Raw genomic sequence first — 72,089 nt, 5'->3', positions numbered from 1 at the left:
ATAAGATATCCTTGACTCTGTTTAAATTCAGATATGAGTCAAAATTCCCCAGTCATGCAGTATCTGTTCCAATTCGTAGACAGATTCAGGAAGAGTCAGGTGAAAAATATTCCTTTTCAAAAGAACACAAGGGAAACTGAGCCAGGAGGATCCCATCCTAGACGGAGACTAACATTGTCCCCTTGACATTTTCCCAAATGCAAATCTTCATCTGTTAACAGTACGGTATCAAATTTCCTCTGATGAGTTTGTTGCATTTCTCTGATAGTGATTTAGTGCAGACACCTATACTCAAATTCAAACACACACAAAACAAAATTAATTATGGTCCCATGTGCTTTTTACATAAACAGAAAGTTTCCCCAATCACTGTTTAGAGCTAAATACATTTAGTTTTATTCTCATGGACTTGCAATGATCAACAGAGATTTATCAAAATTCCTATACATAAGGGATTCCATTTAACATCTTTCCTTCTCCAATTTAAACTTGCTATGTTGTAAAAAGTCACTTGTTAGAAGTCCATTCTCTCCATTGCACATGTATTTGCAACTTCTGAGCAAGCCAGATTCATTGTTTAGCAACTCCATAACCCAAACAAATTCTTTTCCTGGGGTTGATGACCTTGCCCACCCACATGGTTTTCAAAATAAGAAAAGTCAAAATGCCCCTCAGTGAGGGAATGGTACTGGTGCCCCTGGCTTCTGACCACCATACCTGCAGGAGAACGGTTCTGAATGGATAAAACCAATCTGGATAAGGTTTTCACCCAATACCCCATTTTCCATAAACAGTAATCAATAAACAATTTTGTATTTTAGTATTAAAAGAGTAACCTCAAATAACTTAATAAGCAATTGCACAAATTCTATAAATGACAGCAAAACAATTATAACTGAAAATTCCTATTAAACAGATATAAAACTTGGAAGTTTATGATTTCTTAAATTATAATAGTTGAAAATATTATAATACATGGTCAAGGATGACAGTACACCCCACAGCCCCACTGGAAGCACAGAATTACCTTGACAAGGGGGCAGAGCCAAGATGGCAGAGTAGAAAGATGCATATACCATAGCTCTTCCCCCACATCCCATAAAATACCTGTAAAAAATGACTCTCAACAAATTCCAGAGTAGCAGAAGCAGAAGCCACAGAATGACAGAGTGAAAGATATCTGCAGCCAAAGGTAACCTGGAAGGCCAACAGGAAAGGTCTATCCCATGAGACGCTGAGCAGAGCAGAGCCCAGCCCTGGCCATGCATCACTGGGAGGAACAAGACCAGAACAATCATCCTGGGCAGAATCCACAGCAGGGAGGATCTCAGATCCCTCAAGCCACAAGTGCCAAAGAAAACTTCAAAGGTCAGGGAGAGAGTTTTGCAAGTTGGGCAAGAGGGCAGCAGGGTTCCCCTCCAGCACAGGCCCCAGGCAGTGGTGGCAGGAGAAACAGTGAAGCAGCAGGGCTGCATGGTGCTGCCCAAGTCAGGCAGCAGCCACCATTGTGGGAATGGCTCAGCTTAAAGTCCCTGTGGGAATTCAGCAGCTGATCTGAATCTCAGCCCTGAGTACGGTCCTGGGGTGAGGAAGAGCACTAGGATGTTCCTCTTGACAAAGGATTCAGAAGTCAAGCAATTGGCTGTGAAAATGCCCACAAAAGGGAAAAAATATAAGACCACAGAAGGTTACTTTCTTGGTGAACAAGTATTTCCTTCCATCCTTTCAGATGAGGAAGAACAATGCATACTGTCAGAAGAAGTCAACACATTGATATCCAGTACCTCCAAAATGAATATGCAATAGGCTCAGGTCATGGAAGAGCTTGAAAAGCAAGTCAACAGCTTGTTAAAGGAGACCCAAAAAAATGCTGAAGAAAATAACACCTTTAAAAGTAGGATAACTCAGTTGGAAAAAGATGTCCAGACACCCAATGAGGAGAAGAAGGCTTTAAAAGGCAGAATCAGCCAAATGGAAAAGGAGATTCAAAAGCTCTCTGAAGAAAATAGTCCATTAAAAATGAGAGGAGTGCTGAGGGAAGCTAATGACTATCTCATAAACCAAGAAATTATAGAACAAAACCAAAAAAATGGAAAAATAGAAGACAATGTGAAATATCTCACATTGGAACAACAACTGACCTGGAAAATAGATCCAGGACAGCCAATTTAAAAATTATGGGACTACATAAAAGCCATAATCAAAAAAAGAGCCTAGACATCATCTTTCTTGAGATTATCAAGGAAAACTGTCCTGATATTCTAGAACCAAAAGGCAAAATAAATATTGAAGGAAACCACTAATAACCTCCTGAAAGAGACCTGAAAAGAGAAACTCCTAGGAATATTGTGGCCAAATATCAAGATTCCCAGGTCAAGGAGAAAGTATTGCAAGCAACTACAAAGAAATGATTCGAGTACTGTGGAAATACAATCAGAATAACACAGGGTCTGGGAGCTTCTATACCAAGGGATTGAAGGGCTTAGAATAGGATATTCCAGAAGTCAAAGGAAATGGGACTAATACCAAGAATCACCTAACCAACAAACTGAGTATAATACTTCAAGGGAAAAAATGGTCATTCAGTGATATAGAGGACTTTCAAGTATTCATGATGAAAAGACCAGAGCTGAATAGAAAATCTGACTTTCACACACAAGAATCAAGAGAAGCATGAAAAGGTAAACAAGAAAGGGAAATCACAAGGGACTTAATAAAGTTCAAGTGTTTATTTTCCTACATGGAAAGATAATATTTGTAAATTCTTGAGACTTTTCTCAATATTTAGGTAGTTAGAGGGATTATATACATACAAAGAGAGGGAACAGGGTGAGTTGAATAGGAAGAGATGATATCGAAAAATAAAATAAAATTAAGAGGTGAGAGAAGAATGTATTGGGAGGAGAAAGGGAGAAATGGAATGGGGCAAATTATTTCTCATAAAAGAGGTAAGAAAAAGTTTGTTCAATGAAGGGGAAAAGGGGTAGGTGATAGGGGAAAAATGAAGCTTACTCTCATCATATCTGGCCTAAGGAGAGAATAACATGCACACTCAATTTGGTATGAAAATCTATCTTACACTACAGGAGAGTAGGGGAGACAGGGATAGGTGGGATGTGGTGATGGAAGGAAGGGCAAATGAGAGGAGGGGGTAATTAGAAGTAAACACTTTTGGGGAGATAGTAGGACAAAAGATGGAAAAGAATAAATGGGAGCAGGATAGGATGTAGGGAAATGTAGTTAGTCTTTCACAACATGACTTTTATGGAAGTCTTTTGCATAACTAGACATGTATAACCCATATTGAATTGCTGGCCTTCTCAGTGAAGATGGGTGGGGAGGGAGGAAGGTAGAGAAGTTGGAACTCAAAGTTTTAAAAACGAATATTAAAATAATGTTTACATGCAACTGTGAAATAAGAAATACAGGCAATGGGGTTTAGAAATCTATCTTGCCCTACAAGAAAATAGAGGAGATAGGGGTAAGAGAAGACAGGGGTGTTATGGAGGAGAGGGTAGATTGGGGGAAGAGGTAATCAGAATGCATGGTGTCTTGGGGTGGGAGCAGGGAGGAGATCGGGAGAAAATTTGGGACTCAAAATCTTGTGAAAATGAACGTTGAAAACTGAAAAGAAATAAATTTCTAATACTTTTTTAAAAAGAAAATCATAATCAAAGCTTATGCTTAATCAAATACATTATCAAATATTTATCATTATCAAATATTTATCAGTTGTATATCAGATTCGGGACACATACAGATGCATAAACATGAACAAATGTTGTTTACCAAGTTTAGAGGGACACACATCATTAGAAGTTGAACAAATTTAGGCAATATAAACTTGTTTTTTAGTAGTTGTTTATCAAATATGGGAGATACACACACGCACTTGACAAACTAGTTCACTCAGTGCTTATCCTACTATAGAGAAAGAGTTTACACAATATCTAAGTCACAAAATGAAAGCTTAAAACAAAACAGGATTGCTCGTTGTAAGTTAACAAACTTCTTCTCACTAAAAGCGAGTTTCATATTAAGGAAGATTCAACAAAGGAGAATTAAATGAAATACTTACATAGGTAGGAAGAGAATCAAGGAAGAGAAGAGTCATAACAACACAAAGAGGAGAAAGTAAGGATCTAGGAGACAAAAGCGACCAATAGTCTAATAATAGTAAACACACAAATAAATAATGATAAACAATAAAGTCATCTAATAAATCTCTCTGCCAACTGTGTCCTAGTTTGGCACAAAAAAAAACAAGGCTTAAATATAATCATAAGAAATCTTTTAGAAAGGGCAAGAAATTCTCTCATACTTCAAAGTTTGCATTAAAATTACAAATCAAGGTGGGGTGTCAGATCCAAGATGTCAGAGTGGAAAGATGGACCTGTAGAAGCTCCTACACACACACATAGCCCACGAAATACCTGTAAGAAAGGACTCTAAACAAATCCTAGAGCAGCAGAAGCCACAAAATGACAGAGTGAAAGAGATTTTCAGGCTGAGGTAGTATGGAAGGCTGACAGCCAAGGTCCACCACACCAGTGTGGTGGGCAAGCACAGCCCATGAATCCCAGTCCTGCCTTGGCTTCAAGGTACGGGCAGGGACAGGACAAGAGCAGGCCTCTGGGGCAGAATCTCTGGACAACGGCTACGGTTCCCAGATCCCTCAAACTACAAATGCCAAAGACAGTTTCAAAGGTCAGTGGCAAAGCTCTCCCACCTGGGTAAGAAGGGAATACGGTCTGGCCCTGCTGGCAGCAGCAACTGCTGTGGCAGCATCCATTTGGGGAGCCCTTAGCCTAAAGGCCATTGGGGAACTGAGTGGCTGATCTGTATCTCAGCCCTGAGTGACTGTCCTGGGGTAAGGAAGAGTGCTGGCATGGTGGAGGTACTTGAGGCTCTGGAGAGGGAACTCTACTGGAAGATCCTGGGCAGCACAGAGGGCCTGCAGGTGCTCACAGATAAGAACACAGGCCAGAAGAGGAGTAAACTCCTCTCCCTTCATTGTGCCACCTTGGATGAACTGAGAACTTACAGGTCCCTAGAGTATACCCTCCTCTTCACAAAGGACTCAAAAGTCAAGTAACTGACTGGGAAAAGTCCCAAAAGGGGGTGAAAGTTAGATTGTAGTAAGGTACTTTCTTGGTGAACAGGTATTTTCTTCCATCCCTTCAGATGAGGAAGAAGAATAGGTACCAACAGAGGAAGACATAAAACTCAAGGCTTCTGCACCCAAAAATGCCAAAATAAACATGCAGTGGTCTCAGGCCACAGCAGAGCTCAGATAGGATTTTGAAAACCAAGTAAGAGAGGTGGAGGAAAAATTGGGAAGGGAAATGAGAGTGATGCAAGAAAATCATGAAAAGCAAATCAACAGCTTGCTAAAGGAAAGCCCAGAAATGGTGAAGGAAATAACACCTTAAAAATAGGCTAATTCAATTGGCAAAAGAGGTCCAAAAAGCCAATGAGAAAAACAGTGCTTTTAAAAGCAGAATTACTCAAATGGAAAAGGAGATTCAAAAGCTCATTGAAGAAAATATTTCTTTAAAAACTGGAATGAAGAAGATGGAAGTCAATGACATTATGACAAACCAAGAAATTACAAAATAAAACCAAAAGAATGAAAAAATAGAAAATAATGTGAAATATCTCATTGGAAAAACAACTTACAAGGAAAATAGCTCCAGGAGAGACAATTTAAAAATTATGGGACTACCTGGAAGTCATGATTTAAAAAAATGAGTCTAGACAACATCTTTCACGAAATTATCAAAAAAATCTGCCCTGATATTCTAGAATCAGATGACAAAATAAATATTGAAAGAATCCACAGATCACCTCCTGAAAGAGATCTGAAAAGAGAAATTCCTAAGAATGTTACAATCAAATTCCAGAGTTCCAGGTCAAGGAGAAAATATTGCAAAAAGCCAGAAAGAGAAGATGGCAGAGAAGAAAGACACACATATGCAGCGTCTCCCCAAACAGCCCATAAAATACCTGTAGAGAGGGACTCTCAACAAATTCTGGAGCAGCAGAAGTGAAGAACAACAGAGTGGAAATTTCCAGCCCAGGGTGACCCAAAAGGCCCAAGGAAAATGTCTGTTGCACCAAATGCAGAGAAGAGCCCAGCCCAGCCTTGGCCATGTGGCTGGCGAACAGCCTTCAGGTGAGGAATCTCCAGTTGTGGGATCCCCAGTCCCAGCAGCAGTGATTTCACAGATCCCTAAACCCACAGGTACCAAAGGTCAGTGACAGGGTTTTCTCAGCTGGCCAGGAAGGGAGAAGGGCCTTCCATAGCTTTGGCATTAAGCAGCTTCTACAGAGGCCAACACTAAATGCACTGCAGAGGCCATATCGGTAGGTGCAGCAGCAGCTTCCACTGTTGGAGCATAAAACCCCCTGGGGGCAAGGAGGAGATGAGTCTTGCCTCAGGCCTGACTGGAGGCCCTGGAGGAGGTGGTCTTTGTATCCCACTGAATGGTGGTCCTGCCCCTCCAGCTTATCTGAAAATCAGTCCCCAATGCTGACTTGGTGGAACTGAAGGCCAGGTGGCTGTGGAGAGGTAAATGCTAAGATTCTGGGCACAAAAATCCCTCTATGTGTCCAGAACAGTGCACACTTGATTGTGGCACCTTGGAGGAACTGAGATCTTACAGATTCCCAGAGTATACCCTACTCTTGACAAAGGACACAAAAGTCAAGGAACTGGTTGGAAAAAATGCCCAAAAAAGGGAAAAAAAATAAGATTATAGATGGTTACTTTCTTGGTGAACAGATATCTTCTCCCATCCTTTCAGATGAGGAAGAATAATGCCTACCATCAGAGAAAGACATAAAACTCAAGGCTTCTGTATCCAAAACATCCAAAATAAATATTCAATGGGCTCAGGTCATGGAAGAGCTCAAAAAAGACTTTGAAAATCAGGTAAGAGAGGTGGAGGAAAAATTGGGAAGAGAAATGAGAGAGATGCAAGAAAAGAACGAAAACCAGGTCAACACCTTGCTAAAGAGACCCAAAAAGATGCTGAAGAAAATAACACCTTTAAAAATAGGCTTACTCAATTGAAAAAAGTGGTTCAAAAAGCCAATGAGAAGTAGAATGATTTTAAAAGCAGAATTAGCCAAATGGAAAAGGAGGTTCAAAAGCTCACTGAAGAAAATAGTTGTTTAAAATTTGGAATGGAACAGATGGAGGCTAATGACTTTATGAGAAACCAAGAAATCACAAAACAAAACCAAAAGAATGAAAAAATGGAAGATAATGTGAAATATCTCATTGGAAAAACAACTGACCTGGAAAATAGATCCAGGAGAGACAATTTAAAAATTATGGGACTACCTGAAAGCTGGGATCAAAAAAAGAGCCTAGACATCATCTTTCATGAAATTATCACAGAAAAGTACCCTGATATTCTAGAACCAGAGGGCAAAATCAATATTGAAAGAATACACCAATCATCTCCTGAAAGAGATCCAAAAAGAGAAACTCCTATGAATATTGTGGCCAAATTCCAGAGTTCCCAGGTCAAGAAGAAAATATTTCAAGCAGCTAGAAAGAAATAATTCAAGTATTGTGGAAATACAATCAGGATAACAGAAGATATAGCAGCTTCTATACTACGGGATCGAAGGGTGTGGAATACTATATTCCAGAAGTCAAAGGAACTAGGACTAAAAGCAAGAATCACCTACCCAGCAAAACTGAGTATAATATTTCAGGGGGGAAAAATGAAATTTGAATGAAATAGAGGACTTTCAAGCATTCTTGATGAAAAGACCAGAGCTGAAAAGAAAACATGACTTTCAAACACAAGAATGAAGAGAAGCATGAAAAAGTAAACAGCAAAGCAAAGTCATAAGGACTTACTAAGGTTGAACTATATACATTCCTACAGGGAAAGACAATATTTATAACTCTTGGAACGTTTTTCAAAATCTGGCTGGTTGGTGGGATTACACACCCACACACAAACACACAGAGCAGGGGGTAAATTGAATAGGATGGGATCATATTTTAAAGCAATGAAATTAAGCAGTGAGAGAGAATATATTGGGAGGAGAAAGGGAGAAATGCAATCGGACAAATTATATATCATAAAACAGGCAAGGAAAAGACTTTTCAGTGGAGGGAAAAGGGGGGGGAGGTGAGAGAAAAAAAAGAAGCTTACTCTCATCACATTCGACTGAAGGAAGGAATAAAACACACACTCGTTTTGGTATGAAAACCTACCTATCTTACAATACAGGATAGTAGGGGAGAAGGGGAGAAGCAGGGTGGGGGGATAATGGAAGGGAGGGCAGTGGGAGGAGGGAGCACTCTTGGGGAGGGATAGGATCAAAAGAGAGAATAGAAGAAACAGGGGGCAGGAAAGGAGGGAGGGAAATATAGTTAGTCTTACACAGCACAACTATTATGGAAGTCATTTGCAAAACTACACAGATATGGCCTATATTCAGTTGCTTGCTTTCCCAAAGGGAATGGGTGGGGGAAGAGAAGCTGGAACTCAAAGTCTTAGGAACAACTGTTGAGTATTGTTCTTGCAACTAGGAAATAAGAAATACAGGTAAGGGGGTATAGAAATTTATTTTGCCCTTCAGGACAAAGAGAATATAGGGATAAGGGAAGGGAGAGATGTTAGAAGGGAGGACAGATTGGTGATAGGGGTAGTTAGAATGCTTGGTGGTTTGGGGTGGGGGGGAGGGGAGAAATGGGAAGAAAATTTGGAACCCAAAATTTTATGGAAATGAAAGTTGAAAACTTAAACAAACAAATAAATAAATAAGACTAAAAAAAAAAAGAAACTAGAAAGAAACAATTCAAGTATTGTGGAAATACAATCAGGATAATACACTATTTAGGAGCTTCTACACTAAGGAATCCAAAGGCTTGGAATACAATATTCCAGAAGTCAAAGGAATTAAGATTAAAATCAAAAATCACCTATCCAGCAAACCAAGTATAATACTTCAGGGGAAAAAATGGTCATTCAATGAAATAGAGGACTTTTAAGTATTCTTGATGAAAAGACCAGAGCTGAATTAAAAGTTTGACTTTCACACACTAGAATCAAGAGAAGCATGAAAAGGTAGACAGGAAAGACAAATCATAAGGGACTTACTAAAGTTGCGCTGTTTATATTCCTACATGGAAAGATAATATTTGTAACTCTTGAAACTTTTCTCAGTATTTGGATATTGGAGGGATTACACACACACACACACACACACACACACACACACACGTATATAAATACATACATAGACAGAGAGAATAAGGAGGGTTGAATAGGGAGGGATCTAAAAAAAATAAAATTAAGGGGTGAGAGAGGAATGTACTGGGAGGAGAAAGAGAGAAATGGAATGGAGCAAATTATCTCTCATAAAAGAGGCAAGAAAAAGCTTTTTTCAGTGGGGGGTAATGGGAGAGGTGAGAGGGAAAAAGTGAAACTTACTCTTATCACATTGACTTAAGGAGGGAATAACATGCACACTCAATTTGGTATGAAAATCTATCTTACACTACAGGAAAGTACGGCAGAAGGGAAGAAGTGGGGTGAGGGGATAATAGAAGGGAGGGCAAATGGAAGGAGGGAGTAATTAGAAGTAAACACTTTTGGAGAGGGACAAGATCAAAAGATAGAATAGAATAAACAAGGGGCAGGATAGGATGGAGGGAAACATCGTTAGTCTTACACAACATGACTATTAGGGAAGTCATTTGCAAAATTGAACATATATAGCCTACAATGAATTGCTTTCCTTCTCAGTGGAGATGGGTGGGAAGGAAGGAAGGGAGAGAAGTTGAAACTCAAAGTTTTAGGAGCAAATGTTGAGAATTGTTTTTTATACAACTGGCAAATAAAAAATAGAGGTAATGGGGTATAGAAATTTATCCTCCCCTACAAGACAAGAGAAGATGAGGATAAGAGAAGAAAGGGTTGTGATAGAAGGAGGGCAGGTTGGGGGAAGGAGTAATCAGAATACACAGCATTGTGGGGTGCGTGGAGGAGAGAGATAGGAAGAATATTTGGAACTCAAAATGTTGTGGAAATGAATGCTGAAAACTAAAAATAAAGAAATAAACATGAAAAAAATAAAATTACAAATCAAGAATAGAATATAATGTCAATACAGAGAAAATGAGTCAAAGATACATTTATCATGTTAGAGTATAACAAGTAGTATTTACCGCTCAAGGCCTCCAATATGTAAATAAGTTACTGCAAATCACAATAACGCCCCCCAAAATAAATTATCAGGACAGGTCAATCACATTGACACAATTGTTAGTATCTTCTGATACCCCACAGTGTGTGATAACACATGGGCATTTGTCCCATAGAACCATTTGTCTTGATCAAAACTATGAACTTTTAAAGTCAGAATCTACAAAATGCTGCCAAGCATAAGGTCTTTCTTGATTTTTAAATTTACCTTTATATTTTTGACTTTCACTTCATGTTTCAACAATCCTCTTTCTTCTCTTTAATTAGTACAACAAAGGACATCTCAAACTTCAGACATTTCAGCACATACCTCTTCTTTGTTCTAGATTAAACCCTTTGGCATCCAAATAGAAAAGGAGTCAAGCAACATCATACAAATTACAATTACCGTATAGAGGCAAAGAACCGCAATAGTTAATATAAAAAATTCAGGTTCAATGGTATAATCAAGGAATACAAAAATAAAATCATAACAGGATTTAAAACTCAACTGTCTGTCTTCCTGGGATTTTATCTCCTGCTTTCTAATGTAAACAAATAAATTGTGAATATGCTCAGATGTATCAAGAATGTGAGTATAGCCTATTCTCCTTATTAAGATACATATTCCACCACCTTAGCTAGGATGAAATTCAGAGCCAATCAGTCTTGGAGAGCCGTTGTTCTGACAGCAATCACCATTGCAGGAAATCAACAATATCTTTATTTACTTTCTCTATAAGTCAAGATAAGAAGGTTTCTTATTAATATTTCTAGCAAAGTAGTATGATCATAATATATTTTTAAATTATTCTTGCTTAGAGATTATTCTTAACATCAAATGAAACCTGAAGGAAGTTGTGTGTCATTGTATTTAATGGATTTGGACAATGACAGTCAATAAAATTTCTATTCTTTTCAGAGTAATTTAAATAGGGAGCAATATCTTTTAATCAGTATTAATTTCTCATAGTAATTAAGAGCATGTGAGTGGTCAGAAACAAGAAAATACATCCATTATTTAGGAACATTCAAGACTTTACAAAACCAGAGGGAAACATCCTCATATTCATTTGCAGGATGCAGTGGTCTTCTTGTCCAAAACATCTGACTCATTCTGATACTGTCAAATAAGACAGAGCAGTCTACTGAGGAACTGATAAAAATATTACTAACCATATCTAGTTTTTGAGCTAGGAGCAAGGTAAAGGCCTTCTTCCTTGTCTAGATGTGCAAAATGACCTCCAAGATACCTTCCAGTTCTAAATTTATAATTTTATGATTCGTTCAGATTAGAAAAGAAATTCAATACTAATTATAAATGTATAGAATGTATAAAATATGTTGGAGTCTAGCTATCAAGATATACAAAAATTATATAACTATGGCTATAAAACTTCTTTGCAGAAATATAGACATAAATAAATGAAGAGATAATCTTTGCTCTTCATTAGGTCATGTTAACAGAATAAAAAAGGCAATGCTACCCAAATTAATTTTCTTATTCTGTGCCACATCAATCAAACAACCAAAGGATTACTTTGTGGAGCTTAAAAAATAAAAAAAAAATTCATGAGAAAGAAAAAAACCAAGAATCTGAAAAGAAAATTTGAAAGGAAGTGAGGAGTGGAGTTTACTAGTACTAGACCTCATACTCTCGTACAAAGCAGTAAACATCAAAAACAATTTGATAATGGTTGAAAGAGAAAAGAAAAGTTAATGAGTTGTGTCATCAAGTCAATATTCACAGCACTGGTGGTGACTATGAATATGCCAGCATAGTTTTCAAGTGCAAAGTATAAAAGACTCTCCATATAGAAGGTAGAAAAAAAATATTTACTTAGACACAGCAAGCCAAATTCCAGAACCAGAAAGCTAATTCTGTCATGGTGACAAAGAAGTTAATAAACATGATCACTGCAGCAGGCAAAGCCATTCCCAAGCCTCCTCACCTCTGCCAGGCCGTTCTCACAAGTCAGTACTCATATTCCTGAGCCTTGCCATGCCTGCCTGCCTGGCTGCCTGCATCCTCTCTCCCCTGACCCTCACTTCCTCCCAGTTCTGCCCCACCCTTCCTCTTTCAGCTGTTCAGCCATCTCCTCCCAGCACATATGACTTAGGCTTCCACGTGATTTAAGCAGGTCACATGTGCCTATTAATGAATGAGAAAGATCTTTCCATTTAAATTGCTATTACTTGAACACAACAGATTAGAAACACATTCTAGAGAAGCAAATGAAAATAGTAGCCTAATATTTGATAAAGCCAAAACTACTGAGGCAATAACACTCTTTGGACAAAATCCTCTGGGAAAACTGGCAACTCTGTCACTCTTAAATCCTTGGTCCTCTTGGAAAACAAAGGATGATCAACAGCAACAGAATAGGATCAATTAACTGTTTTTTAAAAAATCTTTTTTTAAACCAATATCTCTAAGAAAGAACTGAAACCTATAATAAATTGGGAATTGATATAAATATGTAAGAAATAAAGCCTCTGTACAATTGAATAATGGTCAGAGGATATGAAAAGGCTTTTCTCTAGGGATGAAATTCAACATACCTTCAGCCCTTAGTACAGTGTCTGGCACATAGTAGACACTTAATAAGTATTTATTGATCTATTGACCTTTTGGGGAATGACTGAACAAGTCATGGCATAGGAATGAAATAGAATATTATTATGAAAGAGACAGCTTCAAAGAAACCTGGGAAGAGATGTATGAACAGATGCACAGTGAATTGAGCAAAACCAGGAGTACTCTTTTTGTCTTAATCACAACATTGTAGAGGATAATAACTTTTGAAACACTTTAGAACTTTAATCAGAATAATGATGTACCTCTTGGCATAGATTCAGAATTAAAACATATACATTTTAGACACAAATTTAATATACTTGAAGGTACTTCTGTTTCAAGAGAGAAGTTTCATTGGAGGGGGTAATTTTTTGAAAAATAGTTTGTAGGAAAGATAGTAACAAAATAGAAAGAAGAAAGAAAAAAGTAACAATGAATCATTTAAAAAAAAAGAGCCAAAAGGCAACATACACAATCGGTTCATCTTACTGCGTCAAATTTAAAATATTTTAAAAGAAAAATTATCTCTAATAGATTCACAGCTTCACGAAAAATTCAGATTTTCTAGCCTTGTCTGGATATGCAAATATTTAGATTTATTAATCATTTTCTAATTCATAAGTTAGATACCTTTTAAAGAAACACGAAATCATCTTAAAGTCTGCAAAGCCATTTGGAAATTGAAATCCAGGTGAATGCGAACAAGTCTTCAAAGACATGGCCAATAGTATCACACATGCAGATGTTGCCGGCCTTTAAAGATCTAAGTAAGCCTTTTGTCCTGCACACAGAGGCTAGCCTGGAAGATTTGAAACTGTCCTACAACCAGAAAATTATGATCAACAGAAACCAATTTAATTTCCCAGCAGAGAAATGATGCACAAATCCATTTTCAAAAGCAACCAAGAGATAGAATTCTAAGAAGAAACTTTGGAGTTTAAGAAACACAAGTTAGCAGAAATATAGCAAATTAACCCTCATATAGTTGTTGAGACATTAGGGAACTTTTCTGTGTACAAAATAGTTCCAGAGGGTACAAAGGACTCAGTTAAGACTATTCATCATAAACACTTATTGTCTATAAAAGTGCTACTTCCACTTTCTAAAAAGCAGATGGAAGAAAAGTAATAGATATTTACCTCAATGAACTCTGCCCAAAAGAGACTGCCCATTGGTTGTACTAAGACTCTCTGAAGCAGATACTGCCTCTGCATATCATGTTTTCAGGACTTCAGAAACCTGACAATCTTGCCTTAAAACCTAAAAGCAATTCTTTTTTGCCTAAAACTTCACCTAGAGGTACAATTAAAACAAGATAACACACAAGTCAAGAATATACTAATACTCAGTCTGGCTCTTCTTGTATGTTCAGGTTTGGGAAAGTAGGCCTATATGGTATGATGAGGATGATCAGCTCAGGTATAAAGGTGAAGAGGGTAGCAGGTGTGTTGGTGATGGATTTTTGCTTATTGTTAATGCAATTTTGCTTCTTAATGGAGGATCTTTCCCATCCATTAACAGCCCCTTGTGATTTGCCCTAGTCACATGGAAGTCTGAGTCACATGGAACTTGTGGTGGGAAGAGCTTGCTGAATAGGTGGAACAGGAAAGTGTGGAGCAGGAAGGGTAGAGCAGGAAGAGGCAGAGCTGGAGCAGGCCTGAGAGGAAGTTGGTCAGGCTAGTCAGAGCTGGGAAGGATTCAGTAAAGCAGACAATTGACTGTGAGTGAGAGAAGGGCATTTTGCTTAGGGGATCCTGTTTGTGAGGAGGCGTGATAATGTATATAGACTTCTTGGTTACTATGAGGGATTTTTTTGTTGCTACAATGGATTTGACTTTCTGGTGTTGGGATTTAGCTTTCTGGTGTCTGAATAAATGTTTTTCTTCTGTCTTTTATATGGAGAATCTGTTATACTTTGTGATTCAAAACTATGCCAACATATTCATTGTCACTGTTGGTCCTGTGAATATTGTTTTGGTTATATAGTGGGTCGTAAAATCAGTGAATTCATTTGACCTGTGATGAAACTATCTTCAGATGTTACAGGTGAACAGGAAGTAGTTACACATATAGATAAACACCAGTACTAGGGTTTGACATAAAATCTCTTACACGTCAATATTTATGTTTATTGATGCACTTCATAATTACTGCATGATTGAGTTATGTTTCTGTTTCATTATTATTATTATGCTTGTTTGTTTTTGTACTTGTGTTACTCTTATAGTATAACATCATCTATCAGGTAGGTATGTGCTGTTCTATTTATTCTTTATTTGCACATAACCTATTGATTACATTTATAATGGTTTTTATGCATCTGGTGATATTGTTGTGGCTTGTTAGGTTTTTTTGGGCTGTTTATGGTAATTTCTTGTATTCAGGGAATGTGCAAGCACCTTCTTCATTTAAACATTTAGGTGCTGAAGCACGTCAAGAGATACTTTGTATTCTGCATGTATTCTTCATGTGGATTTGCATTGAACATTACCAAAGGAAGATTATCTGGGATTCTGGGATAATTAATCTTGTCATATTAAAATATTGATGTTTCTTTCAATGCTATTTGTGTATAATGGAAGATTTCAGCTACGGCCTAGTTGATTTCTATAAGGAGACTGCAAAAGTTTTTGGTCCTGTATAAGCCTCCTGCTGCAGAGAGAAACTCTTCCCTGAATCCCTTGCATTTCCTTCAAGTGGTTGGCAGGAGTGAGAGGAGGAGTAAGGTAAAGAATGGGGTTTGTGTCTAAGGCAGAAGTTCTGGGATCCAGGCCTACTCCTGCTTGCCACCTCATTCTTCTATGTTCCTCAAAGGGAAAAACACTCACATTAAATTATTTATATGCCTTACAGATGGATTTCCTCCCCCTTGAATGTTACATTAACTCCTGTGCTTCCACATATTAGACACTGATCTCCAGTCCTGAAGAATCATGATGACTTTATTCTGGTATTCAGAACTTACCACAATATTCTAGCTGGTGTGTGATCAAGGCATGGTATGCTATGTCACTAAGCTTCTACCAACATAGTTTAATGTCAGTTACCTTTTGTTAGTGTCATTTCATGTCACACAATAATGTGTTGAATATTTACTGCAGCCAATAAACACAAAAGCCAGAGAAGGAGGAGGAAGGGGAAGAGAAGGGAATAAGCATTTATATAGCATCCACCATGTGCCAGGAACTGTACTAAGCACTTTACATGCAAACAGGTGTCCTCATATTTCAATAGAGAAGGGTAAAGTGGAAAACAAAAAGAATATAGAATTGATTAATCTTTGGAGAAATAGGAACACTAAATCACTGATAGAGGAATTGTCAACTGCTCCAAACATTCTGGAGAACAATTTGGATCTATGCCCAAGGGAGATAAAGTAATACTACTTCTAGGTCTGAACCCCAAAGAGATCAAAGAAAAGGGAAAATGATCCATATGTGCAAAACTATTTATAGCAGCTCTTTTTGTGGTAGCAAAAATTGGAAAGTGAGGGGATGCCCATCAACTGGAGAATGGCTGAACACATGTGGTTGTGATGGAATACTATTGTCCTAAGAAATGACAAGTAGGATGGTTTCAGAAAAACCTGAGCAAACTTATGTGAACTGATGTGAAGGGAAATGAGAAGAACCAACAGAATATTGTATTCAGTAGCAGCAATAGTCTAATGATGATCAATAAATTAGTTTCTCCTTTCAATAAAATAACCCAGACATTTCCAAAGCACTTAGGATGAAAAATGCTATCCACATCCAGAGAGAAAACTGATTAAATCTGAGCGCAGAATAAGGCACATTTTTCTCTTTATTTTTTTCCTTTTTTCTTTCTTTTTACAACACATCTAATATGGGAAATATGTTTTACATGATTTCACATGTATCATTGATATCACAATGTTTGAATTCTTAAGGGTTGGGTGAGGTATATGAGAGAGGTAAAAAAACATAAAACCATAAAATTTAAAAATCAATAATATTTTAAAGAAAAGAAGATAAAAACAAAAGCCCTCTACACTGTTGGCTAGTTTGTTTGCATTTTTTTTACCATCAGGAAGTCAGTAGCTAATTTTTTACCACGAGGAAGTGAGACTTAGCTTTGGTTCAAAATCTGAGCCAAAGTTAATTCACATACATTTACTTAGAATTTGTATATTCTTTTAACTTACATACTATTTGCCAAGAAGAGTGATTGCTAAGGCTGGAATCTTGAAATGGAATTGGGTCAACGATATAAAGACTACATTTTTTTAAAATAAGAAATTGTAACCTTCAGTTATATGGGATTGACTTTTTTTTTGCTTTTTTATGAATTTTTTTTCCTTTCTGCATGCAAAAAAAAGAGAGAGAGAGAAAGAAAAGAGAAAGAAAGAGTGGACAGAGAGGGAGAAGAGCTCAGAATAAACCCTTTGGTATAATTTCGCTTAGGGGGAGGAAAGTATATTGTGATTCAGTAAATGGAAAGAAGCATCAGAGAGGTAGAAGAAAAAAACAGGAGGCAGCAGTGCCAGGAAAAACCAAGAATAGGGAATCTAGGAATGAGTGAAGGTAATCAACAATGTCAACTGCTACAGAGAGATCAAGAAGGAAAAGAACGGTGAACAGATTTGGCAATTAAAAGATAACCGATAAACTACACAGATATGACCTATATTGAATTGCATGCCTTTCCAAAGGGAATGAGTGGGGAGGGAGGGATGAACAGAAGCTGGAACTCAAAGTTTTAGGAACAACTATTGAGTATTGTTCTGGCAACTAGGAAATAAGAAATACAGGTAATGGGGTATAGATATTTATCTGGCCTTTTGGACAAAAGAGAAGATGGAGATAAGGGAAGGGAGGGATGTTAGAAGGGAGGACAGACTGGTATAGGGGTAATTAGAATGCTTGGCGTTTTGGGGTGAGGGGAGGAGAGAAATGGGGAGAAAAACTGAAACCCAAAATTTTGTGGAAATGAATGTTGAAAACTTAAATTAAAAAAAAAAAGAGAGAGATAACCAATGACCATAGAGAAAATAGTTTCAGTTCAGTGATGAGGGCAGAGACCAAAGTAAAAGTTTTTAAGAAGTGAGTTAATAATGCATAGGTAAATATGAACATGGATGATGTTGATTTTGTTTTCCCTAAGAATACTCTAATGATGTTCAACTGTAAAAAACTTGATTCCTCTGATCAAGATAATGATCCAGGACAAATCCAAAGGATCCATGATGAAAATGCTATACACCTCCAGAGAAAAAACAGATGAATGCTGTGTGTAGGTTGAAGTGTACTATTTTTTACTTTCTTTATATTTCTCACCAAAGGAAGTCAAAGGAAGAGAGAATATAGAGGAAGAAAATATGGTCAGTGGTAGCAACTGCTACAGCACACAGTAGTGTGCTGCCAGTATGAAGAGGTGGGATGGAACTACAATTATCCCTTCTGCACCTTGCGAGTTAGTGGCATTGGCACCCCCTTGATGTGGATAATCTGTGTAAAAATTTTCAACTCTCAATTTCTAGCAGAGAATTCTGAATTATTATGGTATTAAAATTAAATATATTGATATTATACAATACTATACATATGCTTGAAGCACTACTGAATTTTTCAGTGTCATCTGAAGATTCAAAAAAATTCCCCAAAAATTTCCATTTAATTTCTTATGCCAATCCCAGGTAAATCAAAACTGTGATAGGGCAAGTCATGATGTGGAAGGGATAACTATAGATTATCTCTTACATACCAAGCTAATGAATTAAGTTTATTTGGCAGGCAAAGAAGTCACTGATGGATTTTGAGCATAGCAATTACTTAAATTGATTTGTACCTAAGGCAGATAATTTACATAAAAGTGTAAAGAATGGATTGGAGGGGAACAGAAGGGAAAAAGGAGGTGAGTACAGACTGACACTACATAGCTCCCATACAAAGAGCTTTGTTCCAGCAATTGCATGGTAAACAGACAATACAAGAAAAATAGTGGTGCCTATCTTTAAGAGATCTTAGTGTTCTATTGTATAATCTAGCCGTGTTAACAGATTACACACTCATGAAACAGCTCAAATATATTTGTGAAGCAACAGGTGGGCAGGTGCAGGCGAAGAGAACTCAATACATACTAAATTACAAAAGTTCTGGGAAATCCAGACTGAATGAAAAAGGAAATTATCAAGTGCTCAAATATGCCAAGTCCTATGCTAGAGCTGGTAGAATTACAAATACAAAAGTCAGACAGTTATTTCCTACAAGGAGCTTTCATCATGTTGGTGAAAGGACAATATAAGGGAGTTGTGGCCAGAGAAGGCCAGTTTTGTTTTGAAAGTCACAGAAATGGTGAGTGGATATTGATTCAATCAATTTTTAGTAAACTATCTAGTGTTCTCTAGTGATCCAAAATATCATCTGTAAAAAGTGTACATTCCCTAAGTTTCTTTCGATATTACTGCTGTAGACAGTATTTCTATCACTACCCTGAATAGTAATGGACATCCATGCTTTACCTCCTTGCTTTATGATCTTTCATGGAAAAACCCCATTACAGATAATGTTGGCTCTTGGTTTTATGTAGATATTACTTATCATTTTAAGGAAAGATTCATTTATTACTTTGCTTGCTAGTATTTTTTAACAGAAATGGATGTTGGGACTTATAAAAAGCTTTCTCTACATCTGCTGAAACAATCATATGTTCAATTATGCTTATAGCTTGCCTAATATAACTGTTAAATATCCCACCTGCAAAGTGTAAAATCTTTGAGAAATGTTGCTATAGTCTCCTTGCTAACATTTGTTTTGGGGTTCACCCCCCCATATTGTCTATTCTTGGTTTAAATACTAAGATCATATTTTTCACAGAAGGAATTTGATAGGACCCTTTTTTCCCATTTTTTTCTTGAACAATAATATTGGAATGAATTTATATAATCCCCAAAGCATTCCATAAAATCCTAAGGTTTTTTGGGGGGAGGGAATTCATTTATGGCTTGTTCAATACACATATATAAATATATACACATATATACATATGTGTGTGTATACATAGGATTAGGTTATTTAAGACCTCTATTTCTTGGTCTGTTAATCTAGGTATTTCATATTTTTGTAAATAACTGTATTTCTTTTAGACTATAATTTTAATCCGCATGTAACTCAGCAAAATATTTCTTAACTATTTCTTGATTCATTGTGAAGTCACTTTATCATTTTTGATACAGGTGATCTGATTTTCTTTCTTTTCAAAAATTGAGTTAGTTAAGATTATATTTTATTGGTTTTTGAGGAGGAAAAAAACACAGTTCTTAGGCTTAGATTTATTTTTTACTTTCAGTTTTGTTAGTCTCATCCTTGATTTTCAGGATGTCTATTCTAGGGTCTAATTGGAAATTTTTACCTTATTGGTTTTCCAAAGATTTTTTAAAGTATATGCTCAGTTCATTAATCTACTCTAAAAGTGCTTTGGCTTCATCTCCAATATTTTGGCAGATTGTCTTATTGTAATTATCTTTAATGAAGAGAAGGGAAGGAGAAATAAGCATGCATATAGTATCTCCTACATCCCAGGCACTATGTTTGGTGCTTTACAAATATCTCATTTGATCCTCCAACAATCCATCAGCGTAGGTGCTGTTCTCTCCATTTTATAAATGAAGAAACTAAGGCAAATATAAGTTAAATGACTTACCCAGGATTACACATGTAGTAAGTATCTGAGAGCAGATACTTACTGGTATCAAGTTGCAACTTGAGTCTTTCTGACTCCAGGTTGGTATTATACCCGCTGTGCCACCTTGCTCCCTCAATGAAATTAGCGATTTTTTTTGCATGGTTTGTTCTTTCAGCTGCCCATTCTTTAGACAAGCTATTTAATCCACAATTAAATAATTATTCATTGTCCTTTGTTAAATATTTTTATTACATCAGAGTCCATTAAAAATACATTGGTTTTTCTACATTTATTTGTGAACTTTTGATGCCCAAAGATATGATCAAATTATGAAAGTACTATATGCAAGTGAATTATATCTATACTCCTTTCCATTTTCATTCAGCAATCTCCAGAGGTGCATGATATTCAACTGTTAAAAATTCTATTCAAGTCTTTAACTTCTCATTTGTTTAAGTTTTTGCTTATATTTATCTAGGTCAGAGAGAAATAAACTGAAGTAGTGGACTCAGATGTGTGTTATAAGTGGGGCGTGTTGTAAAATTTCTCAATCTTTAGCATTCAGGCTCTCTTGGGAATGTTTCATCCACTAGACCATCCTTGGACTGGAGGGTAAACTAAATAGAAATGAGATTGGCACAATAATGATAGAATAGTGATAGAATAGAATAATGTTAGAAGTGATAGAAGGGGAAATTGTTATTGCATACTTTGAACTTTGCCCTATGTGGATGAGAGACCAAACCTGTTGCTTAGAGAACAGATTTTGGTTAACTCCGGACTGCAAGTTACACTGACTAGAAATCTTCGAATAGAGGCATATCCATAGATGGGTATAAGGAGTTTTCTGCTTTTCTACATCTTGATAAACCTGTGTGTCTTGTTTGAAAACTGCCTCTGTGCTGACCAATCAACTGTTGTTTTCTTCTTCCTTTTTTGAATCTTATATAATCCTATAATATATTCAAGGATTTGTAGGAGCAGACCACTTTTTTTCACCTCTCCCCCCTACTAGATGACTTCATAAACTTTTTTTTGGTTCTTGGTTTCTACTCTGTCAAAATGTGTGGTGTCACAAATGGGATCTCTCATGTTCAATTTGACAAGCCCAAACAAGGACAGAACTGACCTAGATGGGCTCACTCTGTATGATGAGAATGAGGTGTTTAACCTTAGGGATCCAATGGAATGCAGTATTTGTTCCCTTGCTTGAAATCTATGTAATGTAGGGGGCTGTGTGACACACTGACTCAGAATTTTCTCAGAGTAGGCTTAGAACAAGCCTAGTCACCCTCTTCAGTAAATGAGTAGTCCTCTTAAATTGATTACCTAAGGAGTCTAGAAGCAATGCTGCCATTTGTTAGATTTCAACATTAATACTGTCTCAATCTTTATCGGTTTTCATCCTTTTTTTCCTCTCCCAGTATTTCTCTCAATTTTCCTCCCCCTGTATTTCTCTCAACCCTCCTGCAGTCATTAGAAATACACTAGATACCTGTGTCTAGTGGCAACCACCTTGACATCCAGGTTGAGAATGGCACTGGGATCCAGGACACAAATGCAAAGGCCACCAGTTGAACCATGTGACCTGCCCAGAGGCAATCTTTTATCAGATATTTGTGTTGTGTTTTCCCATGTTCTAATATCCCTTTAGTTGACTGAGTGACATTGATGAACAGTTCACCTAATATCAGTCCTATACCTATTCACTTTGGATAACCCCCAGTTAACGAGGGAAGTTCCAACATGTGTTAGATAAACTATTAACCAGAGCTGGGTGTTTGTGGGCCAAACACCAGCACCCTAACAGTAAGATACACCTTTTTCTCTTACCCTGTGAAGTTCTCAGGAAAATGTGCCATGTCATGGCTGGTGTTATTAGTAGGTTCTGCTACCTTTTAAATTTCTAAGGGGAAAATGCAGTGGAACGATAAAGTCTACTGGACAAAAAATGCAAAAAGGAAGTTTAAAATGGTGGTTGGGGAAGATGAATGAAGATTCATACTTGAAACAGTTCTCCCAGCTTTCCATAATCTGATGCTAAACTCTCCTCAGTAATGACAGATTTACTCTCACTTCAGACTTTTAGCTCAAGGTAAGGTTTTAGGAATTTGAAAAGAAAAAGAAAAACACTTTAAGATACTTTTTCTCTGTCATTTCAATCATCAGATGGGGGTTACAGAGATAAAGCTAGACAAATAAAGAAAGCAGATATTTTGCTAGTGTCTAGAAACCTCTGGTACTATAAACTAATCAGAGAACCAATTTGTAACTGAGATATAATATAATTACTGCAAATTTCCAAATAAGAGTTTAAAGACTTTTGTAAATGCTAAAAAATTTTGAAGAGATGAGAATGTGAAGTATCCACTATAAATTTATGGAATGGAGCTAATTTAAAAGAGTGGCCTCTATAATTTAAGATGTTGGCAACTAATAGTCCTTGGGAAATTGACTTTTGTATGAGATGACTTGCTATTTTTAAATCCAAACTAAATTACTATGTGATCCATTTAAAGGGAGATAATCTTAATATTTGACCCTCTATACATAGATCATGCCTTATTGAAAGAAAAATTTGAAATTTGGCATTATGGTGATATTCTTAAAAAACTACATGAAAGAATTAAAAGAGTAATTATGCTAGACGGCTCTTTGGTATAAAATATCCAATTGATAAGGGATTAATGCTTTTATATGTAACATACACAAATGCATTAGATCAAATTGATGATATTTGACTGGCAATGAGTTAAAAAAATCCATAACACTAGATATGTTATTGTTAGGCTTACAAGTTTATTTTACACACAATACTTTTTGTCTGACAGATTTAAAACAACATATTTTTCATACAATAGAATTTTGGTAGATTATTTGAGCATTGATTATAAACATTAAATTGCACCTAGAGTAATAAGCATTGAAGTTACATCTTCTTTATTGCAGACAGATCACGGATTCAAAGATTTATTTTTGTCTCATGGGTTACCTCAGATATGGATATTTGTCAGCTGCAAGGTTTACATAGGTCAGTGTTCTTCTGGGCTTTGAGTGAACTCTGATATATTCATTGCATGTGTAACCACAGAATGTAATTGTTTTCTTAATTTCTAATGACTAATTTCTGCTCATATATATATATACATATATATGATTGACTTTCTTCTGCACAGCAGAGTTACAGAAATTACTGTATTAGTGCAGGACGTAAAAGTAACTGGGATTAAATCATAGAGAACTGTTGGGGACTGCCATTCCTAAGTGCACAACTATATAGATGGTGAAGTGAAGTCATCCATGATAGAATCTCATTAAGGAACTGGGCACTTAGGATGCTGGAGGGCATATAAATATATATGTTAAAGTACTTAGAATAATTATAAACTGAGAAAAGAGGAAAACTGTGAGCTCGATACCACCTCTGACACATCCTCTTTAAGCAAAGGCTACCTTTCTTGGGAAAAATGGATAATACTTGCATTACTGCATGAAAAGGACCTGGTAAACTTTGAAATGCTACATAAATGTGAACCATTATGTCTGTCTTACTGCAGGCAAGAAAGGCAAAGTTTATAATAGAACAACTGCCTTTAACATATGCCTTGGTGTGGGCTTTGTGATATTGTATGGTTTACCCATAATAATGGATTTAATTTCCATAAAAATCAACAGAATGTAAACTATTTCTTTAAGAGAAACTTCACTGCCTCAGGGACACAAATCTTCTGAGTCAGAACTTCATTAATATTCATCATTATACGGATAGTTGGGAAATTCCTGGAATCTAAAAAGGGACAAACAGACATGTTCAAGTCTTATGCCTTAAAGGAATCTCTGCAACACAACAACTCCAACAACCTACCTCCTCCCACACTCAATCTCCTCAAATACCCAGATAAAAAAATACAGTCTTTGTGGTGGATTGTTTTCATTGACCCAGGCATCTAAATACTGAGTAAAGACTTAGCTCTTGATCCCTCTTGCCTTGGGTTCAAGCAGGCTTTGCTCAGTTTCCTTAAACAAGAAAATATTTCTGAGATACAAGGTAAATAAATGGGTGATATAATGGACCAGGAGAAAAAAATGGCAAAACATTCAAGTATCTTTGCCAAGAAAACCCCAAATGTGGCCACAAAGGGTCAGGTGTGACTGAATCAACTGAACAGTAAACATAATACATCCTGGCTCTGGAAACAGAAAAATTGTAACTTGTGTTCTGACTCTTCAATAGTGGGCAGTATGACTATGGGCAAATTACTATAATGTCTCAGAAGCTCAATTTCTTCATCATTAAAATGGAGAACAACATTTTCTGGTCTTTCTATTTTACAGGGTTATTTCAAGGTTCATCTGAGACTATGGGGTACAAAGGACTTTGCAGCCATAAATCACTATGAAAATGACAATTGTTATCATTAAGAAGGACCCTATAACAAGGGGTATTTGGAAGGGTCTGATTTAGGAAACTGAAGCCAAGAGAGGAGAAGTGAGCTCCTCCTGAGTCAAACTGGCAGAAATTGGCAGAGAAAGCAATCAAAGCTTAAATTTAAGACTTGAAATTCAGTTATTTTCCCATGTTAATCATCACACTGCCTCCCTACACCATGGCATACCTTCATCCACATCAATCAACAATCAATAAAGCTGACTTTGTTCCCATATCATGAAGGGAATTTAGAGGAGGAAAAGCATTGTGGTGGACATTAGCCAGGCTGTACTATGAACCCCATTAAATTATGATTTTTTTTAATAGAACCAGAAAAAAGGAGATATTCCAAGGACAATCAATAGCATAGTAAATATTCCACTATGCAGCAAGTCAGTCAGTCAGTAAGTGTTTTCTATGCCTCCATATGTGAGGCACTGTGCTAATCAATGGGGATACAAAGAAAAGCAAAGTATACTCTGTACCCTTGAAGAGCATCGAATCTAATGGGGGAAGACTACAATTAAACAAATGTGTAAAACAAACTACATGGATGAAACAATCCAAACAGAAAAGGCATTAGAATTAAGAAGGATTGGGAAAGGCTTTCTGGAGAAGGTAGAATTCTAGATGGCACATGAAGAAAGTCATGAATTGAGGAGGTGAGGTGTGCGGGGGAAGATACCTTCTTTGAAAAAAGGCAAGGAGGCCATTGTCACCAGATTGAAGAGTACATGGCAAGGGGTAATGTGGGAAAAGACTGGAAAGGTGGAGGGGGACGTTATGAAGACCTCTAAATGTCAAACAGAGAAATTTATATTTCCTTCTGGAGATGATAGGAAGCCATGAGGATTTGTTAGGTGACCTTTGTTAGGTGGCTTAATGGAGAATGGATGGGAAAGGAGGAGGACTTAAGGCAAATACACTCGTCCAAAACCTATTGCAATGGTTCAGGTATGAGGTGAAGAGGGTCTGCACCACAGAAGTGGCAGTATCAGAGGAGAGAAGACAGAATATTCAAAAGATGTTACAAAGGTGAAATCGACAGGCTTTGACAACATAGTGAATGTGAGAAGGTGTGGGGTGAGAGATAGTGAGGAGTCAAGGATGATACCTAGGGTCTAAGCCTTGGGGTTGGGTGAGAGCTGTGCCCTTGAGAGTAATAGGAGAAGTTTGGATGTGGGCAATATATGGAGGAAAGATAATGAGTTCAGTCTCAGATACAAAAAACAAGGTTTCAAAGTTAAAATAGAGAAAGATATGTACCATGCTTACTTTAATAACTATGTTTACATAATTTCCAAATATCCCTAGGCTAATATGGGACCAGTCACCTAACGAGAATTAAAGCAGTCATGGAAACAGAAGTTGGGCTTCTCTGAACCTCACTTCTTAAGGAATTATAGAGTACAAGAATCCTTAAAGGAAATGAGTTTGGAGGAAGTCACACTAAGTTTTCTTCATCTATTCTTGAATGCCTGTGATTATACACTTTCACAGTTACATTACAGAGTGGTGCTATAGCGCTCCTCTTCACAGAATCTAGGCCCTAGAGTACCCTTCAAGCCTAATTTGGACTCCTCAAAGATTATCTAATCCAAACCCTTCTTTTCCCAGATTTTCTAAGAAACTGAGATTCAGAGACAATAAGGGATTTTTTGTTTTTGCCTCATAGTTAGTAAGCATCAGAGATATAATAAGAACCTAACTTTCTGACATAAGGTACTGCTCTGTTTGTATGGGCTAAGTTTCATTACTGAAAGTGGAAGAAAATGACCTGTTGTGCACCAAAACCATAATAAAATCCATGTGTGGAAAAAATATTTTTTTCTATTAAACTGCCAAAATAGAGATAGGAGGACCACATAGAACAGCCATGTTTGAGGGCAGACAAATGACTTGTTTCAAATATCTTATTGCAATTTTACACTTGAGCCTCAGTTACTAAAATGACTTTTTTTATACCTGACCCAGAATAAGTACAAGGGAGAAGTCCAGAGTGCTGCTTCAAATAAATGGAAGAGAAGATCTGATGAATATTGTAAAACATTGTACCTTGTAAATATTTAACTTCTCTGTGAAGGACTTGAAAAAGGAATCCCTCCTCTAAAGTGCTGCCCCATTCTCCCTGCAGTCACAGAAATCTGAGATAGAAAGATGCTAAGAGCAAAAACTCACTCATTGAGGGTGTAGTAGCGAAAGTTTCTGTTAAGGCCATCAATGACTTTAATGTCTTCTGGAGTCAACTGAAACTCAAACACCTGCCAGAGAAGAGAGATTGTTATAAGTAGGGTCTGTTTATAGCACCTCGGAATAAAACAGGCAAGCTGAATGATGGGAATTTTGTAAATCTGTTCTGGAGTTGGAGGTGTTTAGGTAGGTGAAAACTAACTAATCCCACCTGAGAGCTCCAGTCTTCTTGTGGGGGGAGCCACCCTTTCCTAACTCCACCTTTTAGAGTTGCAGAATTCTCCTTAATCTAGAACTTTCCATTTGTTTATTCATGAATGCCTTAGGGATTCAGTATATTCATCCTATTCATTCAACATTTAAAAATTTTAATCCTGCTTTATATAGCAAATAATTGCACAAAATTTGTTGGAAATGTATTTTCCCCCGAGATAACAATCATATGTATGTTTGAAGCCATATAGGTTTGTTTCTGAAAAAATTTCAAAACGATCAAACACACAACGATTTCTACGTATCTACTACAGCAAACTGATCACTTCTGACTTTGTGCAACATGTTCTTGAAGTTTCCCCACTTGTCAACAAATTTTTTCCAAATAGCCATGGCCACAGGAGTGAAAAGCTTAAGTGAAAACGTATTTCTAATAGGTGATCATATGCATGGTCATACTCTCATTTGCATTCTGTACATCACAGAGTTCTTTCTTTCTCCTCTGTTATCATATAATTCGATCTCATCAGTGATATAATCACATGATCAAGATGCATTCTTTTTGCATTTGCATTCCTGCAGTGCAAATAAATGTCAGGCTGTTTGAAATCCATGATCACTTACAAGCCATCTTAAAACTATCGTTGACTATCCCAAGCATTCAGGAGAAACAAAACTTGTATTGTCTCTCATTGCAATATCAAGGCAGCTTCCTGATTTAACTATAACCTCCACTTATGACAATATTATTCAATTTAAATGAACTGGTCAGCAACACTTCTCAGTATTTCAGTAGAGTTTCTTTGAGGGTGTAGCCAATATGGTGGTAGGAAAGAATGAAGTTGTATCTGAAGAAATTCTCTCCTGAAAAGATTAATGTAGCTATAAAAATTGTTTTAAAATGAAGCAATATATACAATTACAACACAGATACATATGTTTATCATTTCATACAATGTTTCTTATTAACCAGTAGAAAAGTTCATTTTTTCTGTCTTCTCTGTTTATTTTTCACAATTGGTTGAGTGGCTAAAAATTTTAAATGAACTTGCATCTTCAAACAAGATAGCTTCTAAAATTCTCCCACCATTTTCCATCACACTATGGGAGCAAGCATTTTCACTTTATTCTTATTTTAAATTAAAATACAAACATAAACTTCATGTAGAAACAATTTAAATGTGTATGTCTATTGTTAAGTCAAATATGATAAAGTTCTGTTCAAATAAAAAAGTTCTCTATCAAAATTAAGATTATATATGAAAATTAGGTAATGTTAAACTAGGAAATTATAAAACAGAACCAGAAGGATGAAAAATAGAAGACAATGTCAAGTATCTCATTAGAAAAACCAAAGGCCTGAAAAATGGATCCAGGACAGATAATTTAAAAAAGGATTGGACTATCCAAAATTCATGATCAAAAAAACAGCCTAGACATCATCCTTCAAGAATTTATCAAGGAAAATTGCCCTAATATTCTAGAACGAGAGGGTAAAGTAGAAACAGAAAGAATCCACCAATTACCTCATGAAAGAAATCCCAAAAGGAAAATTCCTAGGAATACTGTAGCCAAATTTCAGACTTCCCATGTCAAGGAGAAAATATTAGAAGTACTCAGAAAGAAACAATTCAAATATTGTAGAAACAATCAGGATTACACAAGATTTAGCAGCTTCTACACTATGGTACCAGAGAGCTTGGAATATGATAATCTAGAGGTCAAAGAAGATGGCATTAAAACCAAGAATCACCTACCCAGAAAAACTGAGTATAATACTTAAGGGGAAAAAATGGAACTTCAATGAAACAGAGGACTTCCAAGTATTGTCTCAAAGACTAGAGCTGAATAGAAAATTTGACTTTCAAATATAAGAACCAAGAGAAGTATGAAAAGGGAAACAGGAAAGAGAAACCATAAAACACTTGTTAAAGGTGAATTGTTTCCGTTCCTACATAGAAAGATGACATTAGGAATTCATGAAATCTTTCTCAGTATTAGGATAGTTAGAGGGAATAGATAGATACATATATGCACACATACACACACACAGATACACAGACATACACATACACACACACACACACACACACACATATATATATAATACATGTATATGTGTATGTATATGTATGTATGTATATAGGGGGGAGTGCACAGGATGAAGGTGTGATATCTAAAAATGAAATTAAAGCTTGAGAGGAATGTACCACGAGAAAGAGAAAAGGAGAGGTAAAATGAAGTAAATCATCTCACACAAAAGAGGCAAAAAAGAGCTTTTACAATGGAGGGGAAGAGGGGGAATGTGACAGGGAATAAGTGAGCCTACTTTTCATTGCATTTGGCTCCAGGACGGAATAACAAACACATTCAATTGGGAATGGAAGTTTATCTCACACTATAGGAAAGCAAGGGGGAAGGAGATAAAAAAGGGGGAATAAGAAAAAGGACAACAGATTGGGGGAAGGGGTAATTAGAAGCAAACTTTGGGAGAAGGACAGGTCAAAGGAGAGAATAGAATAAATGGATAGCAGAACAAGATAGAGGGAAATGTAGTTAGTCTTTCACAATATGACTGTTATGGAAATGTTTTGCATCACTGTACATGCATAACCTACACTGAATTGCTTATCTTCTCAATGATGGAGGGGTGGGGGAAGGGAGAGAATGGGCAACTCAAAGCTTTAAAAATGAATGCTAAAAATTATTTTTAAATGCAATTAGAAAATGAGATACATAGGAAATGGGATATAGAAATCTATCTCACCTTATAGGAAAATAGAAGGGAAGGGGATGGGGGTGACAGAAGGGAGGGCTGATTGGAGGAAAGGGTAATCAGAATACATAATATCCTAGGGTGGGGGCAGGGGAAAGATGGGGAGAAAATTTGAAATATAAATTTTTCTGGAAGTGAATCTTGAAAATTGAAAATAAAAAAATTTATTTTAAAAATAAAAAATAAATTTTAAAAATGGTTAGCCAAATGAAAAAGGAGGTACACCAGCTAACTGAAGGAGACAATTGCTGAGAAATTATTATGGGTCAAGGGAAGCTAATGACTCGATGAGATATCAACAATTCATCAAAAAAAATGAAAAAATAGAAGAAAATGTGAAATGTCTCAAATGAAAAAAACTAACCTGGAAAATAGATAAAAGGGAGAAAATTGAAAACAATTTCAACTACCATCAGAGACAGAGATTTGGGACATCATATTGCAAGAAATTATCAAGGAAAACTGCCCTGATATCCTAGAACCAGAAAGTAAAATCAAATTAAAAGAATCCATCTATCACATCCTGAAACAGGTCCACAAAGGAAGACTCCCAGGAATATTATAGCTAAACTCCACAACTCCTAGATCAAGCAGATGGTACCTCAAGAAGCCAGAAAGAAACAACTGAAATACTGTGGAGCCAAGTCAGGATTATACAGGATTTAGCAGCTTCCACATTAAAGGACTGAAGGGCTTGGAATGTGATATTCCAAAAGGTAAAGAACTAGTATCACAACCAAAAATCATCTACCTAGCAAAACTGAATATGTAACCCTCAAGGAGAAAAATGGATATTTAGTGAAGAAGTGAGCTTTCAAGCATTCCTGATAAAAAGACCAGAGCTGAACAGAAAATGTGACTTTCAAATATAGGAGAGAAGAGAGGCACAAAAAGGAAAAGGGGAAAGAGGAAAAAAAACCATAAGGGATTCAACAGTGGTAAACTGTTTACATCCCTACATGGGAAGATGATATGTGTAATTTTTAAGAAGGGTATCACTACTAGAAGGAAAGTACAGAGGGAGAGGGTTACATAGGGATACATAGGAAATGGGGTATAGAAATTTATCTCATCTTATAGGAAAATAGAAGGGAAGGGGATGGGGGTGATAGAAGGGAGGGCTGAATGGAGAAAAGGGTAATCAGAATACATAATATCCTAGGGTGGGGGCAGGGGAAAGATGGGGAGAAAATTTGAAATACAAATTTTGATGAGATGACATTAAAAAAAGAGACAGAAAAGAGGATTGCACTGGGAGAAGAGGAAAAGAGAGGTAGAATGGGAAACTATTTCACATGAAAGAGGTTTAGAGAAAGAAAAACATACAAACTGAGATGGATATAGAAATCTGTGTTACCATACTGTGAAGTAGAAGGAGAGAGGGATAAGACAAGCAGGGAAACTGATAGAAGGGATAACAGATGGAGGTTAATAGTGGCCAGCAAAACACTGGTGAGGAACGGCAGGGTAAAAATAATGAGAAGAATCAACAGGGGAAAATAAGATGGAAGAAAACACACAGTAACCATAACTGTAAATGTGAATGGACTATACTCACCCATAAAATGGAAGCAAACACCAAAGTTGATTAAAAACAAGAATCCTACAATATGTGGTCTACAAGAAACACATCTGAAGAACAGACACACAGTAAAGGGAAGGGGCTGGAACAGAATCCATTATGCTTCAGCTGAAGTACTAATTAAAAAAGAAAAGTTAACAATTTTAAAATACAAAGAAATTCTGGATGTGATGTCTGTCCTCTCAGGCAGCCAGAAGGGTGAGGAGAATGATAAAAGAGTGGGAAGGAAGAACAGAGCCTACTTTTATCAGATCTCCTGAAAAGACATTTCAAATTAAATATCTGACACATCTCAAATTTAAAAAAATTTCAAAAAAGAAATTATTTTCATTTTCCCAAAAAATAATATGGAATCCAAATTTCCCAATTTCTGTATAAAGAACTACAAATTTTCCCGTCTCTCATGTTAATTATCTTGGTGTTCTCCTCAATTCCTCTTTTTCTCTCACTCCACAAATATATTCAGTTGCAAATCTTGTTGTTTCTGCCTCAACATCTGACATCTCATCTCGTCTGTCTGCTCAGATGGCTACCATCATCATTTATCACCTGGATTATTGATCACTTTCCTTCAACTCACTTCCCAGTTCAGTCCATTATCCTCATTGCTTATAAATTCATTAACCTTAAGTGCAGGTCTCACTGTATCATTTCCTTATTCAGTAAAATCTTTATCACCTTGAGGATAAAATATAAACTTTTCCACAATCTGGCCCCAATCTATCTTTCTCTTGGTTGCTCACACAGAATACTGCATCTCCTATCTTCTTCCCTTTGTACTGGGAAAGGCATTCTCTCTTCACCTCTACCTCACAGAATCGCTTTTTTCCTTTGGTTTATCTCAAGTACCAACTTCTATATGAATTTCCTCCTGATCCCCTTAACTGCTAATGCTCTGCCTACCTTACTACTATGCATTTTTCTAATTTATATTTTTCTTTATATTACATATATATGCATGATATAACGTGAATAAATACAAACCAGATATTGCAAAGTGTGTGTGATATTTTTGTCACATACACTGTCTCCTCAGAAAATTGAAGTGAACAAATTGTTTCTTGGAGATCTTTTGAGAATAGCAGAGAATGTGGGTGAAGTCTCACTTCTATCCACCAGATTGAATCCCTGAAGGCCACTAGACTCTTCAGGAATCATCTCCCTAATAACCAGTTTTCAGACTTCTATATTTTTCATCATTTTCTCCAATATTCCATTCACCAACACCAGTATTTGTGCAGCTGCATAAACCAACTCTGCCCATGCCTCTTTACCCCAAAGTTCTCCTTGATCTCCTTTTCACTGCGGCTCCCTGCCAAGACTACCACCCCTCGTTGAATCTGGTATCGGAGAGCAATCTGGGCTGGGGATCGATTGTGCTTCTTGGCAATGGCTCCCAAGACTGGTTCTTCTAGGAGAACGGGAGCTTTTTCATCTACCCTACAAGGGAAAACAAAGATTTTGAGATCTGTGCTCAGGGAAATGGTGAAGAGCTCAATGCTATGTAGGTAGTAATCACCCTTCAGCATTTTTATATTTTTGAAAGTATTTCCATAAATGTATCATTTGGACCTCATAATAATATAAGAGGGAGATGGGGTTAAAGTTATAGCTTCTCTTTACATACAGTGAAATAGGACTTAGAAAGGTTAAATTATTTCTTCAAGATCATGCAACTAGTAAAGTGCTAGAAGTCAAATGGGAGTCAAATCCAGTTAACTATAACCCCACAATCAATGCTCTTTCGACTACTCAATGTTGCACAATTTGTAAGCATACAAAAATTTAAGTAATCAATGTAATTAGTGATTAAGGAATCAATTACAGACCCCCTTTCTCACCATTGAGGATCTCTCTGGGTTCCCAAAGCACTGTGTGCTACCAATATGATATCTTTGGACTTGCAGAACTCCAACAATTTGCTCTGATTCAGGTAAGGATGACATTCCACCTGCAGTACAACAGATACTGAAATTTTACCTTAGAAAAATAAGCTGTATGAAGCCAGAAAGAACAATATTAAACATTTTAACAACTGAAGGACTTGAGAAATACCCCAAACACACCTCAAATCACAGAATGCTAGTGCAATATATGTCTGCTTAAGGCCCTTTCCGTGTACAGCCATTACTTCTGAAAGGGGCAGAAAAAGTAGTTTTGAATAAAGGAAAAGACTAAAATCAATTGATAAAGGATGTAAGATTCAGATAATGCCACTGATGGATAGTTTGACACCTGAAAAAAGTAGGAAAAGAACTTTCATTTAATGAAAAACTTTAAATATGTTGAAAGAAACAGAGCTTTCAGGTATTAGTTATCTGAGCAGTTGTGAATAGAATCAACTATTTAATAAAAATAGACTCAAAACACCATATGGATTTTATTAGACGAAACCTTGCATATCTGAAAAATTTTCCATTTGAAAGGATTAAAGAAATAAATTTTATTTATTAAAAACTAGGAAAATGTGAGTAGGAAGAAATACTTTCAAGAACAAAAAATCTGATGTAGGATTATGATGAAGATAAGAATTATAGGGAGTTATTGTCCCTCCATTCATTTGTCAGGAAAAGCAAGGATAGGACAGAAGCTGCACTAGAAAAAGAATTGTTTTACCTGATTGCAGACAGGTTTATATTTCAGCCCAGTTTTGTTCAGGATCATCTCCAATTGCCTGCGGTTGAAGTTGGACACTCCAATGGATTTCACAAGGCCCGCATCCTTACATTTCTCCATGGCCTGAGTAGAGAAGGACTGTGAACCACTATGGAACCTTGGAGAACATGTTGAGTAGAATCCCCCATTATCACCTAGCCTTGGTTTTTTCACTTCCTTGCCTCTAATTTGAAAAAAAGAACCTCAGGTGAGGTCATACCACAGAATTAAAACCTGGAGGGGACTTTAGATACAATTCAGTTAAAACTTCTCTTTCTTTTCTTTTTTCGTCAAGGAAAGCAGGATCAAGAGAAATTATTGCCAAGTGCAACACAGTGAGCAACGAAACTATGGTTTGAGTACTCGTCTTCTGACATCTTTGCTATCCTGGTTCAGAAGACAGTTCTTCATCAGGCATATTTCTAGTTTTAAAAAGCAAATATTAACTGTTTCATCTATGTGACACTGACTCCCATATACATTTTCAATCAAAGTATGAAAATCTGAAAGTTAGGTGACAATTTCAAGAAATGAAATTTAAAATCATAGGATCCAAAGGCAAGGTATTCCGAAATATCAAATTAGCCTTTCAGTCTTAAATGGGTGACAAAATCTCTACTGCCAAGAAACAAAAACAGTAACAATCACCAGAAAAAGAAATCCCCCACCCCCAGCTTTTATCTACGTTCTCTTGTCTTTACTTTTTGTTATTTTCTAACACACCAATTACTCTCTCACTTGCCATTCCCATTCAATGAGTCCTGGGTTCTTTCCCCTTGATCAGAATATGACAAGATGTCTAAATTTCTGGGAGGTCAGAAGAAACCCTGGGAGTGCACCTCTTCTCTTCCCTCCATCCTATAACCCACCTGAAGGGACCCAAGATCCTATTGTTACAAACAGAGGGTGCTTCAACAACATCTTAAAGTACATCATTCTTAAAGTACATAATTCCCTGGATTTTCTGATTAGTGTGTCAAGCCTCATTTAATCCCCACTGACATTCATTTTATATTAATATGGAATAATAGCCTATATCACTAAGGTCAAGAGACTTCACTATCTTTTAGTCCAATTGCCCTCATTCTTCAAATGATAGCTGATATGACTCACTCAGCATCCCCAAATCAGTGTCAGAGCTAAAGTTAGAGGTTTGTGTTTCTAGCCATGCACATATTCCATTTCACAAGCTTCCTTCCATCCTTTCATTTGATAAAATTCACTTTCAACTTAAAATTAGAAGTCTAGGTTTCTAGTCCTGTACGTATTCCATTTAACAAAGTGTCTTGCATCTTTTCATTTGATAAAATTCAGTTCCAGCTACCTGAGGATCTTCCTCTCCAGTTACAATAACTTTTAGTTGGGATAACTTCACCTCAAAGCAACAGGAAATTTTTTGCTGTCTGTTTCCACAATTCACCTACCTCCCAAGTATCACGCAAATCTACAGAGTAACCGATAGGTTTCTGATTTTCATCCATTGGATACATCTCTTTGCCAGGCTGTAATTGGAGAAGGAAAACTTGTTGTTTGGAGACTCTCAAGCAAGTGAGTGATTCTATTCAATTCAACCTACTTTGTATGTTGCATAAGGCACAGTGCCAGATGCCACAAATAAAACATGAAATGATGTTGAATTTCTGGACTTATAGGAGCTTATCAACTAATAGAAATCAAATACCTAGATAATCAAAATAGCTCATAATTATACAAATCCAAAGGATCAGAGACCTAGACCTGGAAAAAATCTTAGAGATCATGTAAATCAAACCTTTTCGCTTTATGATATATTTAAAACTTTATTGATAATTTGACACAAAACATATATCAACAAACATATAATTAAATCCCATAAAGGAGCAGATTTCCTAGAAGAATTAAGGAAAACTGCCTAATTTAATCACATGGTTCTGTATGTGCAAGTAACACTTTTTAACTTGGTAGTATATTGATATTTAAAAAGAAAAAATGTGTCCTTTAACTTGAAAAGCCTATAATTTTTTATAAAATTGTAGTCATGTATATTCATTCAGTTACTCACTCATAAAACATTGATTAATCAACTATGAGAGCTTAGTGGCCCTGAGCTAGACTCTGGGTTTACCAAAATTAAAGAATTCACTATTGGACAGCTTTAGTAATTCCTATTTTGTAATCTGTGGCCCAGAACCAAACTGCTAAACCTTTCATTCATTTTTATTTCTTTGCCTTCCATACTTGTAGGGTTTTTTGGTTGAATAAATCCAGCGCCCCCAACACATTCATTCTTCTTCCCTCTTGCACTCTCATCTTCTTCCTCCTCAGTTCAGTAAGGCTGCTGTTTATTTTATCTTTTTTCGTTATGCTAGCACAGATAATAGTATGATTCATGTATCCTTTCAACCCCAATCTTCTCTTTCTATAGAGTATCTCCTTTAAAGACCCATACAATTTTTCTTTCCTCCTCACTGACCAAAAGATATAGTGAGGTTCCCCTTTTAATATGTAAGCACTGGACCATCATCCTGACTCTTATGGCTACTTGGACTTGTTGACATTTCACAAATTACTTTTATCCCTTGCATTTTGTTTTAGACTCAATTGAGGCTAAGTGACTTGATCAGTCACACATCTGGTGAGAATGTGAGGCCAAATCTGAACTCAGGCTGAAATGTGAATTGAAGTCCTCCTTATTCAAAGGCCTGTGCGCTATCCACTGTACCACCTAGTTGCTCCTGCCCCTTACATTTCAAAAGATGTTAAAGAAGGCAGCCTCCAGAAGTAGAGTCAGACAACCCAGATCCCATATACTTGCTTTAGCACAACTAAACTTCATGTCACACAGAACAAATGATGATAAATTACTGAGAAACTATAGTAAGTAAAATCTTCTACTGCAGAATTATACAAAATCATTCAGCAGCCCACAGACAAGAAAAGCACTCCCTTGCCCTCCTCCTGAGCATAATCTGTAGTCTGCAATGTTCTAGGTCTAGGTTCTGCAAGAATGGAGGACTCACATGAGAAAGCTCTAGGGTGAAGACCTTGAAAACCTTGGGGAGGAACAGCTGGAAGAATTACTGACATGCTACTGAGCTTAGGTCAGAACAGCCAAGATCAACGATAAGAGGATCTAAACACTCTGAAATGTGATGCCATGGATGAGCCTTAAAACCCAGCTCTACAAATGTCAGAGAACATGGGAAGCCAAATTCTAAGAGATGGAGGTCAGTGCAAAAACCCAAGGAATCATGGCAGAGCCAAGATGGTGGAATAGTAGGACAGGTCTATTCTAGCTGTACCACCATAACCCTTAAAATTTGAGGAAAAGAAATGACTCTAAACAACTTCTAGAGCAGCAAAAGCCACAAAATAAAAGAATGAAAGAGATTTCCAGACCACGACAGCCTGGGAGGCTGACAGAAAAGGTCTATTGCACCAGACTCATAGGGGAGCATAGTTCAGCCTTGGTTGCAGGGCACAGACAGGACCAGAGCAAGATTCAGGTCATGAAATCACAGGCATTATCTGTGGTTCCCAGATTTCACAACTCAAAAATGCCAAAAATAGCTTCAAAGTCAGTGAGAAAGCTCTTTCACCTGGGTGAGATGGGAGTGTATCTCGACCTGGGCCTCAAGGCAGTGGCAGCCACTGCACCAACAGCGTCCATTTTTGGAACCCCTCAGCCTAAAGACCCTGGGGGAATCAAGCAGCTGATATGATCTCAGTTCTGAATGACAGTCCTGGGGTGAAGAGAAACCCTGGCAGTGTGAAGATGGTAGAAGCTCTGGAGAGGGAACCCTAAGCACAGATCCCGTGCAGAAAAGCTTGTGGTTTCTCCCAGACCAGAGCACAGGCCAGGAGATGAGTATACACTTCTCCCTTCATCATATCACCTTGGAGGAACTGAGAATTTACAGGTCCCTCGAGGATACCTTCCACTTGACAAAAGACTCAAAAGTTGAGTAACTGACTGGGAAAATGCCCAAAAAGTAGGGAAAAAAATAAGATCATAGAAGGTTAATTTTGGGGGGAACAGGTATTTTTCTTCTATCTTTTCAGATGAGGAAGAATAAAGAATATCATCAGAGGAAGACCCAAAACTCAAGGCTTCTACATCCAAAGCTTCCAAAAAAAAATATGCAATGGTCTCAGGCCATGGAAGAGCTCAAGAAGGATTTTGAAAATCACAAAAGATGGGTGTAAGAAAAATTGGGAAAAGAAATAGAGATGCAAGAAAATCATGAAAATCCAGTCAACAGCTTGCTAAAGGAGACCCAAAAAGTGCTGAAGAAAATAATGCCTTTAAAAGTAGAGTAACCCACATTGCAAGAGAGGTCCACAAAGCCAATGAGGAAACGAATGCTTTAAAAAGTAGAATTAGCCAAATGGAAAAGGAGGTACAAAAGCTCAATGAAGAATTATTTAAAAATAAGAATGGAGCAGATGGCAGCTAATTACTTTATGAGAAACAAAGAAATTACCAAAAAAACAAAAAAGAACAAAAAAATAGAAGACAATTTGAAATATCTCAGTGAAAAAACAAGTGATCTGGAAAATACACCCAAGAGAGATACTCTAAAAATTATGGGACTGCCTGAAAGCCATGATCATCTTTCATGAAATTATCATTATATTTTAGAATCACAGGGTAAAATAAATATTGTAATAAACCACCAATCACCCCATGAAAGAGATCCAAAAAGAAAAACTCGTAGGAATATTGTAACCAAATTCCAGAGTTCCCAGGTCAAGGAGAAAACATTGCAAGCAGGCAGAAAGAAACAATTCAAATATTGTGAAAATACAATCAATATAACACAAGATCTAGTTGCTTCTACCCTAAGGGATGGAAGAGCTTGGAATATGATGTTTCAGAAGTCAAAGGAACTAGGATTAAAACCAAGAATCACCTACCCAACAAAACTGAGTATAATACTTCAAGGGAAAAAATGGTCATTCAATGAAATAGAGGACTTTCAAGCATTCTTGATGAAAAGACCAGAGCTGAATAGAAAATATGACTTTCAATTACAAGAATCAAGAGAAGCATGAAAAGGTAAACAGGAAAGAGAAATAACAAGGGACTTACTAAGTTGAACTGCTTACATTTCCACATGGAAATATGATATTTTAAACTCCTGAGACTTTTCTCAGTATTTCGGTAGTTGAAGGGATTATACAAATAGCCAGAGAGTACAAGGTAACTTGAATAGGAAGGGATGATATCTAAAAATCAATAAAATTAAGGCTGAGATAGGAATATATTGGGAGGAGAAAGGGAGAGATGGAATGGGGCAAATTATCTCTCATAAAAGAGGCAAGAGAAAGCTTTTTCAATGGAGGAGGAAACAGGAAAGGTGAGAGGGAAAAAAGTGAAGCTTACTCTCATCATATTTGACTTAAGGAGAGAATAACATGCACACTCAATTTGATATGAATATCTATCTTACACAACAGGAAAGTAGGGAAGAAGGGGATAAGTGGGTTGTGGGAGTTGATGATAGAGGGGAGGGCAAATGGGAGGAGGGAGTACTTAGAAGTAAATGCTTTTGGGGAGGAACAAGGTCAAAAGCGAGAATAGAATAAATGCGGGGGCAGGATAGCATGGAGGGAAAGAGGGTTAGCATTTCACAACATGACTATTATGGAACTCTTTTGCATAACTACACAAGTATGGCGCATATTGAATTGCTTGCCTTCTCAGTGGGGATGGGTGGGGAGGAGGAAGGGAGAGAAATTGGAATTCAATTGGAACAAATGTTGAGAACTGTTTTTGCATGCATCTGGGAAATGAGAGGTTAGAGGGGTATGGAAATCTGTCTTGCCCTAAAAGGAGGTGGTGAAGATGGGGATAAGGGAGGTCAGGGGTGTGATAGAAGGGAGTGGGATTGGGGAAAATCACAATCAGAATACATGGTATCTTGGGGTGGGGAGGGGAGAGATGGGGAGAAAATTTGGAACCCAGAACTTGTGGAAATGAATGTTAAAAACTAAAAATTTATTAATTAAAGAGAAAATATCTCAATTCAAGCAAAAAAAAAAAAAAGGAAGGAAAGAAAGAACCAAGGAATCCATGCAAAGACCAAAGAGAGCCAACAACTTCACCCAAAAGCCCAGAAAGTGCCCTTGCCTGGCCCTGGAACATAACCCCATTTAAGAAATTGCATACGGAGATGACTGGATCAAACACACAAAATAATAATTTAAATAATTATTGAGAAACTAAAAGAAATACAAAGGTTTAACTGTGTAAGAGATTAAGTTTACAACATACTGGTGCAAATATTCAACAAAAAGAGGACCCTAGTTACTGGAATAGGTACTCACTATTTAACAGGAACTGCTGAGAAAATTGAATAGTAGTATGGAAGAGATTAGATTTAAATTAGTACCTCACAACTTATGGAAACATAAAATTCAAATGTGTATGTGGCCTATATGTAAGACTACATCAAAAAAATTAATTAAACAATCTTGCTATGTTTCTAACCTACGGCCATTGGTCCCTTCTAAAGGAAATCTGGGGAACTCACTAGATCTGTGCTGGTCTTGACCTGAACAATGGGTAGGCAGCAGCACTATTGCTCAGAACTCTCTAATTCAAGCAATCTACCAATCTTAGCCTCCCCAGGACCAGGTGTGGAGAAAAAATAGGCAACACCAATATTATGTGACATCTTGATGGACTAAAAATGTGGAAATCTCCAAATGTCCTAGTGGTCTAACATTAGAAAGTCCCTCAACACCATGCAATGAGAGTCTGAACTTGAGGATGGATTATCCTACTGCTGTAGCTTCTTCATGTTTTTGATAAGTGATACTGAAGGTTTTTCTACAAGGACTGCTTTCACAATGGTCAAAGAGTAATTGTAAAACTTCATTCTCTTCTGCTTATCCCCCATTCTTGAACATCTTTTTTTTTCATTAACAGTAAATCCTACCACGTACATTGCAATTACTTCTTTTTTCTCCTTTGAGTGATACCCCAAGACTTTTCTGTGCAATGGTTTTTTTTCCTATCCTAAGTTGCTATACAACACTACTGATTGGCTGTGTACTCTAAGCAGCCTGAAAGTCATAAAAATCAAATCTAAATCAAAGGAATATGAACTTGCAATTATCAAAAGCAGATTCCTTAGTACTCTAATAAATCTCTAAGTTTTTTCCTACTGTCTTTGACCCACAATTATTAGGCCCTGCTGACTGTATGACTCTCCCTAGAAATCAAGAGAATTCCCTGACACAGGACTATGGGCATTTGCCATCATGACCAGTCTCATCTCTTAAGGCTAAATCAAGATATCCTTAGCAAATATCTACTTGTAGGCATCTACTTTAAATATTAGCACACTGACACACAAGCCTGTCAACACTTATCTGTAGTCCTCTAGACAAAGCCTGAGCAAGGGCAAAACATTTCTCCAATCCTTACAGAAGCAGAACTGAAAAATGCTAAGGCAAAAAACAGAGACATGTGACCCAAAAGTCTTTGTACATCTAGAGGGGGTTCTAGTACTTACTTTAAGAGAGATGGGAGAATGTATAATATAAAGGTCAAGGTAATCAAGCTGAAGGTTCTTCAGGGTCTCTTCCAGGGCAGGCCTGACCAAGTCTGGGCGGTGGCATGTGCTCCAAAGCTAAAGGGATTGAAGGAATACTCAAAGTAATATTGTATACTCTTTATCAAATCAATATCAACAGAAGGGACAAATTGCGGCAATAATAGGATAGCAGACTGAGTTCCCAGAATGGCCAACTTACAGAAAAATTGCAAAAAGCACCTGAAATTCCTCCTTATCACTTAATCCCTGTGTGCCTGTTCCTTTCTTTGTAAAATGAGGGATAATATTTAAAATGCTATCAGCCTCCAAGAGTTCTTCTGAGGTTCAAAAGAGATGTCACCTGCTTTGTAAATTGCAAAAGTGACCTTTTGGGAAGTCAAGAAATTTATCCACTAGAGGGAGGGTCCTGAACTGCCTGTTGAAGGAGGTTCTGAGTGAATGTACACCCAGTCTGGAGACATCTCTGAATCAGGGGGTTATAAAAGAAGTACTAGACAAGCCTGGAGCTAGAAAAGTAAAGAGGAGAAGAAGTACTCATGGAGTACCCCTGGGCCAAAACTACCTGACCCACTGAACAATGAAGTCTCCTCCCAACTCAAGTTAATGCTAGAATTTTGGATATTCTTGAAACTGTGTTTTGGAAACCTACTGAGATTTTCTTCCACCTATGCAAGGAAACAGTACCTACAGAATCAAATGTCAAAAAGATGACAGACAAGCAGGCATTGAGGTACAACACTTTCACCTTCACCTTGTCTGTTGGGTAAGTGCCTGATTTTCCCTATATTGTTTCCTAAGATTGAACACAAAGATGATTTAGTACAACACAACAGACAATAGGCTAGACTTGCAACTTTCTATGCCTGCAGCTTGGTAGGAGGTTTTAGGAAATGCTAATCAACATTGCTATTACTTTAATCCCTTATTATTTACTTTTCTCTGTATTACATTTTATAAACCTTTAATACAATTTAATTACCTGCCCCCCAAAAATTAATGTAATGACTGGTATCTTCTGCAAGTCTCAAGGTCAAAGTGCCAGAAACCAGCCACCATGGGGAACCAAAGGAAAAGAATAAGAATGAGTAAGATAAATTTCATAAAGTGTAGTTTAAACCTTTTCTTGTCTAAATCTAGTTGAATATAGATATCAAAACAAGACTATGAGAATACCTTCAAATTAAACCCAGGAGACGGTAATTAAATCGTATGTTGCTGAATTTCCACCAAATTAGAGGGCATATTACTCCTGTTCAGAAGCAGTTAACTCTATGTAAACTTCCTTAAAAAGAAGTTACAGTCTTGTAACTTTTTGTCTTCTCTTTAAGGCATTGTTCTTTGTTTCCCCAATGATAAAGTGTTTTTAAGGAATGACCAATGATTAACTACATATTTATGATTTTCATCACTTGCATTTATTCTGGAATTTAACAAATAATTTCTAATTTGCAAAACATATAGGTTTGTCAAACACTAATTTCCACAATAAGTATATTATTTCCTCCAAATTAACTCCACTTTTCATTCATTAATTTAAAAAAAAATCTATTAAGTGATCATCCCCATACATTCTTCTCACAGTTCAGTCAAGAAACTTACATCCGTACGAAAGGTAGGAATAATTTAGATTTTAGTCTTGAACATTAAACTATTAGCACTGTTAGGAATCTGTCAGTTCAAAATAGTGAGTTTGCTAAATACTAAAAAAATAACATTTGACATGTCATAATAAGAAGAATATTCTCATTGCTGTTTATTCAGAAAATATGATTACTACAGTTCCTTAACCATTTTTCCTGGGAGTGCTTATTTCTATCATGGACCCTGAGGTGATTGTTTCATTATGTATTTGGGGAAACTAAATATCTATATTTTACCATATAGGCGAGTAAGCTCCTGAAAAACAAAGACACTGTCTGTTATTTAAGGAATATCCTTATACAAGTGTGCATCGTGCTTATCAACTGAATGGTCAATCTACTTTCGAAATTTAATGACTGAGAGTTAAATTCCATTGTTTCTCATCAACACTAGCTAGCCTTCCTCTTTTCCTTTATGCAGCAAAACACATTTGGTTTGTTTAGATTGCGTTGGTTGGGAGGATTCCTCTTTGTTCCACATAGGATACTATTTATAGTTAATCACATTTTTTTAACATGAAAAAACCTCACAAAACTCAATCACTTTTTTGTATACCTTGCCTGTGCAGAATATGTCCTTTCTGGTCACCGTACCATCTGCAATTTTTGCTTGAATTGCCTGTCCAACTTCTTTTTCATTTTCATATGCAAAAGCCCCATCAATATGGCGGAAGCCCACTTCAATAGCCACCTTTGTGGCCATCACAGTTTCACTTTTGGGAACCTAGAGATTCAAAGGGACAGAATTTCAACCTGGATAAAGATACCTTAACCCAATGAACCTCCTTCCCTAAACATGTTCTTCTAACGGTAGTTTCTCCTTCCCTCTATCTCTTCAGCTTCACTTTCTCCCTTGTTTGTCTTTTTCTTGGTCAAGTGCTACTCAAGTTCTTCCACACACACAGCTGCATTTGTTATTTAATTTCTTTAGATCCTGATGCTTGTTTATTTTTCCATTTGGCCATTCTAAGCCATTTCACTGTTAGGCAATAGAAAGAATTAGACATTTTGAAAGGTAGACCCAGGGTCAGCTGTATTCTTTGACTTAGACTTTACTCTTCAGATTTTAGTTTGGGGATCTGCTGCTACATTCCATACCTTTCCTCCTCCCACAGACCATAGTTTAATAGAATCTTTTGTTTAAAGCATATTGAATTCCAAGCTACTGGAAGACAGCAGAGTACTTTGCAAGAAAAGTGAGCAACACTAATTGACATTGCAAAGTCAGTAAAGGCCTAAAGGAGGAGAAAAGCTTTCAACAAAGAAAAGTGTGAGAGAAAACATCCAGTGCATTAGGGGAAAAATGAAAAAAAAGATGAACTTCAGAGAATCACTACCAATCATGGATTGGGGAAAAAAGAGAAAATTGACTTGATAGCCACTACCCATGGCTATATACTCAAACTGAAATTCTAGATTTACCTAATAAGTCAAGACAGAGAGTTCAGAATTACTGTTAGGGAGTCTATACCTATAACCTCAGCTGTCGTATTAATAAGGATAAGAGGGCAAAATCATAGAGTTAGAAATATTGGGAGTGAGATTTTGCCAACAACTGCTTTAGGTACAGATGTGGAAAGACAAATGAATCAGAAAAGAGTTAGAACCACCCAATCAAGAAATAGGCTAAATAATGATATTGCAGTGTAACTGGCTACTTAGTTAGCTCAATATAACTTATTTTTGAATTATATACAATGTTTTGTACTTTTTGACATGTATATGTACTATTGTATGTATGTTGTTGTTATGTATTCTCTTTACCGTTCCTAGAGTTTGCCTCATTGGAAGCAGCTTGTAAGTGGTGCTTTGAATTCTGACAGGTATATTTTATGTGTACTGTATTTATATTGTGAGAATTGTACTATAAGGAAAGCTGAGCATCACAGAATTAATGCTTTCAAACTGCGGTGCTGGAGAAGACTTTGGAGAGGGCTTTAGACAGCAATGAGAGATATCAAATCCATCAATACTTAAAGAAATTATTTCAGGCTATTCACTGGAAGGTCAGTACCGAAGCTGAAACTTAAATACTGTGGCCACAAAGTGAGAAGACGGGACACAATGGAAAAGACCTGATGTTGGGAAAGAGGAAAGGCAAAAGGAAAAGGGGACAGCAAAGGAGGACATGGATAGACAGTGTCATGGAAACAATGAACATGAACTTGGACAAACTGAGAGATAGTGAAAGGCCTGTTGTGCTATGGGGCATGGAGTCAGGCATGACTGAACAGCAAGAGACACTAAATGTCAAGGTAGGGTGAATGTTACATATCCTAAAATGGTTTTCAGGAAAAAAAATTATGGGTTAGAGAAATATAGCACCAGGTTCAGCAGCTTTTCCCACAGACTACCAGTACTATTACCATATTTTTAAGGGAGAATAGAAAGAAGAAGAAAAAAGACTGTGCACAAAGAACAGTAACCTCTCTCCTCCTTAAGGATTACTCTTCATCTAGGTTTCTCCCACCAGAGGAGGGCATGAATGGAATAACTAAGTGAAGAAAAGTCTTCTCTTTCTTCTCTCTGTCTGCTCAAAGGAAAAGCTATTAAGTAAGGCTGAGCAGAAGGAAGGAGAGCTTTGGAATCCATAGTGACGAAAAAGACCTTTAGGACAAAGGACCATGTAAAGGAAAGGTGCTCAACCTGATCTGGTCCCTCAGAGCAGAGGAAAGCTAGAACTCAACTCCTAATGGCTCACCAACAAAAATGAATCAAAAATTACAATAAAAAACGTTTATGAATGCAGAGTGTACAAACGCACAAAGCAGAAGAGAATAATGTGAAAACTTTTATAATCAAAACCACAAGAAAAAAAGCTTGCCCACAAGAAAATTTCTAATTTTTTTTAAATTATAAGAGTTTTAAAAAGGTATTACAAAAGAAATCAGAATTATGGAGAAGAGAACTGGGGAAAGGAGCAATAGCTTAAGAGAAGAGGTACAAAACTTTAGAAACAAACTCCCTAAAAATCAGAATGGACCAAACAGAAATAAATGATTCTACAAGAGAAAATGAGAGAATAAAGTGAATGTAAATGGGATGCATTCATCTGTAAACTAGAAGTTGAAATGAATTTGGAAAACAAAATCCAACAATATATTGTTTACAAAAAACATACTTGAAACTCACAAAGAGGTAAAGAAGAGGTTGGAACAAAAATCTATTATGACTCAGCTGAACACAAAATAGCCAGGGCAATAATGATGATTTTAGTCAAGGCAATAGCAACAACTATAAAGAAATAAAGAGAAAATTATATTCTGCTGAAAGGTAACACAATAATTGATTTCATACTTAATCCTTTCTTCCTCCTTGTTTGTCCTTTGTTGCCAAAGAAGACCATGTCATCAGAGAAATAATGACATGACTTGCACTTGACTTTGTTTTGAGTGAGGGAGGGCTGTGCAGGTCACCAGCCTCACTTCTCCTCCAGAGTCATCTGAATGCAGTGACCAGATATTCATCAGGATGACTGGAGATGACCCAGGATGAGGCAATTTGGGTGAAGTGACTTGCCCAAGGCCACACAGTTAGTGAGTGTCAAGTGTCTGAGGTGAGATTTGAACTCAGGTCCTCCTGACTCCTGCACAGGTGCTCTATTCACCGCACCACCTAGCTGCCTTCATATTTAATATACACGTAGTCAATGGCATAACTAATAAAAACAAAGGAAAACTAAATGAAATTACAAGGAGAAACAAACCCTAAAGCTATAATAATGAGGTACTTCAATTTACTCCTTCAGGCCTAGATAAATATAACAAAAAATATATGAAAAAATAAGAACATGAACAGAATCTTAGATAAATTAGATGTGACAGATGTTTATTGAAAGGAAATAGAAATGAGTGTTCCTATTTCTCAGCTGCGTGTGATTCTTTTGAAAAAAAATTGATCATTTCTTAAGAACAAAACCAATGGCAAAAAAGCATAAATGTTCTGTGTATATACAGTATATGCTTATTTGTCATAATGCAATGAAGTTATATAAGAAATAAAGGGCCTCTGGAAAAAGTATTAAAAATAAACCATATCACAAAGCTCAGTTCTGATATCATTTTGTCCAGAAATCCTTCCCTTATTCCATCTTTCCCTCTCCCCACTTGGTTATTAGTCTCCACTTCAAACTTCTCATAATTCTTTGTGGTATAACTCTCTAATTCAGTTATCGTATAACATATATTTATAGTTTTCTGCATTTGTGTCTTATTTCTCTTTTAGGTTGTGGGTTTCTTGAAATTAGGGGCAGTGTCTTAGTTAACACACCAGAAAGTATTAAAGTGATGCCAGTTTATATTCCCAAGATCGAAGGTGCCCAAATACCATGTTCTGTTTTTTGTCAGGATAATCCTGCTTGGGCTTGTACCTTTCCCCAGCTACTCAATCAATAAGTCCAGAACTTCACACTATGTAACCTCAACATTCATAAAATTTTAGGTAGAGAGCTGTACCCTATAATCACAATTTCCTTCCCCACTCCCCCATCCCCTTTTCCCAAAGTCCCCATTTCACCAAGAGGCAGACAAAGCATGTCTGACAGTGAGACAGTGACACCTAGGGAGAGAAAGGGTTCAGAGCTGTGGCTGTTTGTCTCTTCTCAGCTGGGCTATTATCCCACAAACCCTAAACTCCTTCAAATCCCTGCCAACCTGAATGAAGGAAGAAATAAACTGCCTGCTTTCTGGAGAACACTACGTGGAAGCAGAGAGATGGAAGGACTGGAGGAAAGCTTTTTCTCTTGGCTGGCTACCATCTGTGCTCAGATGTTAGGCAAAATGCAGGCATGCCCGCATGCGCGTGTGCACACACACACACACACACACACACACACTACCCCACTCCCACTATTACCTTTACTATCTACAATATTCACAAAGTAGCAATATTCACACACAAGCAGCACGAAATAAAGCTTTGCTTTCTGTGCACTCTTTTCTCCCCATTGTTCAGACTACTTCAATATACAGGTGCCCTCATGCTGGTCCTGCGTTTCCTGCACCTGAATTTGCCTTCTCCTCATTCCCTGGAAGGCAGGAGAATCCATCCACCCATCTTCCAACATCCACACTGCTGCACAGGTTCCATAAGTAGTCGATGTCCATACAGCATTGCTGGTTACTCTAAGGAGGCCCTCATCTGTGGTACAGATTTACTTCAAAGATGGTGAGAACATACAAGAAACAATGAACAGGCAGACTTCAGAAAAATCTGGAAAGACTCATAGGAACTGATATTGAGTGAACTGAGCAAACCAGGAGAACACTGGACACAGTAACGGTCACATTGTGCAATGAATGACTTTGATAGACTTAGCTCTTCGCAGCAAGGCAAGGATCCAAGACAACTCCAAAGCATTCATAATGGAAGATGTCACCCATACATCCAGAGAAAGAATTTGAATGCACATTGAAGCATACTATCTGTTCTCTTTCTGGTTTTGGTTTTTCTTTCTCATTGTTCCTCCCATATGTTCTAATATTTCTATACAACATGACTAATGTGAAAATGTTTAATAAGAATGTATATGTAGAGCTTATATTGAATTGTATGCTATCTTGGGAAAGGGGAAATGGAGGGAGGAAGAGAAAATTTAAAACTTATGGAAGTGAAGGTTCAAAACTGAAAAAAAGTTTATTGAAAAAAGATGGGGCACGTTCACAATAATTTTGTGATTGAAAGTGTAATTATGAAGTGGTTTGTGCTTATGCCCACAGAGCAATAAGAGCTCCTTGCCTTGCCCTGAGCAAGCTCCCTCTCTCCAGTGTGATTCCCATTTCGTCCTCAAGCCCCAATCAAAGGAATACCAGGCAATGTTAACGACCAAGTCAATCACATGACAAAAATAATATCAAAATTAGTATAGTTAAAATTAATTTATGCAATAATTCTATTTTATCACATACAATTTATAAGTATAACTGAAATAATTAAAACTAATATTAAATCTGGTAATTCTTCTTTAGCAGAATTTTTTTAAAAAACACAACTAAGCAGCAGCAAAGAACACAGCGGGACCTATTTTTCTTTGAGCCCTCTGCCTCCTGGGGAGATCGTGTATAATAATACACAACCCCACATCTCTCTGCTCATCCATTTAAATATCATCTCTCATGATCTCAAAGATGGGAAAGGCAGATATGGCAGACACTATCTGCCACAGACGCTCCTCCCTCTCCTCGTACAGTCCTAAACACTTTTTCAAATTCTGGGCTTAGTGAAAAACCTTCCTCCCTGGAGGGCTGATCTCACCTTAACTTTCTTTTCTCAGTCTGGGAAAAACTACAAACCCCAGGGTCTCCATACTCAACCAGTGGTGACTAAATTCGAGATGTGGTACTTTTACACAGTGTCAGGTTTACACAGAAATTCACTATCCTGCATTTGCTACGTAATTGTGTATTTCTCCCCCCAAAGAGTCTCTAACGCCAAACTGGGTAGCACAGGAAGGGAATTAGGATTACACACTTCATCTCCCCTTCCAGCGCCCACAAACCCCCCTGCTCTCTATACTTACACTTCTGGGTGCGTAAGTACCAAATCCCAGCACCGGGATGGTATTCCCATCATTCATTGTCACCCTGTGAGATCTGGAAAGAGCCATTTCTTTTCACCTCACAGGTCAGGTCAGCTCTGAGCAGTCGAAAAACCCACACAGAGGCAAAGACTAACTGACAGAAGCCTTGGCTTTATACACTTCTACTCTATTGCCCAACGAAGCTCAGAGAAAGGGGCAGGGTTTAAAGTTGCACAGGCAGGGGTGGAGGGAACAGCAAGCCAGAAATCAATTCTTTACAGTTTCCCTAGAAGTTTGGCTGCATGGAAATGTTTGAGTAAATACAATATTCATTTGACTTCAATGTGATTGCTATCCCCTTTTTCGGTAGTTGTTCCTAAAGAATGGTGGGGTCAGAGGGGGACGACAAGGGAGGGACGGGGGAGGGCAAGAGGAAGGAAGAAGGGGGTTTAGGGAAGAGAAAGAGATAAGGAAGTGGGAAGAGAGTAATGGGAAGGAGGAAGGGAGAGGAAAGCTAAGTAGGGGAGCTGATATGGGCAGTCTTCCTGTCTCTTCTGCAAGGCAGTATATACTGACTTTGAAAGGAAGCAATGTCCCTAAAGTTCTCCTGTAGGAGAATGAGTTCTGCAGTCACAGCTCCATCTGCCTTGCTTGCCAAAATCTCTTTGTGGTTACATACTAGGTAAAAGGAATTACTTTTTTTCCTGTTATCTGTGCTTTTAAATAGGTTTATCTACTATTCTAGTCATAGTAATATTATCACTGAAATGTTTATTTTTTCCTTTATCTTTGATACTTTTGAGTTTTGAACTGAATTAAGACCAGCATTTCCTAATATTTTTGGAAAATTTTCTGTCTTTTTATAATGATTGGTGTATGTTTTTTAAACTCTTCCACTGGTTTTACCACTTGAATTTTTTAATCTAATTTCTAATTTGTTTTCTTTTACACTGATTTAATGTCTGATGAGGATTTTCCTCTTTTGGGTTGATTTACACGATTTTTATCAGAAATAGTATCTTTTTAAAGTCAGCTGTTCACCTGCTACTAAAATGCCACAAATAATGTGCTGAAATTATTCATATTATGCATTGGAATATGCATATTCCAATGATATTGATTTGGGAGCTGCATTGCTGTTGAGTGACAACTCACATCCACCTCTCTGCGACCCCATTTGGGGTTTTCTTGGCAAAGATACTGGAGCAGTTGACTCAGAAAGCCAAGCCAGAGCCCGAAGCCACATTCTGGTTTGCCAGGAGATATGACCTTGATGGAGTTGTCTATAGAGTTGACATAGAGGTAAAATGGCAGCGAAATGTCTCAATTATATAACAGTTGTAGGCATATGTATGTAATTTTAAGTGCAGGCTCAGACCTGCTAACATATCCTCTTCAGCACTTATTATTTTCCTTTTTTGTTATCTTTGTCATTCTGATAGGTATAATTTCAAAAGATGGAGTCTCAAACATACTTTAATTTGCATTTCTATAATTATTAGCAATTTGGAGCATTTTTCATATGGCTATTAATCTAAAAGTGTTTCTACAGTTTGAGATCTGCTACCAGTAGGCTCCTTTCCTTCCCCCTTTTTTGAGATTCTTGACCTTTATTCCTTCAGATTAGGAGGTTCTAAACCTCAATACATGGACCCCAAGGTGTCCATAGTTTTCAAAGTGTTCTATGAATTTGGATGGGAAAAATTACATATTTATTTTAATATAATTCATTTCTTTTGTAGTACTACGTATTTTATTTTATACATTTAAAAACATTATTTTGAAAAAAAGTCCACAAGTTTTACCAGACTGCCAAAGGGGTCCATGACACCAAAAAAGTTACCAACCCCTGCTCCACATGAATTTCATTGTTATTTTTTTCTGGTTCTTTAAAATAATACATGGGTTGTTTGGAAATGAATAAGCAAATTACTCTAAATTATATTATCTGTTTTATTATATTGATTCAGAGTACCTGAACAATTACTATTTCTCTAATTCTTTATGTCTACTTTATTTTCATAAAGATTAGTGTAAAGTTATATTCATATAGTTCTGTGTGTCTTGGTAGCTAAACTTCCAAGTGTTTTATACTTTTTACAAAATTATTTTCAAGGGAAGTATTTTATGAAAATTTAAAAACTCTGAGGTACCACCTCACACATATAAGTTTGGCTGAAAGGACAAAAAAGGAAACTGATGAATATTGGAGAAGGTGTGGGGAAATTGGGACTTTAATGCATTTCTGATAGAGTTGTGAACTGATCCAATCATTCTGGAGAGCAATTTGGAACCATGCCCAAAGGACTACAAAACTGCTCAGCAATGCCACCACTGGGTCTATATCACAGAGATCATAATAAAGGACCTACATGTACAAAAATACATCAGCTCTTTTTGAAGTGGCAAAGAGTGGAAATTGAAGGGATGCCCATCAATTGTGGAATGGCTGAACAGGTTGTGTTGTACTATAAGAAATGGCATAGGCACATTTCAGACAAACCTGGAAAGACTTACATGAACTGATGCTGAGTAAAGTGAGTGGAACCAGAAGAACATTGTATGCAGTAATAGCAACATTAAACAATGATCAACTTTGATAGTCTTTGATACACTGATCTAAGATAATTCCAAAAGACTCATGACAGAAAATGCTATCCACATCTAGAGAAAGACCTATGAAGTCTGAATGAAAATGGAAGCATACTGTTTTCTCTTAACTTCTTTCTCATGATTTTTCCCTTTTGTTCTGATTTTTCTTTTTTTTTTTTTTATTTTGTAATGTTTAACAATCACTGCCATACAATTGCAATTTTATCCCTCCCCACCTACTCCCCACTACCCCCCTCCCTCCCCACGACTGCATACAATTCTGTATAGATTCTACATATACTTTCCTATTGAGTATATTTTCACTATAGTCATGCTATGTAGTCAGACTAAGATAAATGAAAGAAATCGTATAACAAATCAGAACATGATACAAACACATACACATACACAAACATGATCTGCTACAATATGTGAGTGACTTCCATATTTCTCTCTCTGAGTGTGGCAGGCATTTTGCCTTGAGATCCTCCACTGGGATTTTTTCTTTTTTTTTTGGTAAGAAGTTCTTGTGTTATTACAAAAATCTAAGTCTACCAGAAAAAACTCTCACACACTGTGGTTGTTGCTGTGCATAAAGTTCTCCTGGTTCTGCTCCTTTCACTCAGCATCAGGTCATATAAGTCCTTCCAGGCCTCTCTGAAGTCTTCCTGTTCATCATTTCTTATGGCACAATAGTACTCCATTACATTCATATACCATAATTTATTCAGCCATTCCCCAATTGATGGACATCCCCTTGACTTCCAGTTTTTGGCAACTACATAGAGTGCTGCTATAAATATTTTTGTACATGTGGGACCCTTTCCCATTTTTATGATCTCTTGGGGATATAGTCCTGAAAATCTTGTAAAAGTGAATGTAGAAAACTATCTTTACATGTAACTGGAAAAAATAAAATACTACTAAGTGGAGGAAAAATAAATGGAAATATTTTAAATGATTTCTCTTTCTATATCTTCCTGCTAAGTTTCATTGGTAATATATAAAAAGGCTGATTTATGAGATTGTATTTTATATTTCACAATTTTGTTGAAGTCATCAGTTAATATTGAGTTGACACTCTAAGGTTTTCTATGTAGCAGCTCTAACTAATCATCATATCATCTACAAAAGGGCATTCGTTCTGTTTTCTCTTTGTGTATCTTTATTCCTTCAATTTCTTTTGCACATCTTTTTGCTATTGGTGTCATGTCTAATGCAATATGAAATAGCAACTCTGATGATGGAAATCTTTGCTTTATCCCTGATCTTAATGGAAAGGCCTCCAGTTTATTCTCATCAAATGTAATGCTGACTCTTGGTTTTAGATAAATACTTCTCACCATGTTATCAAATTTATTATATTGATGTCACTACTTACTATATTAAGGAAAGATTCATTTATTCCTATATTTTTCTGTGCTCTTGAAAGAAATTAGTGTTGAATTATATCAAAAGATTTTTAAGCATCTATTGATATGATCATGTGATTTTTAAATTATTGCTCCTATTAATATGGCGTAATGTAGCCTTAGTTTTCCTAATATTGTATCATCCCTACATTCAGGATATAAATTCAGTGGGGTCATAGTTTATAATATTTTTCATAGGTTGCTCTAGTCTTTTCATTAATATTTTATTTCAGATTATTGCATCAGGGTTTTATCATTTTCTTTCTCTTTTGATTCTCCATAGTTTGGACATGAAGAACAAAAAAAAAACTTTCAATCTCAATAATTATATCCCTATCTACTGCCTTAAAGGCAGACTGAGTGCCTTCAAAAAAAGTTTCAAACTTAGATACAAAAAAAATAAAAAAAGAGTGGGTAAAGCTCTGGATCTGATCAGGAAGACCTGAATTCAAATCTAGCCTTAGACACGAACAACATGGAGTGACTCAGGCAAGTCAAATACTCTCTGTCTGATTCAGTGTCTTGAACTATGAAATGGGAATAATAATAACAGCATCCACTTCCCAGGGGTGTTGTGAGGGTCAAATGACATCATATTTGAAAAGTGCTTAGGACAGTGCCTGGCACATACTAGGCACTTAATAAATGCTTGTTTCCTTCCTTCCTTTCACATAATGGAAAACAAAAAGGATTCTATATGAAACCATGAATCTCAATAATATGAAATTTCTTTATAAAACTCATAACATGATGACAGAGTAGAAAGACACACATACTGAATCTGCTCCCACACAGCCCGTAATTCACCTGCAGAGAGGGACTCTCAACAAATTTTGGAGCATCAGAAGTGGAGGACAACAGAGTGGAGGAGATTTCCAGCCCAGGGTGACCTGAAAGATGCACAGGAAATTTCAGTTGCATCAGATGCAGAGTGGTGCTCAGAGCTTGGAGCCCATCCCAGCCTTGGCCACACATGCACAGCTCATGAACAGCTCTCTGGGACAGAATCTCCAGTTGCAGAATCCCCAGTACCAGAATCTCCAGTCCCAGCAGCAGAGATTCCTCAGATCCCTCAACCCACAGGCATGAAAAGGTCAGTGACTGGGTTTATTCAGCTGGCCAGGAAGGTAGAAGGGCCTTCACATTGGGCAGGTGGCAGGAGTTCTCAGGGCAGCCCCTACAGCAGCCTGAGACCATAACTGGATCGTAAAAACCCCTGGGGGCACAGAAGAGTTGAGTCTTACCTGAGTCCTGTGTAGATGCCCTGAGGCAGTTGGTCTTTGTCTCACACTGAATGGAGGCTCTGCCTCTGCAGCTTGACTGAATCCCACCCCCAGTGCTACGTTGGTGGAACTGGAGATCAGGTGCGTTTGGAGAGGAAATGCTACTAAGATTCTGGGCACAAAAATCCTTCCCTGCACCCAGACCAGCACACACTTGATTTTGCCACCTTGGAGGAATTGATGTCTTACAGGTCCCCAGAGTATACTACTCTTGACAAATGATCCAAAAGTCAGGTAACTGGTTGGGAAAATGCCCAAAAAAGGGGAAAAAATAAGACTATAGAAGGTTACTTTCTTGGGGAACAGATATCTCCTCCCATTCTTTCAGATGAGGAAGAACAATGCTTACCATCAGGGAAAGACATAAAACTCAAGGTTTCTATATCCCAAACATCCAAAATAACTATTCAATGGGCTCAGGCCATGGAAGAGCTCAAAAAGGATTTTGAAAGTCAAGTTAGAGAGGTGGAGGAAAAACTGGGAAGAGAAATGAGAGAGATGCAAGAAAAGCATGAAAAGGGGTGGAGCCAAGATGGCGGAGTAGAAAGACATAAATACGCTAGCTCCGAACCCACAGCCCATAAAATATCTGTAAAAAAGAACTCCCAACACATTCTGGAGCAGCAGAAGCCACAGAACAATGGCACGGGTGAGATTTCTGTTCCAGAGAGCCCTAAAAACCTCTCACAAAAGGTCCTTTGCGCTGCAGACCAGGAGCCGAGCCCAGTCCTGCCTGGGCAGCACGGTGCTGAGAAGAGTGGATCCCACTGGGCTTCAGGGATGGAATCCCCAGGAGCAGCGCAGGTCCCTCCACCCATGGGTGACAAGGGTCAGTAAGAGGGTCTCTTTGGTGGGTCAAGAGGGGAGTGGGGTATCCGCAGAACTCAGGCCCCCTCAGGAGGCAGCAGCAGAGGTGGCAGCAGACCTGGGATCCCCAAGCAGGCAGGAGCCCAGATCCATTGTTGAAGGTCTCCTCATAAACCCCCTGAGGGAACTGAGCCCGTGATGTGACCCTGCCCCCCACCCGAGCACCTGAACTTAATCTCACACTGAAGAGCAACCCTGCCCCCGCCAAAGCCCTGAGGCTGGAAAGCAGCATTTGAATCTCAGACCCCAAACGCTGGCTGGGCAGATTTGGAGGCAAAGTGGGTGTGAAGAGAATACTCAGAAGTCAAGTCACTGGCTGGGAAAATGCCCAGAAAAGGGAAAAAAAATAAGACTATAGAAGGTTACTTTCTTGGTGAACAGGTATTTCCTCCCTTCCTTTCTGATGAGGAAGAAAAATGCTTACTATCAGGGAAAGACACAGAAATCAAGGCTGCTGTATCCCAGCCCACTCAATGGGCTCAGGCCATGGAAGAGCTCAAAAAGGATTTTGAAATTCAAGTTAGAGAGGTGGAGGAAAAACTGGGAAGACAAATGAGAGACATGTAAGCAAAGCATGAAAAGCAAGTAAACACCTTGCTAAAGGAGACCCCAAAAAATGCTGAAGAAAATAACACCTTGAAAAATAGGCTAACTCAATTGGCAAAAGAGGTTCAAAAAGCCAATGAGGAGAAGAATGCTTTCAAAAGAAGAATTAGCCAAATGAAAAAATAGGTTCAAAAGCTCACTGAAGAAAATAGTTCTTTCAAAATTAGAATGGAACAGATGGAGGCTAATGACTTTATGAGAAACCAAGAAATCACAAAACAAAACCAAAAGAATGAAAAAATGGAAGATAATGTGAAATATCTCATTGGAAAAACAACTGACTTGGAAAATAGATCCAGGAGAGACAATTTAAAAATTATGGGACTCCCTGAAAGCCATGATCAAAAAAAGAGCCTAGACATCATCTTTCATGAAATTATCAAGGAAAACTGCCCTGAGATTCTAGAACCAGAGGGCAAAATAACTATTCAAGGAATCCACCGATAACCGCCTGAAAGAAATCCAAAAAGAGAAACTCCTAGGAAATTCCAGAGTTCCCAGGTCAAGGAGAAAATATTGCAAGCAGCTAGAAAGAAACAATTCAAGTATTGTGGAAATACAATCAGGATAACACAAGATCCAGCAGCTTCTACATTAAGGGATCGAAGGGTGTGGAATAGGATATTCCAGAAGTCAAAGGAACTAGGACTAAAACCAAGAATCACCTACCCAGCAAAACTGAGTATAATACTTCAGGGGAAAAAATGGTCTTTCAATGAAATAGAGGACTTTCAAGCATTCTTGATGAAAAGACCAGAGCTGAAAAGAAAATTTGACTTTCAAACACAAGAATGAAGAGAAGCATGGAAAGGTAAATGGCAAAGAGAAGTCATAAGGGACTTATAAAAGTTGAACTGTTTCCATTCCTACATGGAAAGAAAATATTTGTAACTCTTGAAACTATTCAGTATCTGGGTACTGGGTGGGATTACACACACACACATGCACACGCACATGCACATGCACACACACATAAAAACAGAGTGCACAGAGTGAATTGAAGAGGATGGGATCATATATTTTTTTTATATTTTATTATTATTATTTTTTAATGTTTAACAATCACCGCCATACAGTTGAGATTTTATCCCCCCCACAACTACCCCCAAATACCCCCCTCCCTCCCCATGGCTGCATACAATTCTGTATAGGTTCTCCATATACTTTCCTATTGAGTACATTTTCACTATAGTCATGCTATGTAGTCGGACTAAGTAAATGGAAGAAATCATATAACAAATCAAAACATGATACACAAAAACACACACACACACAAACATGATCTGCTACATTCTGCGAATGACTTCCATATTTCTTTCTCTGAGTGTGGAAGGCATTTTGCCTTAGAAAACCACCATTGGGATTTTTTTTTTTTAAGAAGTTCTTGCATTATTACGAAATTCCAAGTCTACCAGAAAAAACTCTCACACACTGTGGTCATTTCTGTGCACAAAGTTCTCCTGGTTCTGCTCCTTTCACTCAGCATCAGGTCATATAAGTCCTTCCAGGCCTCTCTGAAGTCTTCTTGTTCATCATTTCTTATGGCACAATAGTACTCCATTACATTCATATACCATAATTTATTCAGCCATTCCCCAATTGATGGACATCCCCTTGACTTCCAGTTTTTGGCAACTACATAGAGTGCTGCTATAAATATTTTTGTACATGTGGGACCCTTTCCCATTTTTATGATCTCTTGGGGATATAGTCCTAGTAGCGATATTGCTGGGTCAAAGGGTATGCACATTTTTGTAGCCCTTTGGGCATAGTTCCAAATTGCTCTCCAGAATGGTTGGATGCACTCACAGCTCCACCAACAATGAATTAGTGTTCCAACTTTCCCACATCCTCTCCAGCATTTATCATTTTCTTGTTCTGTCATGTTTGCCAATCTTATAGGTGTGATGTGGTACCTCAGAGTTGTTTTGATTTGCATCTCTCTAACCAATAGTGATTTAGAGCATTTTTTCATATGATTATAGATAGCCTTAACCTCTTCCTCTGAAAATTGCCTGTTCATATCCTTTGACCATTTATCAATTGGGGAATGACTTGTATGATTATACATTTGGATCAGTTCTCTATATATTCTAGAAATGAGGCCTTTATCCCCGAGCTTAGCTGTAAAAATTCTTTCCCAATTTACTACATCCCTCCGGATTTTGGTTGCATTGGGTTTGGTTGTGCAAAAACTTCTCAGTTTAATGTAATCAAAGTTATCCATTTTGCATTTCATAATGCATTCTATCTCTCCTTTAGTAAAGAATTCTTCCCTTCTCCATAGATCTGATAAATACACTATTCCTTGCTTCTCCAGTTTATTCATGGTATCAATCTTTATACCTAAATCATGTACCCATTTGGACTTTATTCTTGTGTACGGTGTCAGGTATGGGTCTATGCCTAATTTCCGCCACACGGTTATCCAGTTTTCCCAGCAATTTTTGTCAAACAATGAGTTCTTATCCCAGAAGCTGGGGTCCTTGGGTTTATCAAACAGAAGGTTGCTATATTCCTTGCCTACTGCATCTTGAGTGCCAAGTCTATTCCACTTGTCTACCTCTCTGTTTCTTAGCCAATACCAAGTGGTTTTGATAATTGCTGCTTTATAGTACAGTTTGAGGACTGGTAGCGCTAGGCTACCTTCCCAAGCATTTCTTTTCATTAGTCCCTTTGATATTCTGGACCTTTTGTTTTTCCAAATGAATTTTGATATTATTTTGTCCAGCTCTAGAAAGTAATTGTCTGATAGTTTAATTGGTATGGCACTAAATATGTATGTTAATTTGGGTAGAATTGTCATTTTTGTTATATTAGCACGGCCTATCCATGAGCAACTAATGTTTTTCCATTTACTTAAATCTGACTTTATTTGTGCAAAAAGTGTCTTGTAATTGTGTTCATACAATCCCTGGGTTTGTTTTGGCAGGTAGACTCCTAAGTATTTTATAATGTCTACCCTAACTTTAATTGGGATTTCTCTTTCTATCTCTTGCTGTTGGACTTTGTTGCTAATATATAGGAATGCAGAAGATTTGTGTGGGTTTATTTTGTACCCTGCAACTTTGCCAAAGTTGTTTATTAATTCTAGTAATTTTTTACTTGAATCTCTGGGATTCTCTAGGTAAATCATCATATCATCTGCAAAGAGTGATAACTTAGTTTCTTCTTTGGCTATTTTAATTCCTTGGATATCTTTATCTTGTCTAATTGCTACAGCTAACATTTCTAGTACCATATTAAATAATAGTGGTGATAATGGACAACCTTGTTTCACCCCTGATCTTATTGGGAATGCATCTAGCTTATCCCCATTGCATATAATGCTTGCTGAAGGTTTTAGATAGATACTGCTTATTATTTTATGGAAAGTTCCCTTTATTCCTACATTCTCCAATGTTTTTAGTAGGAATGGATGTTGTATTTTGTCAAAAGCTTTTTCTGCATCTATTGAGATAATCATGTGGTTTTTGTTAGCTTTGTTGTTGATGTGATCGATAATGCTAATAGTTTTCCTAATATTGAACCAGCCCTGTAGTCCTGGTATGAATCCTACCTGATCATAATGTATTAATCTCGTGATAAGATGCTGTATTCATTTTGCTAAAATCTTATTTAAAATTTTTGCATCTATATTCATTAGGGAAATTGGTCTATAATTTTCTTTCTCTGTTTTGTCTCTTCCTGGTTTGGGTATCAAAACCATATTTGTATCATAGAAAGAATTTAGGAGGACTCCTTCTTCTCCAATTTTCAAAAATAGTCTATATAGTATTGGAATTAACTGTGCTTTAAATGTTTGATAGAATTCACTTGTGAATCCATCTGGCCCTGGAGATTTTTTCCTAGGGAGTCCATTGATGGCTTGTTCAATTTATTTTTCTGAGACGGGGTTATTTAAGTATTCAACTTCCTCTTCTGTTAATCTGGGCAATTTGTATTTTTTAAAATATTCATCCATCTCATTTAGATTATCAAATTTGTGGGCATAAAGTTGGGCAAAGTAGTTTCTAATTATTGTTTTAATTTCCTCCTCATTGGAGGTGAGTTCACCCCTTTCATTTTTAATATTAGTAATTTGATTTTCTTCTTTCTTTTTTTTAATCAGATTGACCAAAGGTTTATCAATTTTATTAGTTTTTTCATAAAACCAACTATTGGTTTTATTTATTAATTCAACAGTTTTCTTAATTTCAATTTTATTAATCTCTCCTTTGGTTTTCAGTATTTCAAATTTGGTATTTACTTGGGGATTTTCAATTTGTTCTTTTTCTAGCTTTTTCAACTGCAAGCCCAAGTCATTGATCTCCTCTTTCTCTATTTTATTTATGTAAGCATTCAAAGATATAAAACTTCCCCTAATAACTGCTTTTGCAGTATCCCATAAGATTTGGTATGTTGTCTCACTATTGTCATTATCTTGAATGAAATTGTTGATTGTTTCTATGATTTCTTCTTTAACCCAACCCTTCTTTAGGATTAGATTATTTAGTTTCCAATTGATTTTTGGTTTATCTTTCCATGGCTTTTTATTACATGTAATTTTTAATGCATTATGATCTGAGAAGAATGCATTGATTATCTCTACCTTTCTGCACTGGATTGTGAGATTTTTATGTCTTAGTACATGGTCAAGTTTTGTAAATGTTCCATGTACCACTGAGAAAAAGGTATATTCCTTTCTATTCCCATTCAATTTTCTCCAAAGATCTATCATATCTACCTCATCCAGAGTTTTATTTACCTCCTTAACCTCTTTCTTGTTTATTTTGAGGTTAGATTTATCGAGTTCAGAGAGGGGGAGGTTGAGGTCCCCCACTAGTATAGTTTTGCTGTCAATTTCTTCCTTCAACTCCCCCAACCTCTCCTCTAAGAATTTGGATGCTATACCACTTGGAGCATACATGTTTAGTAATGATATTGCTTCATTATCTATGGTGCCTTTTAGCAGAATACAGTTTCCATCCTTATCCCTTTTGATTAGATCTATTTCTGCTTTTGCTTTGTCTGAGATTAGGATTGCTACTCCTGCCTTTCTTACATGAGCTGAGGCACAATATATTCTGCTCCATCCTTTGACCTTTATCCTATGTGTATCCCCCCATTTCAAATGTGTTTCTTGTAAGCAGAATATTGTTGGATTATGGCTTTTAATCCATTCTGCCATCAGTCTCCATTCTATGGGAGAGTTCATTCCATTCACATTCACAGTTATGATTACAATCTGTGTATTTCCCTCCATCCTCTTTCCCACCATTTGTGCTTTTAGCTCTCCCGTCTCCCTTCCCCTCCTCAAAAGTATTCACTTTTCTCCCCCTCCTCCTGCAGCCTTCCCCTCCTTCTTTTAGCCCCCTCTCCCTTTTACTCCCCTTTACTCTTATTGCTTCTTCCCTCCCTTTTAGCCTCCCTCCCCTTTCTTCCCCCTTCCCCTCCTACTACCTTATATAGCTAGTTAGGCTTATCTACTTAAGATTATTGTTCCCTCCTTTAAACAAATCAGATGAGAGTACCTCACAAACAATGCTCATCTCCCTCCCCTCCTTCCCTCTACTATAGTTTTGTACTTCTTCCTGTGATGTAATTTGCCATTTTCTGCTTCCTCCTTTTCACACCTCCTATTACAATCCCTTCTCATACTTAAATCATATTTTTGACATGACATCATTTACTTTATACCCATTCCCTCTATGTATATCCCTTTTATCATAATAGCTGCGCAGTTCTCAAGATTAACAGGTATCATCTTCCCTTATAGGGAGGTAAACAGTTTGCCCTAATTGAGTAACAAGTTTTTGTTTTTGTTTTTTCCCCTCTGTTTACCTTTTTATGATTCTCTGGAGACCTGCATTTGAAGATCAAATTGTCTATTGAGCTCTGGCGTTTTGGTCAGGAAGCTCTGGAAATCCTTTATTTCGTTGAATGACTTTCTCCTTGCCTGAAATGTTATGCTGAACTTTGCTGGGTAGTTGATCCTTGGTTGAAGTCCCAACTCCTTTACCTTATGGAATATTGGGCTCCAATTCTTTCGATCTTTTAATGTAGAAGCTGCAAGGTCCTATGTGATCCTGACTGTATGTCCTTGATATTTGAATTGTTTCTTTCTGGCTGCTTGTAGTATTTTCTCCTTCACTTGATAGCTCTGGAATTTGGCAACGATATTTCTTGGGGTCTTGAGTTTGGGATCCCTTTCAGGAGGGGAATGTTGGATTCTTTCGATGACTATTTTGTCCTCTGAGTCTAGTATTTCTGGGCAGTTTTCTTTGATGATTTCTTGGAAGATATTGTTCAGACTCTTTTCTTCATCATGGGTTTCTGGCAGGCCAATAATTCTTAAATTTTCTCTTCTGGATCTATTGTCCAGGTCAGTTGTTTTTCCAATTAAATATTTTATATTTTCTTCTATCTTTTCATTGTTTAGATTTTGTTTGACTGATTCTTGCGATGGGATCATATCTTTAAAAAATGAAATCAAGCAGTGAGAGAGAAATATATTGGGAAGAGAAAGGGAGAAATGGAATGGGGCAAATTATCTCTCATAAAACAGGCAAGCAAAAGACTTACTAGTGGAGGGATAAAGAGGGGAGGTGAGAGAAAAACATTCCACTAAAAGAAGGAATAAAATACACACTCATTTTGGTATGAAAATCTATCTTACAATACTTGAAAGTGGGGGATAAGGGGATAAGCAGGGTGGGGGGGGATGATGCAAGGGAGGGCATGGGGAGGAGGGAACTATCTGAGGTCAACACTCATGGGGAGGGACAGGATCAAAAGAGAAAATAGAAGCAATGGGGGGCAGGATAGGATTGAGGGAAATATAGTTAGTCTTATACAACATGACTATTATGGAAGTCATCTGCAAAACTACACAGATTTGGCCTATATTGAATTGCTTGCCTTCCAAAGGGAAGGGGTGGGGAGGGAGGGAGGAAAAGAAGTTGGAACTCAAAGTTTTAGGAACAATTGTTGAGTACTGTTCTTGCCACTAGGAAATAAAAAATACAGGTAAAGGGGTATAGAAAGTTATTTGGCCCTACAGGACAAAAGAGAAGATGGAGACAAGGGCAGAGAGGGACGATAGAAGAGAGAGCAGATTGGTTATAGGGGCAATTAGAATGCTCAGTGTTTGGGGGTGGGGGAAGGGGACAAAAGGGGAGAAAATTTGGAACCCAAAATTTTGTGAAAATGAATGTTGAAAGTTAAAAAAATAAATAAATAAATGGATAAATTAAAAAAAATTGAGAAAGAAAAAAAAAGAAAAGCATGAAAAGCAGGTCAACACCTTGCTAAAGCGGACCCAAAAAAATGCTGAAGAAAATAACATCTTTAAAAATGGGATAACTCAATTGGCAAAAGAGGTTCAAAAAGCCAATGAGGAGAAGAATGCTTTCAAAAGAAGAATTAGCGAAATGAAATGGAGGTTCAAAAGCTCACTGAAGAAAATAGTTCTTTCAAAATTAAAATGAAACACATGGAGGCTAATGACTTTATGAGAAACCAAGAAATCACAAAACAAAACCAAAAGAATGAAAAAATGGAAGATAATGTGAAATATCTCCTTGGAAAAACAACTGGCCTGGAAAACAGATCCAGCAGAGACAATTTAAAAATTATGGGACTATCTAAAAGCCTTTATGATCAAAAACAGAATCTAGACATCATCTTTCATGAAATTATCAAGGAAAACTGCCCTGAGATTCTAGAACCAGAGGGCAAAATAAGTATACAAGGAATCCACCAACCACCGCCTGAAAGAGATCCAAAAAGAGAAACTCTCAGGAACATTGTGGCCAAATTCCAGAGTTCCCAGGTCAAGGAGAAAATATTGCAAGCAGCTAGAAAAAAACAATTCAAGTATTGTGGAAATACAAACAGGATAACACAAGACCCAGCAGCTTCTACATTAAGTAATTGAAGGGTATGGAATATGATATTCCAGAAGTCAAAGGAACTAGGACTAAAACCAAGAATCACCTACCCAGGAAAACTGAGTATAATACTTCAGGGGAAACAATGGTCTTTCAATGAAATAGAGGATTTTCAAGCATTCTTGATGAAAAGACCAGAGATGAAAAGAAAATTTGACCTTCAAACACAAGAATGAAGAGAACCATGAAAAGGTGAACAGCAAGGAAAAGTCATAAGGGACTTACTAAAGTTGAACTGTTTACATTCCTACATGGAAAGACAACATTTGTAACTCTTGAAACTTTTCAGTATCTGGGTACTGGGTGGGATTACAAACACACACACACACACACAGCGAGAGAGAGAGAGAGAGAGAGAGAGAGAGAGAGAGAGAGAGAGAGAGAGAGAGAGAGAGAGAGAGAGAGCGAGAGCACAGTGTGAGCTGAATAGGATGGGATCATATCTTAAAAAATGAAATTGAGGTGAGAGAGAAATATATTAGGAGGAGAAAGGGAGAAATGGAATGGGGCAGGTTATCTCTCATAAAAGAGGCAAATAATAAACTTTTCAGTGGAGGGAAAGAGAGGGGAGGTGAGGGAAAAAACATGAAGCTTACTCTCATCACATTCGACTAAAGGAAAGAATAAAATGCACACTCATTTTGGTATGAAAACCTATCTCAGAATGCAGAAAGGTGGGGGAGAAGGGGATCAGCAGGGTGGGGAGGATGATAGAAGGGAGGGCAGTGGGAGGTGGGAGCAATTTGAAGTCAACACTCTTGGAGAGGAACAGGATCAAAAGAGAGAATAGAAGCAATGGGGGGCGGGATAGGATGGAGGGAATTATAGTTAGTCATACACAACATGACTATTATGGAAGTAATTTGCAAAACTACACAGATATGGCCTGTATTGAATTGCTTGCCTTCCCAAAGAGAATGGGTGGGGAAAGAGAGAGGAAGTGAAGCTGGAAGTCAAAGTCTTAGGAACAACTGTTGAGTATTGTTCTTGTGACTAGGAAATACAAATACAGATAATGGGGTATAGAAAGTTATTTTTTCCTACAGGACAAAAGAGAAGATGGGGATAAGGGAAGGGAGGGATGTTAGAAGACAGGCCAGACTGGTGATAGGGGCAATTAGAATGCTCAGCGTTTTGGGATGGGGGGAGGGGAGAAATGGGGAGAAAATTTGGAACCCAAAATTTTGTGGAAATGAATGTTGAAAAGTTAAATAAATAAATAAATTTAAAAATGAATAAATAAATAAATGAAACTCATAACAAATTCTGCACAGTGCTTGCAAAACTACCCTGCTTGTCTGTGCTTCCTTCTGAACTTCCTTTTCCTTGATGTTTTAAACTGTTAAAAAGGTGCTCCCTCTTTTTACATCATTCTTCTTAACCTCTTTCCTTCCTTTCCATTGCCCTTCCCCCAATGAAAAGCAGAGAGAAAAAGAAAAAAAATCTTGTAACAAATAAGTGTAATATTGCAAAATGAAGTCCTGTAGTGGCCATGTCTAAAAGTGTATCTCTGTACCTCCCAGCTCAATTCACTCTCTGGAGTTGGCCATCTCCACATCAGCAGATTTGTCCAGTTCAAGATGTCTCCACCTTAGGGCTTGAAGTACTGATTGGTCTTATCAGTGATTACTATGTCAAGTGAGACTACAAAACCGAATTCATTATTTTTTCCCCATAACCTTGCCCTCTTCCTAAGTTCTCTAATCCTTGCAAGTATTCTACCATCCTTCCAGTTACCCAGGCTTTAAAAATAGGTGTCTTATTTGGCTCCTCACCTTCTCACTACTCACAACAATCGGTTGCCAAGGCCTGTCAATTTTGTTTTCTTAACGTAAATTACTCTTAACTATATGCCCCCATCTCACCTCTGTTACTGAAATCACCTAGTGCAAGTCTTTATGTTCTTCAGCATTTTTTGGGGTTTCCTTTAGCAAGGTGTTGACCTGCTTCTCATACTTTTCTTTCATCTCTCTCATTTCTCTTCCCAGTTTTTCCTCCACTTCTCTTACTTGATTTTCAAAATCCTTTTTGAGCTATTCCATGGCCTGAGCCCATGGTATATTTATTTTGGATGTGTGGGATACAGAAGCCTTGAATTCTGTGTCTTTCCCTGATGGTAAGCATTGTTCTTCCTCATCTGAAAGGAAGGGAGGAATTATCTGTTCACCAAGAAAGTAACCTTCTATAGTCTTATTTTTTTTCCCTTTTCTGGGCATTTTCCCAGCCAGTAACTTGCCTTCTGAGTTTTCTTTCTACCCCCATCATGCCTCCAGATTCACCTAGCCAGCACTTGGGGTCTGAGATTCAAATGCTTCTCCCCAACCTCAGTGCTTTCGGTGGGGGTGGGGCTGCTATTCAGTGTGAGATTAAGTTCAGGTGCTCAGGTGGGGGCAGGGCCATCACTGGGGCTCAGTTCTCTTAGGGGGTTTATGCTGAGACCTTCAACAATGGATCAGAACTCCTGCCTGCTCTGGGAGCCCTGGTCTGCCACTGCCCCCGCTGCTGCCTCCCAAGGGGGCCTGAGTTCTGGGGACACCCCACTGCCCTCTCTACAAGCCAAAAAGACTCACTCACCCCTGGCCCCTGTGGGTGGAGGGACCAGGGCAGCCACTGGAGATTCCGTCCCTGAAACCTGCTCAGATCTGCTCCTCTTGGTGCCTTGCAGCCAAATTTGTATTAAACTGACTAAGAGATGATAAACCTCTTTCAGACATTTGATACTGGAGCTGTGAGCTCTTCCACCCAGCATGCACTCACTTGTCCCCTGACTCCAGGTGTGGCACCACCTCCTCTCTCTCTCTCTTAAGGGTTTAAACTTGCCACTTCAAAGTTTGCCATGGATGATGATATTGCTGCTCTTGTTGTTGGCAATAGCTCTGGAATGTGCAAAGCTGGCTTTGCAGGAGACAATGCCCCTTGGGTCGACTTCCTCTCCATTGTTGGGCACCCCAGACATCAGGGGGTGATGGTGGGTATGGGCCAGAAAGACAGTTATGTGGGGGATGAGGATCAGAGCAAGAGAGGTATTCTGACCCTGAAGTACTCCATTGAACATGGTATTGTCACCAATTGGGATGACAAGGAGAAGATCTGGCATCACACTTTCTACAATGAGCTACATGTGGCCCCTGAAGAGCACCCTGTGCTGCTCACAGAAGCCCCCCTGAACCCCAAAGCCAAGAGAGAAAAGATGACTCAGATTATGTTTGAGACCTTCAACACCCCAGCCATGTACTTTACCATCCAGGCTGTGCTGCTCCTGTATGCTTCTGGTCGTACCACTGGTATTGTAACGGACTCTGGTGATGGTGTAACTCACACTGTGCACATCTATGAAGATTATGCCCTTCCCCATGCCAACCTCCATTTGGATCTGGCTGTCTGTGACCTGAAGGACCACCACATGAAGATCCTGGCCGAAGGAGGGTACAGTTTCGCTACCACATCTGGGAGGGATATCCTGCGTGACATCAAGCAGAAGTTGTGTTACATTGCCCTAGACTTTGAGCAGGAGATGGCTACTGCTCCATCTAGCACCTCTCTGGAAAAGAGCTATAAGCTCCCTGATGGCCAGGTTATCACAATTAGCAACAAGAGCTTCCAATGCCCAGAAGCTCTCTTCCAGCTTAGGTATGGAATCCTGTGGAATCCACAAAACTACCTTCAACTCAATCATAAAGTGTGATGTTGACATCCATAAGGCTTTGCATGCCAATACTATATTGTCTGGTGGTATCACCATGTACCCAGTCATTACCAACAGTGTGCAGAAGGAGAATACAGCCCAAGCTCCAAGCACAGGGAAAATCAAGATTATTGCCCCACCTGAGCACAAATACTCTGGACTGGGGGCTCCATCTCAGGATGGAAAGAGATATCAGCATCTCTTTCCACCTTCCAGCAGATGTGGATCAGCAAGCAGGAGGATGATGAATCTGGGCCCTCCATTGTCCACCACAAATGCTTCTAAATGGGCTGTTTGTATTTTTCTTTATTTATTTTTTGTCAAAAGGGTGTGACATGATAATTGCCCCAAAAAAAGAGATGAGATTGGCATGGCTTTATTTGGGGTTTGGTTTTGTTTTGTTTTGTTTCATTTTGTTTTGTTATTTTGGGCATTCCATTTAAAACCTAGAATGGTAAAGGTGGTGAGCAATCTAAGTATGTTGGAGGCAAACAACCCCGAAGTTCTACAGTGCATCTTCAGAACTCTGATTGTACATTTGTTTCTTTTTCTTTAATAGTCATTTCAAATATTGTATAATGCATTGTTACAGAGTTATGATCCTCCATGAAGGCTGTCGTCTGCCTGAGCAAAGGAGCTAAGTAACAAATCCTTATGGGGAGCGAGGTAGGAGCGTAGTACTAATACTGCTTTACACATAAATTAATGGAATCCTTTAAAAAAAACTTTTCTATCTTCCACTTTAATATATGTTCCTTTTTTCTAATTGTCAGCCATATTGAATGGCCCCCTAAATTCCCTCCCTGCCTCCAACATAGATGTGAATGAAGACTTTTCAGTCTCCCTGAGAGTTTTATGAGATTGGTGCCAGTACTTAGGGAAGGGGAGGAGCTTTACCTGTATACTGACTTAAGATCACTTGAAACAAAAATGCACATATTAAAGAAAAAAAAATTTGATACTGAGGTTTTCCCTCCACTTCTACTCACTCAGCAATCTCTGGCCCACTTGCCAAAAACTCCCTGAAAGCCATTTTGGGGGAAAGACAGACAATTTTTACCCCCTAAGAACTCTCTGGGAAATATATCTGTCCCTTTCTTCCAGGGTGGCAAAATAAAGACTCTCCCTCACTTTCATCCAATGACTCAGAATTACCACCAAGTCAACTAAAAGATTTATGTCTAATGTGGTCCAGGACCCAGGAAACCTCCTACCTTTCCCCCAAACTTCTGAATTCTCCCAAATGGTTCTAGTGTTCACTTCAGTCTCATTTCAGTACAATACTTTTGACTGCCCTTTCATCGTGGCCTTCATTGTCCATACCTGGCCCATAAATCACCACTTCTGAATTCCATCTGTACCCTTTCCACAGGGCACAGGTACCTGGTATTCACTTCAGGCAACAGCTCTGACATCCAGAAAGAAAAAAAATTTTAATGGAAAATAAAAAGGAGCAATTTGATACTTTAGGCCTGAAAGGAGTTCTTCAGGGAGTGATGGAGGGAGGTATGTGCCAAAAAGAAAGGTCTGAAACTAAAGAAAAGGCAGGAACAAACTCCCAAACTAAAGGGTAAACTCATGATGGGCTAGAGGTATTCAATGTTTTTACTGTTATCTAATGAATATCTGCAGCTTCCCAGACATAAATGACTCCACCTGACTTGACAGCCCCAGTACTCAGACCATTTCTCCTATGTCTCTTACATCTTGGACTCAGGCACCCCAAATTTCTTATAACAATGTAATAAACACAACATCACAGAGTCACAGATTGAGTTAGAAGGGAATTGACAGATCATTTCTATTTCAAACTCTTCAGTTTTTTAGGGTCATCAATCAGGCCTGGAGGAATGAAATGACTTGTTCAGGGTCATACAGGTAATAATCAATAGAGTCAGGTTTTGAACCCAGCTCTTCTCACCAGCAGTCTAGTGCCTGTCCACTCCATCCTCCTATCTCTAATTCCCTGAGCCTGAAGAAATCTCAGGAGACTACAGAAGGACAATTACCTTCACACTTTTGACCTGATGACTGGTAAATTGTTGGCCCTGTTGTCCACCAATCAGTGAATGTTTATCTGGAAGTTCTCTTTTATTAAGCTTGGTGTGGCAGACTTAGACATTACTGCCACATTTCTCTGTATCTGAAAGTAAATCAAAACCTGTGGGAAAGACTCATATTTGGAGATTGTATGGAGTGAGCTAATTATACTTTTTTCCCAACAAAAAGAATAATATTGCTTACATTAATATCTCTCCACCACCAAAATAATCATCCTAGTAGGTAGTTTTTATGATATCATCGCCAAAGTCTTGAATTATTCAGCCAGATTCTGGTTGAATGTCACATAGGGAAGATAAGAGAACCTCAGCACCATGGTAATTGACAGTAGAACAAAAGGAATTTTAATAGAAACTTCTCTTTTCCAATACACTCTTGTTTATATTTAATACTATAGGGGTTTCGTGACTAAATATTATAGAGATTAGTTTAGTGAGGAATGAGACAGATACCCCTGTTGTTATTCCAGTTTGTAGGGAACATATTAAACAATGAAGTATGGATGGAACTGGCAACACCATAGATTTTGTGAACTGCTGAACATTTATGTGAGCCACCATCATCATCATCTTCATTGTCACAATCAAGTCTTCATTCCATTGGGAAATCAATACTCATTGGAATTTCTAATGTGCAGAGCAAACCTAGGATAACTGACATTGGCACTAGGGAATTTTCTATCTTTCTCCCTTTTGAAGGCTGGTTTATGGCTCAGGGCCAAAGAGTCTTTCAAACTCTCTATGACTTGACTCCAAAGCACCTTTCTAACTTCATTGTCAACACCTTTAAAAACAGACTAACTCAAATAGCAAAAGAGGTCCAAAAAGCCAAAGAAGAGAAGAATGCTTTAAAAAGCAGAATTGGTCAAATGGAAAAGGAAGTTGAAAAGCTCACTGAAGAAAACAGCTCTTTGAAAATTAGAATGAGGCAGATGGAAGTTAATGACTTAATGAGAAACCAAGGAATTATAAAACAAGACAAAAAAGAATGAGAAAATAGAAGACAATGCGAAGTATCTCATTGGAAAAACAACTGACTTGGAAAACAGATCTGGGAGAGATAATTTAAAAATCATTGATCTACCTGAAAACTAGCATCAAAAAAAGAACCTAGACATCATCTTTCAAGAAATTATGAAGGAAAACTGCCTTGATATTCTAGAAGCAGGGCGTAAAAGAGAAATGGAAAGAATTCATCAATCACCTCCTGAAAGAGATCTCAAAAGGAAAACTTCTTGGTATATCATAACCAGATTCTATAGTTCCAAGGCAAGGAGAAAATATTGCAAGCAGCCAGAAAGTAACAATTCAAGTATTGTGGAAATACAATCAGGATACACAAGTTTAGGAGCTTCTACACTAAGTGATCCAAGGGCTTGGAATATGATATTCCAGAGGTAAAAGGAGGTAGAGTTAAAACCAAGAATCATCTATGCAGCAGAACTGAGTATAAAACTTTAGGGGAAAAAATAGAATTTCAATGAAATAGAGGATTTCCAAGCATTCTTGTTGAAAAGACCAGAGTTGAATAGAAAATTTGACTTTCGTTCAAGTTGAACTGTTTACATTCCTATGTGGAACAATTTTATTTGTAACTCGTGAGACCTATGTCACTATCATAGTAGTTAGAGGGAATATACATGTAGGTGTGTATGGGTATGTATGTGTGTG

General features: G+C 37.6%; 1 protein-coding gene, 1 long non-coding RNA gene and 1 pseudogene across 3 annotated transcripts in view; 1 reads left to right on the top strand and 2 right to left on the bottom strand.

Annotated features, from left to right (window-relative positions):
* LOC140533852 (uncharacterized) overlaps positions 1 to 10,588 on the bottom strand; it is a 19,554-nt gene extending 8,966 nt beyond the window's left edge. Inside the window, exons 1-2 of the long non-coding RNA XR_011977081.1 lie at positions 10,444 to 10,588; positions 1 to 285 (exon numbers count right to left, since the gene is read on the bottom strand). The exon at positions 1 to 285 is cut by the window's left edge and continues 13 nt beyond it. This is a non-coding gene — a long non-coding RNA (uncharacterized lncRNA). The remainder of the gene's footprint in view (positions 286 to 10,443) is intronic.
* A 12,627-nt stretch (positions 10,589 to 23,215) lies between these two features.
* LOC140533866 (prostaglandin-E(2) 9-reductase-like) lies at positions 23,216 to 50,178 on the bottom strand. Of its 2 annotated transcripts, XM_072654198.1 has the most exons (9): positions 49,983 to 50,178; positions 44,022 to 44,189; positions 41,784 to 41,900; positions 35,706 to 35,783; positions 34,243 to 34,365; positions 33,468 to 33,577; positions 32,901 to 33,066; positions 27,044 to 27,126; positions 23,216 to 24,223 (listed from the first exon to the last, which is right to left on the bottom strand). In XM_072654198.1, the coding sequence occupies exons 1-9, from the start codon at positions 50,067 to 50,069 to the stop codon at positions 24,181 to 24,183; spliced, it is 975 nt and encodes a 324-aa protein (XP_072510299.1). In that variant the 5' UTR covers positions 50,070 to 50,178; the 3' UTR covers positions 23,216 to 24,180. The 2 variants fall into 2 exon arrangements, with proteins under 2 accessions (XP_072510299.1, XP_072510300.1); XM_072654199.1 differs by lacking the exon at positions 35,706 to 35,783.
* A 17,331-nt stretch (positions 50,179 to 67,509) lies between these two features.
* LOC140533861 (actin, cytoplasmic 1 pseudogene) lies at positions 67,510 to 68,650 on the top strand (annotated as a pseudogene).
* Positions 68,651 to 72,089: the final 3,439 nt, after the last annotated feature.

This window comes from Notamacropus eugenii, chromosome 3, assembly GCF_028372415.1.
Source record: "Notamacropus eugenii isolate mMacEug1 chromosome 3, mMacEug1.pri_v2, whole genome shotgun sequence".
Lineage (NCBI taxonomy): Eukaryota > Metazoa > Chordata > Mammalia > Diprotodontia > Macropodidae > Notamacropus > Notamacropus eugenii.
This window is presented reverse-complemented; position numbering and strand designations above follow the sequence as displayed.

Coding starts and splice junctions, on each gene's coding strand:
- LOC140533866 (XM_072654198.1), bottom strand. CDS start 50,069: ATGGCTCTTTCCAGATCTCACAGGGTGACAATGAATGATGGGAATACC. Junction 34,366..35,705: donor ATTTGCGTGATACTTGGGAG/GTAGGTGAATTG, acceptor TTCTCTACTCAG/GCCATGGAGAAATGTAAGGA. Junction 24,224..27,043: donor CGCTACTACACCCTCAATGA/GTGAGTTTTTGC, acceptor GTCCCTTTTTAG/ATTCCAGGAATTTCCCAACT.